At 33.5% G+C, this 72,089-nt stretch overlaps 3 protein-coding genes across 4 annotated transcripts; 2 read left to right on the top strand and 1 right to left on the bottom strand.

The window, feature by feature from the left end:
- Positions 1 to 22,679: 22,679 nt before the first annotated feature.
- LOC139891138 (ubiquitin carboxyl-terminal hydrolase 14-like) lies at positions 22,680 to 31,038 on the top strand. 2 transcript variants are annotated; one of them, XM_071874076.1, is made up of 21 exons: positions 22,680 to 22,917; positions 23,639 to 23,810; positions 23,894 to 24,006; positions 24,081 to 24,417; positions 24,512 to 24,606; positions 27,545 to 27,601; positions 27,653 to 27,678; positions 27,766 to 27,822; positions 27,907 to 27,984; positions 28,150 to 28,204; positions 28,288 to 28,323; positions 28,451 to 28,531; positions 28,617 to 28,815; positions 28,915 to 28,972; positions 29,067 to 29,189; positions 29,426 to 29,514; positions 29,592 to 29,681; positions 29,799 to 29,969; positions 30,065 to 30,183; positions 30,259 to 30,385; positions 30,534 to 31,038. In XM_071874076.1, the coding sequence occupies exons 1-21, from the start codon at positions 22,816 to 22,818 to the stop codon at positions 30,710 to 30,712; spliced, it is 2,364 nt and encodes a 787-aa protein (XP_071730177.1). In that variant the 5' UTR covers positions 22,680 to 22,815; the 3' UTR covers positions 30,713 to 31,038. The 2 variants fall into 2 exon arrangements, with proteins under 2 accessions (XP_071730177.1, XP_071730176.1); XM_071874075.1 differs by having other exon boundaries at positions 27,545 to 27,678.
- Positions 31,039 to 32,085: 1,047 nt separating this feature from the next.
- LOC139891137 (cytochrome b6-f complex iron-sulfur subunit, chloroplastic-like) lies at positions 32,086 to 49,620 on the top strand. The gene is made up of 5 exons (XM_071874074.1): positions 32,086 to 32,242; positions 32,364 to 32,617; positions 48,306 to 48,423; positions 49,064 to 49,246; positions 49,372 to 49,620. The coding sequence occupies exons 1-5, from the start codon at positions 32,204 to 32,206 to the stop codon at positions 49,471 to 49,473; spliced, it is 696 nt and encodes a 231-aa protein (XP_071730175.1). The 5' UTR covers positions 32,086 to 32,203; the 3' UTR covers positions 49,474 to 49,620.
- A 1,140-nt stretch (positions 49,621 to 50,760) lies between these two features.
- Positions 50,761 to 55,480, bottom strand: LOC139891136 (uncharacterized). The gene is made up of 5 exons (XM_071874073.1): positions 55,250 to 55,480; positions 53,069 to 54,398; positions 52,070 to 52,339; positions 51,243 to 51,398; positions 50,761 to 51,094 (listed from the first exon to the last, which is right to left on the bottom strand). The coding sequence occupies exons 1-5, from the start codon at positions 55,261 to 55,263 to the stop codon at positions 50,975 to 50,977; spliced, it is 1,890 nt and encodes a 629-aa protein (XP_071730174.1). The 5' UTR covers positions 55,264 to 55,480; the 3' UTR covers positions 50,761 to 50,974.
- Positions 55,481 to 72,089: the final 16,609 nt, after the last annotated feature.

The following is a 72,089-nucleotide window of genomic DNA, read 5'->3' as shown; positions in this document are numbered from 1 at the left end:
CTATTTACAAGTGATATTCGTTTAAATAATAAAAGGTGAAGACAAAAGACAAGTTCGACGAATTGAAGACGCAAACGACCAAAAAGCTCAAAAGTACAAAGTACAATCAAAGAGGTTCCAATTATTGATAAGAAACGTCTCAAAATTACAAGAGTACAAGACACGAAACGCAAAGTACAAGATATTAAATTGTACGCAAGGACGTTCGAAAATCCGGAACCGGGACCAGAGTCAACTCTCAACGCTCGACGCAACGGACTAAAAATTACAAGTCAACTATGCACATGAATATAATATAATATATAATTAATTCTTAAAATTAATATATATATTATATTATATTATAAAACCGTCGGTAGAAGAAAACAACCACATGTGAGCCTCCCCAGCTGGCCATGCGATCGCATGGCCTTGAAGGGCAAAGCTCATGCGATCGCATGAGCCCCTTTTTCTGGCCACAGCCCTATAAATTCACGTGTTTGGTTCAGTGTAAAATATATATCAATCCATCTCTCTATCTCACATACGATATATATATTTATATTATAATTTTAATTTTAATTTTAATTTCTAATAATAAGGGTATGTTAGCGAATGTTGTAAGGGTGTAAGTCAAAATTCTGTCCGTGTAACGCTACGCTATTTTTAATCATTGTAAGTTATGTTCAACCTTTTTACATTAATGTCTCGTAGCTAAGTTATTATTATGCTTATTTAAAACAAAGTAATCATGATGTTGGGCTAGATACAAAAATTGGGTAATTGGGCTTTGTACCATAATTGGGGTTTGGACAAAAGAACGACACTTGTGGAAATTAGACAATGGGCTATTAATGGGCTTTATATTTGTTTAACTAAATGATAGTTTGTTAATTTTAATATAAAGATTTACAATTGGACGTACCTATAAATAACCATATACACTCGATCGGACACGATGGGCGGGATATTTATATGTACGAATAATCGTTCATTTAACCAGACACGGGAATGGATTAATAGTTAATAGATTTATTAAAACAAGGGTGAAATTATGTACAAGGACACTTGGCGTAATTGTTAACAAAGTATTAAAACCTTGGGTTACACGCAGTCGATATCCTGGTGTAATTATTAAACAAAGTATTAAAACCTTGTTACAGTTTAAGTCCCCAATTAGTTGGAATATTTGACTTCGGGTATAAGGATAATTTGACGAGGACACTCGCACTTTATATTTATGACTGATGAACTGTTATGGACAAAAACCAGACGGACATATTAAATAATCCAGGACAAAGAACAATTAACCCATGGGAATAAACTAAAATCAACACGTCAAACATCATGATTACGGAAGTTTAAATAAGCATAATTTCTTTATTTTCATATTTAATTGCACTTCTAATTATTGCACTTTTATTTATTGTTATTGTATTTAATTGCACTTTTATTTATTGTCATTGTATTTAATTGCACTTTTAATTATCGTACTTTTTAATTATCATAATTTTATTTTATCGCACTTTTATTTATTGCAATTTCATTATCGTTATTTACTTTACGCTTTAAATTAAGTCTTTTATTTATTTAATATTTTACATTAGGTTTTAACTGCGACTAAAGTTTTAAAAATTGACAAACCGGTCATTAAACGGTAAAAACCCCCTTTTTATAATAATAATATTACTTATATATATTTGTATTTTTATAAATTAAAACTAATATAGCGTTAAGCTTTGTTTAAAAGATTTCCCTGTGGAACGAACCGGACTTACTAAAAACTACACTACTGTACGATTAGGTACACTGCCTATAAGTGTTGTAGCAAGGTTTAGGTATATCCATTCTATAAATAAATAAATATCTTGTGTAAAATTGTATCATATTTAATAGTATTTCCTAGTAAAATATAAGCTATTTCATATACACCTCGCATAACATCAAATATCCCCATATATAATCATCGAAGTACTAAAGCAGTTCAAATTCTCTGAATGGGGCGTGTCACAGCCCATAGATCTATCTTTAGGATTCGCGTCAATTGGTGGCAATTATAATAAACACCAATTCTTAGGTTACCAAGTTCAACAAGGGCGATATCCGGTATAATAATTCAAATATAGAATGTAGTTTCGATTACTTGTGTCTATTTCGTCAATCAATTATAAAAGCTCATGTATTCTCAGTCCCAAAAATATATATTGCAAAAGCATTTAAAAGGGGAGCAAATGAAACTCACAATACTGTATTTCGTAGTGATAATACATATGACGTCATTGAACAAGTGCATAGTTGGCCTCGGATTCACGAACCTATATTAATTATATATATTTATATGTTGGTCAATATCTGTCTAACAATTTAGGTCAAGTCGTAGTGTATCATAATCCTAATGCTCGAGACTGATATGCAAAAGTCAACAAAAGTCAACTTGACCCAAAATGACTTCCAAAATCTATACATGATTATTATATAACTTAAATACAATCGTTTTAAATATATTTAACAGATTTTATTAGAGTACATAATATAAATCGTTTATTAATAAATAAAAATTTATATTAGAATTTATATATAAAAACATACTTTTATATATCTTAAATAATAAAATTTATAAAGTTCACTTAATATCATAAAAATATAGTGGTATGTATTATTAATGTAATTATATTACATGTGCTAAAATACCTTTCTATCACACATTCATTTGATGAAATGATATTGATAATAATAATAATAAGTAAAAGTTGTATTATTTTGTAATAATAATAATAATAATAATAATTATTATTATTATTATACTAATAATAATAACAATATTTATATTTATTAATGATGATATTATTTATGATAAAATGATAATTCTAATCATGATAATTTTAACAATAACGATACTTTTAATATTAACAGTAATAATAATAATATTTTATAAAAATAATAGTTCTATTCAAAATGATAATTTTTAATATTAATAATACTAAAATGATAATAATAATGATATTTTATAATAACATTGATATTTCTATTAAAATGATAATTTTAGTAAAAATGATAGTTTTAATATTAATAATACTTTTAATAATAATAATGATAAAAATAATGAAAATGACATTTTTTATTTAATCAGTATCTTACAATATTTTAATTTCTTCATTTATTATAATGTATTAATGATAAAAATTTATGTTAATATATAGTAAAAATATATTTTTATATAGTAAGTATTATAATTTGTATAATGTTCACATAATATCTTTTTAATGATAAAAATGTAGTGATATGTATCATATATATATATATATATATATATATATATATATATATATATATATTTGTATCAAGTATTTATTTGATTAAATAATATAATATTGATAATAATAATAATGAACCAAAAGTTGTATTATTTTATAATAATAATAATAATAATATTAATAATAATAATAACAATATTGATATTTACTAATGATAATAATAATTTTGATAACAAGTAATAATCTTTTGTAGTAATACTAATGTCATAATAATATTACTAATAATGATAAAAATAATGAAAACAATATTTTTATCTAAATCATAATCTTAACAATAATTTAACTGAATCATGATACTTATACTCATTATTTCCTAATCGAATTGTTTAATAGCTTTTAGTCCTCTTTTATATCGTATTCATAATAATGATAATAATAGTAATCATAATAATTAGATGATACTAATATTAGTTTTAATGATAATGATACTAATAAGTATTATAATAATATCAAAGATAATACTAATAATTATAATAATAATAATAATGATAATATTAATAATAACCTTAATGGTAATAACGAGAGTAATAACAATAACAATCATAATACTTATATTAATAACGATAATGATATTAATAATAATAATTAAATAATAATAATAACGACGATAATAACGACGATAGTAATAATAATAATAATCATTTTAACAATAAATATTCTAATATTAATAATAATTCAGTTGACTATATCTTTTAATCCGTTCATCGAAATCACACGAGTTCTAAAGGAAAAGTTCTTAATTTGTCGCTAGCTTTTCAACGACATGCATATCCTATACCTTATCTCAGTAGCATATGTATCTAATTCAGGATTCAACATAACCTAACTAATAACAATATCAAACGTACAAGCATGTATAATCCTATATACTCGAACACTAGTCAGGGATACACTAATAATATATAAAAGTTAAGTTATGAGTACTCACGTATCAATATTGAGATTCAATATTGTAGGAAAGTACGTAGACACAACGAAGATGATAAACACTAGTTTGACCTCACGAGCATACCCCCCGAACAATACCCATAACCTCCATAGCTATAACCCATGTTTTCCTTAGCTCTATCCCGCTCGAAAAATCCATTTTGAAATAATACGCTCATGACCTCGTCGTAGTATTTTATGTATACTAATAATATCTTGAATTAATACTGAGTAAATATATATATGTAAGTCGATTGAGAGAGTTTAGAGAAATATATTTCAAGTTTTTATGAAATAATAAAACCTATTAAATTCTATTTATAATAGATTTTTGAATTATTAAAATGAATTATTAAAGTACGAATTATTAAATGAATTATTAAAGTATGAATTATTAAAGTGAATTATTAAAGTATGAATTATTAAAGTGAATTATTAAAGTATGAATTATTAAAGTGAATTATTAAAGTAAAAGTAAAATAAAGGTAAAGTTAAAGTATAAAACTATGTACGTATAATACGCGTATAAATATATATAATATTAATTTAAATCGTTATTTATATTTAATAAAATAAAATATAAATATCTTTATCTTTATCATACTGGTTAAGTAATGAGTTGTCAAAAGTGGTTCTAGATATTTATAAAAGTTATATACGTTTTAATAATAAAGTTCATTTTAAACTGAAAACGTTTTTGTACGTTTAAAACTAAATCAAATAAATATGATAATTTTGTTTTCCAAAACTAAATATATTTAAGAATCATTTTGTTAAAAGGTTAAAATTATGGAAATCGTTATATCATATAACGTTTTAGAAAAGTAGAATCATATATCTTCATAATAGGTTTCAAGTTTTTAAATTACAGTCTGTTGGTGAAGCATGGGATAAAGTCCAAAGGTTAAATAAACCTATGAAATCATCTTAATGAAAAATGTCGAGTTACTTAACTTATCGATATCTAACATCTAAGTTATTTACACTCCACGTTCTTACTTATAAATCACTTTACCATTTTTTGAATGTTGTCAAAAAGAATATATTTCTTAAATCACAGTGGACCTCATAACATAGACCCGTAATCATATCACAATGTATCTGATAAATCAATCATTTGATATTATCTTCTAATTCCATCGATAAACATATTGAAACAAATACGTTCGTGTAAAGTATTATACGTTTAATACTACTTTATTAATATTCTCAAGTTATAATATATATATACATATATATACATATCTATTTATATATAACGGTTCGTGAATCGTCGGAATTTGGTCGAGGTTATAATGAATGTATGAACACAGTTTAAAATTCTTGAGATTTAACTTAACAAACTTTGCTTATCGTGTCGGAATAATATAAAGATAAAGTTTAAATTTGATTGGAAATTTTCGGGTCGTCACACGATCTTGATTGGTTAAATTACCAGAATTTAAGAGATATGATAGAACTACCAAGAAAATATGTTCTTGATATGTTTGGAGATTAGATAGAATGTAAGAGTCGTGTAAAATAGTACCTAATGATTTATTATTCTGTGAATCATCACGTTCCATTAGAAACTCAGCATGACTTACTATAATATAATCACGTTGATCAAGTGTCATTATATTATACTAACTCATGCATCAGTTCCCAACACTACTTCAAAAACATTCATAATTTAAACTCGAAGGTTTCAGAATTTAGAAACTAAAATAGTTTCTTTTATGATGTAACACAGATAACGCGAAGAGATAAATAATATCGGACAAAAATATTTATAAAGATATCTTCAGAAATATCGAAGATATTTATGATGATATTTTGGAATTTCTAAGATCGAAGGTTGATGAAGAAAGATTTTTCCACAAGATTTAACATGACTTCGGAGCAAGATATTTGCTGAAGATTTCATTGGATCCAGAATTACTTGGATTCTTTGAATATAGAGTTTGGTCCTTGTATTTGTCCTCGGTCTCCTTCAGGGTTAGCTCAATCCGTTTTTCAATACTAAATTTTCTATTGAGCATTCCCAACATTCCATTCTTTATCATCAACTTTCGACTGTTAAAGTCGTTTACAGTTTTTGTTACTTCATTCAACTGTTACAAAATTCAAAGTATTGATTCGTAGACTGGGAGCTTTTCAGAAGTTGAAGATCATAATTCTAGAAGATAAATGTTATATACATATAACTGTTGATGTAGACATGCTGCGAGATTCGAAATACTGATTTGCTGATTCTCGGTAATTGGTATGGCAATTCTCGTTACAAGATGCGGATAAGTATATGATAGGGTTTTAATGAACAAATATAATGGTTCTTCGGAGAGGCGTAAGTCAACGAGTAATGAAGTTGCTGGTAAGTTTACTGCTAATGTGGTGGAATATAAACGATTCCCCGGTAACGATGACGAAAGGCAACTTATATATCAAGGTTATAATAGAGTTTATTTGAATGAAAAGTCGAAATTGATTTGCTGAAGCTGTGACAAATTTGGCTACTTTGGAAAGGGATTGCAAAGTTATTTTTGGTGATAACAACGCCAAAGGAGCTAGCACATATACGTGTTAAACGTTTACTCAGGTTCCGAGTGTTTTCAGGTGCATAACCATATGCCTAAATCTTTTCTCCCGTAGTTGAAGTGCGGTTAGTTCATCCTCTCGATTGAGGTGTTTTCCAGAATCATGAAAGGTTTGAACGCAGATTATAATTGTCAAGATACAAATGAGGTTTAAGATGAAATCAAGTGGCAACTTGAAGAATTGTTTAGTTTCATATGTTATAATCAATATTTTAATTTATTTTAATTGTCCAATATTATTAGTCCACAGTCGATAGTCCACAGTTAACAGTCCAATAATTCATATATAGTTTAATTTATAGTATTCGAATTAATTAATACGTATCGTGACTCGTGTACATGTCTCAGACTCGATCACAACTCAAAGTATATATATTATTGTAGAATCAACCTCAACCCTGTATAGCTAATGTAGCGACCCCGACAAATCGTCAAGTGACGGCGTCGGCTACGTGGGTCCCATTACCTGATTATAAGTCTTAAGATAACGTTTGACCAAAATATGTCGCCTTCATTTCAAAATAAAGATTGTTTCAAAGTTTACAAGAATTGTTCAACCAAAAGTTAAGTTACAACGTTATAGATACGATTGAAATCTAGGCGACACGGTTTAAAGTAAAGTCAAAAGACGCTCCATGAAATGCATGTATACTCGACATCGGATGCAAGTATCAAATAGTAAGCGGAAGCATGTTTCACATATCGTGCAAGACCTGAGAAAAACATAGAAATCTGTCAACGAAAACGTTGGTGAAATCATAGGTTTAAGTAAGTAAGTACAAGTGAACCACAAGATTTGCATCAATGAAATAATAGTAATACATTCCAAAAGTTTGTTTCACGAGCACCCAATTATCAAAGCTTAACATTCCTTCCATTGTATACCCCATCACTTAGTTCTAGAACAAACACTGATTCTCGAAATTATATTTCATCCGTAGACGGTAGCGAACCGTCAAGAATGAGGGTTGTCAACCCATATGGCCATATAACATAAGTTCTCGCTTACACCCGGCAAGTGTAATTAATGATAATCGAATTGAGGATTTTGTTCTAAACTCGTATGTAGAATGTTTGTTTTCCCGTTCTTGTGTTCACTTAGTTCAAAAGAATCGTTTATGTTTTCTCATCCCAATATAAGTTCAAAAAGAGTAAAAGTGGGACTATGATCTCACCTTGAGTGCACGAGTAGTAAAGTACTTCAACAAGTAAACGTGTGCAAAGAACAATGCTAGTCTTGACCTAAACAATAGGTTGTATCAATAACGGTAAACACGATAGGTCAAAGATGTTCAATTAGTCCTATGGCTCGTTAAGACTCGATCATAATAGCATGTGAATCAAATTGTCATGTTTCATGCAAGGTACAAGTATAAAAACATGTTAGAACGATTGCACAAATATTTGGTTAAGTTTGATTAAAAGTCAAACTTTGGTCGGTCAAAGTCAACGAAAGTCAACACGTTCGGGTCGGGTTCCGAACTATTTTTCTGAGGTTTTTAATCATATATAAGCATGTTAGAACAAGTTACATGTGAATCGGAGGTCCATAGCATAGCAAACATTTTTCATAAAATGGAAAAGTTGGACAGAAGCTGGACGCGGCTTATGTCGCGCCGCGACCAGGGTTGCCGCGCCGCGGCCTTGGTCGTGGTCTGGTGTCTGTCAGTTACAAATGTTCAAGACTTGGTAAAACTTCAAACAAACGCAAAACGCAAACCGCAAACAATTAGAAGACGTATCTTATACCGTTGGAAAGCTCTTTTGACAAGGAATACAACTAAACACAAATCATCACCCAAAAACATCATTTACAACAATCGAATTCTCGTCATGTGATCAATAAACTTTCATAATCAAAGTTTCAAGTTCTAAAAACGCATTTCATGATTCGGGCAACCAATTTACATGTACAATATGCCGTTTCGAAGGTAATCAAACACACATTGCAACCAAACACTTATCAACAACAATTCGTGGCATTTGATGCACCAAAAGTTCATATAAAGCTTGTCAAACCCTAATCCAAGTTCATAAAATCACTAATCATGTTCTTGAAGTTTTCTTAATCAACCTATACATCAAAATGAAGCTAATGATGCTAGTAACACATTTAATACATGAACTATAACAATTAAACAGCTTTTAATCATCCAAAATTAAAGATTAAGCAAACCCACTTCAAAAACTCAAACTAGTTACTCAAAACAACAAATCGAGCAAACAAAACATATATTCATGTTACACACGAGCCATAGACACTAACTAACACAATTTCAAGTCAAAAACACGAATTTAGAGAAAATCTAGAGTTTTAGAAATGTTACCCAAACTTGATGAAATTGGTACCAAAATGTAGAGGATGAAGAGAGGATTAAGAATATGTAGTCGGATTTGTTGTGAGCTTCCTAGATCCAAATTAGATGATGAATTAGTGATTTGGTGTTTTGAGAGTAAAAATGGAAGAAAGGAAGAAATGGTTGGTGAAATGAATGGATAAGTGGTGGTGGTGGTGACTAGTTGCCAAATTTTGGCCAAGTGCCAAAATTAGTCCCTCAAGTTTCAAAGCGGGTGCGGGAATTTACCAAACGAATATTGTTAAAACGCTCGAGTAAACGGGTGACGTCAAAATTAAATAGCGGGAATATAATGAACGTTACTCACGGAAACTATTAATTTAAATACGAAAGATTATGTTAAAAAAAAAAAGACGGTGTTAAAATTAAATTTAACGGAAAAACGCGGGATGTTACATTATCCACGCCTCAAAAGAAATTTCGTCCCGAAATTTAGTTGGAAGTAGTAGTTGTTGAATCTTACTCGAGATCTTGCGTTGTAAATTCTACGAATAAGTGAAGGTACGTCCTTGAGCATTTCAACGAACTTGAAGGTCGGGGTCGTATGTTGTTTTAAGGTTTGGCTTCACGATTCATGGTTTCAACCGGTCCTCCTAGGAAGTGAGGGTTATCGTCGATAGTGAGTTCATCAAAGGAGATAACAAGTTCTCGTTTCGCAAAACACGTCTTTAAGTTGATACATCGAATGTAGGATAAACGGAGACTCGAAATGAGCCGGAAAATCTAAACGGCTAGCAACGGGTCTAAAACGCCCCAAGATTTCAAAAGGATAAAATATCACGGATTTAGCTTCCTACGTTTTCCCGAAACGGATTGCACCTTTCCAAGGTGCGACTCTTAACGTGACGCGGTTTCCCACGTGGAATTTTGAAACGTTTACGTCTAACATCGGCGTAGCTCTTGGTGATTACGAGTCGCGTAGGGTTTTACCTGAATATGAATAAATTTTCTCGGTTGCTCATGAATAAACTCGGCCCCGGTGAATTGATCATCGTTTACTTGGTTCGTCAAAGGAGAATGACGTTTCCGGTCACATGTGGTTTCAAAAGGTGTGACGTTAAAACTCGAATGAAGATCATTGTAGTACGAGGATTAAGCTAAAGGAAAATACTTTCCTCAAGTAAATTTGAAGTTAGTAATACAAATTCGTATTACGGTTTCCAAGGTTTGAATCATATGTTTGCTTGGTCCGTCGGTTTGTGGATGATACGCGGTACCCATGTCTAAACGCGGTCCCGAGGCTTTTTGTAAGGCACTCCGAAGTCTAGAAATGAAACGAGGATCTCGATCCGAAACGAGGTACATTTCCTTAAGATAAATTTGAATAAGTTTGTTAGGACTGTTCACCCTCGTGGTGAATACTAGTATAACGTGAAGAGTCTCTCTCTCCATTGAAAGTTTAGAATAATGATTTCCTTAAACGGAAGTACGAGTGTAATGCGAGAGAAGTTTCCGCCTCGATGTGAGCATACCAAACAGTTTGTAGTTCGTCGATAAAACTATGCGAAAGCGACTGATGTTGAAAGAATTTGCCATTCATTCGGAAGTATAACTATGGTTCGACAATAATCGAAAATGTGTCCCGGGTATGGTTGTTATCAGTATTCTCGGGGTTGAGTAGTAGTTGGCCGTATAACAGAAGCACAAGGACGTTAAGTCAAAGAAGAAAAGGGGTATCCTTGGATTGTGTGTTATCTTTGGTCTCAGTAATATCAGACGGTAATAGTGAAATAGCAGAGCTATGTATCGTGGTACGCGATAACGAGAAGATTGATCGGATCCATAAATAAGTATTCAAATTCTCCGTGTAAAGTAACGAATTTCAGCTTCCTTGATTTCGAGTCGAGAGGGGTTGCCTTTCAGGCGTTCACGTAGAAGTATTTCTATATTTGAGTTCCATTTCGTGCCACACGAATTTATCTAGTAAGGTTGGTGTGAAAAAAAAAATCACGTTCAAAGTCCGGACACGAAAAATGTTTAATTCTTTCCCTTAGTACGTTAACGAGGTTAAAGGACGAGCGATACGGGAAAAATTGGAAATTAATCTTTGGTAATAATCGCGAGATCCAAAATTTTACGAATACAAGTCGGAGTCGTGAGGGTTTCTCCAAAATTAATTAATTAATTAATTAAATTTTTTTTTTTTTTTTTTTTTTTTACCTTGACCACTAACAACATGGTTTAGAATTTGGACTTCGTTTAACCAAAATTCTCACTTGGATAATTCGGCATAGAGTTGCTCTTTTCTGAAGAGTTCGAGCGTAAGACGGAGACGTTGTCCGTTTTTCCTTTCCGCTTGAATAGCTTAAAACATCAATTATAAGTACGGTAACGGATTTGTCTAGATAAGTTTGCATACGCGGTTCCGGAGGTCTATGAATACGGGCGGAGCCTTAGATAAACTGAACGGCACTAAAAGAAATTTATAACTATCGTAGCGAGTTCGGAAAGCGGTTTAGGAGACATCTTCTCCCTTAACCCTCAATTGATGATAACCAGAATGAAGGTCGATTTTAGAATATACGCGAGATCTGTGTAACGGTTCAAGAGGTTGTTGATACGGGGAAGAGGATATCGGTTCTTAAACGGAAATCATTTAGTTCACTAAAATCACATATATGTGGGGAAAACATTCCCTTCCTAACGTATAGGTTTTGGGCTCCCTAGTTCTATAGATGTCAAATCAAAGTTCAAATTACCTACCCAATAAGTTTAACGTACTCCCTCCGATAAAATTTATCGATACGCAATGGTTTTCCGTTGGTCACTTGAATGGCGTAAGTATTATCTAGGGGGAGGGGTGGAGTGCAAAGAGTAGGCTCCAAAGCCTTGGATACAAAACATTTATCGATACCCGAATCGGATAAACATGAAACATAAGAGTCGTTGAGAAGAAACGTACCCGTAACTAATTTTCGTTCCGAGAATCCTATGTGTTAAGGTTGAAAGCTCATTCGCGTACATTAGGGTGGGCGTTCTTCTTGGGACATGCATTCTTAAAATGACCCAGTTGTCCACATTCAAAACAAGCACCCCTTCTGCGTGCACTGGGCACCTTTTTAGCGACGGGGGCGGCACCCTTACAACTATGGGCCACATGGCCACTTCTTTGACACTTGATGCAAAATGGTCCGCCACATTTTCCATAATGATGTTTGTGGCACGTGTTGCAAAAAGGTCGTGTTCCAGCATAATTTTTCCTGCCGCCGGGGGTGAAAGGCTTCTTGGTGGAGTCGTTGTGGTTGCTTGATTGAGAGGCTTCCCATGTTCTTTTGTTGTTACTCGGGTGGTTCTCGACCATTGATGCCGGTGCTTCCATTTCATTCACCGTTTCTAAGGCTTGGCGGGCCATTGTTAAAGCCTCTTGTAGGTTAGTGGGTTGAGATGTCATTACCTTGTGTTGAATGCTCTTAGGGAGGCCATCCATGTAAAGTTCGACTCTTAGGGATTCGGGAGTCATGAGAATTGGACACATCGAGACTAGTTCGGTAAACCGTTGATTATAAGCCTCGAGGTCCTTTCCGGCCGTTTTTAAATTCCTTAGACCCTGTTCGAGCCTTCGAGTCTCGTCGCGCGGGAAGTATTCGGTGATCATTCTTTCTCTTAATTCGGTCCAAGAGAGTGTGTGGGCTTCATCGCTTCCCACTAATTGTACATACGTGTTCCACCATGAGAGAGCAATACCGGTGAAAGTGAGGGTGGAAAACTTGACCTTATCTTGGTCTCGACAACCGCTTGTGTTAAAAACGGTCTCCATTTGTTCAAACCATCGGGTGAGAGTAACCGGTCCCCCGGTTCCATCGAAAGTGGGAGGATTGTACTTCATGAAGTTCTTGTAGGAGCAACCTTCGATTGAATTACCGGCTCCATGATTGTTGTTGTTAGAAAAGTGATCGGCCACGGCCGTACCCACGGCGGTGGTTATCATTCGTTGAAGAGCTTGTTCTAGAGTTTCGAGAGGAGTATTGTGTTGACTTTGGTGAGCCATTGTTCCTTCATGAGACAAGAATATCGTTGGTTAGTATTTTCAACAATACTAACCGTGGCATGGAATAAGGATAGAGAGAAAATTTTCCTTGACTCGCCTTAAATTCTCTATGTCATAATGTCGGAACGTCCATGTGAATCACCGTAATATAATCCCGGAAATTATATTACCCTGATTCTCATGTGCATTTAACATTACTTCATAAAGTCAAGGTGGCGCACCAACAAAATTTATCAACGTAAGATCAAGATCGAATACGAGTTAGATATGATAGAAGAGTTCGAGTATAAATGCACAATTAGTCAAAAAATTCCTACTTCAGTCTATATGCCGGTTGTAGTCTAGATTCACCTATGTACCCTATGACTCGGGGTGAACACAAATGAACTCTAAATCCCTACAACCAAGGCTCTGATACCACCTGTAGCGACCCCGAAAAATCGTCAAGTGACGGCGTCGGCTACGTGGGTCCCATTACCTGATTATAAGTCTTTAAGATAACGTTTGACCAAAATATGTCGCCTTCATTTCAAAATAAAGATTGTTTCAAAGTTTACAAGAATTGTTCAACCAAAAGTTAAGTTACAACGTTATAGATACGATTGAAATCTAGGCGACACGGTTTAAAGTAAAGTCAAAAGACGCTCCATGAAATGCATGTATACTCGACATCGGATGCAAGTATCAAATAGTAAGCGGAAGCATGTTTCACATATCGTGCAAGACCTGAGAAAAACATAGAAATCTGTCAACGAAAACGTTGGTGAAATCATAGGTTTAAGTAAGTAAGTACAAGTGAACCACAAGATTTGCATCAATGAAATAATAGTAATACATTCCAAAAGTTTGTTTCACGAGCACCCAATTATCAAAGCTTAACATTCCTTCCATTGTATACCCCATCACTTAGTGCTAGAACAAACACTGATTCTCGAAATTATATTTCATCCGTAGACGGTAGCGAACCGTCAAGAATGAGGGTTGTCAACCCATATGGCCATATAACATAAGTTCTCGCTTACACCCGGCAAGTGTAATTAATGATAATCGAATTGAGGATTTTGTTCTAAACTCGTATGTAGAATGTTTGTTTTCCCGTTCTTGTGTTCACTTAGTTCAAAAGAATCGTTTATGTTTTCTCATCCCAATATAAGTTCAAAAAGAGTAAAAGTGGGACTATGATCTCACCTTGAGTGCACGAGTAGTAAAGTACTTCAACAAGTAAACGTGTGCAAAGAACAATGCTAGTCTTGACCTAAACAATAGGTTGTATCAATAACGGTAAACACGATAGGTCAAAGATGTTCAATTAGTCCTATGGCTCGTTAAGACTCGATCATAATATCATGTGAATCAAATTGTCATGTTTCATGCAAGGTACAAGTATAAAAACATGTTAGAACGATTGCACAAATATTTGGTTAAGTTTGATTAAAAGTCAAACTTTGGTCGGTCAAAGTCAACGAAAGTCAACACGTTCGGGTCGGGTTCCGAACTATTTTTCTGAGGTTTTTAATCATATATAAGCATGTTAGAACAAGTTACATGTGAATCGGAGGTCCATAGCATAGCAAACATTTTTCATAAAATGGAAAAGTTGGACAGAAGCTGGACGCGGCTTATGTCGCGCCGCGACCAGGGTTGCCGCGCCGCGGCCTTGGTCGTGGTCTGGTGTCTGTCAGTTACAAATGTTCAAGACTTGGTAAAACTTCAAACAAACGCAAAACGCAAACCGCAAACAATTAGAAGACGTATCTTATACCGTTGGAAAGCTCTTTTGACAAGGAATACAACTAAACACAAATCATCACCCAAAAACATCATTTACAACAATCGAATTCTCGTCATGTGATCAATAAACTTTCATAATCAAAGTTTCAAGTTCTAAAAACGCATTTCATGATTCGGGCAACCAATTTACATGTACAATATGCCGTTTCGAAGGTAATCAAACACACATTGCAACCAAACACTTATTAACAACAATTCGTGGCATTTGATGCACCAAAAGTTCATATAAAGCTTGTCAAACCCTAATCCAAGTTCATAAAATCACTAATCATGTTCTTGAAGTTTTCTTAATCAACCTATACATCAAAATGAAGCTAATGATGCTAGTAACACATTTAATACATGAACTATAACAATTAAACAGCTTTTAATCATCCAAAATCAAAGATTAAGCAAACCCACTTCAAAAACTCAAACTAGTTACTCAAAACAACAAATCGAGCAAACAAAACATATATTCATGTTACACACGAGCCATAGACACTAACTAACACAATTTCAAGTCAAAAACACGAATTTAGAGAAAATCTAGAGTTTTAGAAATGTTACCCAAACTTGATGAAATTGGTACCAAAATGTAGAGGATGAAGAGAGGATTAAGAATATGTAGTCGGATTTGTTGTGAGCTTCCTAGATCCAAATTAGATGATGAATTAGTGATTTGGTGTTTTGAGAGTAAAAATGGAAGAAAGGAAGAAATGGTTGGTGAAATGAATGGATAAGTGGTGGTGGTGGTGACTAGTTGCCAAATTTTGGCCAAGTGCCAAAATTAGTCCCTCAAGTTTCAAAGCGGGTGCGGGAATTTACCAAACGAATATTGTTAAAACGCTCGAGTAAACGGGTGACGTCAAAATTAAATAGCGGGAATATAATGAACGTTACTCACGGAAACTATTAATTTAAATACGAAAGATTATGTTAAAAAAAAAAGACGGTGTTAAAATTAAATTTAACGGAAAAACGCGGGATGTTACAGCTAACTCCAGCATTACTGCATATAGAGTGTCTATGGTTATTCCAAATAATATATATAGATGCGTCGATGTGATATGTCAAAACTTTGTATACGTGTCTCGATATTTAAAGTGCGTAAAATAAATAACAGAAATTAAATGACGATAAATAAAATTGCGAGAATATAAATTGCGATAATTAAATTGCGATAAATAAAATGTAATCAGTTAGCTAGGAACAGTTAGCATGGATTCTTAATAAAATTTATCATAGTTAATTTGTTTGTTTCTAATAAATTTTATTTTGTCCAATGTTTTCTTTATTATGCCACTTGTTGAATTCTGGTAAATCAAAATCCAACTATGAAATTGGATGAAAATGGTTATTCTGCGGTGAACGGATACGTATATCGGTGGTTGTAAGTAGGATAGTGAACGACTGTTGAATCAGCTTCGAATATTGTACAGTGTAATTTATTAATGTGAAATCTAAATATTCCTTGGGTATTACCTACCCGTTAAAATATTTTTACCATTAACAGTTTGTACAAAGGAATTTTTAATTACAATCTTTATGAAAACATATACACATATATATTTTTTTCAGATGTAATTATGGATTTAATGAGTTAATATAGTATTAAACTCATTTGGTTACCGTCAAAACTATAATACATAATCTCTATAACATTAGAGATTACATAATCGCCCTGAAGAACGAAGATAATTGATGTAGAACGATACATAGAACGATGATTATACTCGAGGTACAGAATGAGATGTTGAGGCATGGATTGTTGATGGTACTGGTGATGTTACTGATGGTACTGTTGGTGCCAGTAATGTTACTGAAGCTGGTAAGTTTGCACCATATTCTCCAAATTGATTACTCGAGCGCGAAGTTTGTTGACTTCTTCTATTATTTCGGGATGATTGTCGGTCGGAACGTGTGGATGAATAAGGTTTAGAATTTGAGATAGTATGTAATCATGACGAGATATTCGGGAAATGAGGGTGAAAATGGTATTTCGGACTGGTTCACCGGTAAGTGCTTCAGGTTCTTCGCCAAAAGGTGAATTTGGTTGATGGAAAGGATCACCTTCTTTTTGTCTCCAATGATTAAGTAGGCTACGAACCCATCAAATGAATTGGTTGATTCGTTATGGTGACACTGCTTTCGGAGTTTAGATGAAACTCCATATCGGAATAGCTGTCGGAATCCGAGGAATTCGAACTGGTTGAGGGATTCATCTCGTACGATCAGATGAAGAATTTTCGATAAGAAATAGATTATAGGATGTAGATTAGTACCCTGCAATACTTTATTTACATATGCATATATAATACTAAAATCCCATAAGTTGCGGAGGAATCTACGGAAGCTGTCAGGAAAAGTCTATAGTAACAGATACGCTAAGATATGAATTTTGTCTATACACTATCGATGCACTAACTGCAGTAAGATGTGTCTAGACTAAGAATGATAAGCATGTAATTTCCTAAGGATGATAAGTAGGTAATTTTCGACACGAAATGATAAGCAAAACTTTTGACATGCAGACACGGTCGAAGTCCAGACCCACTAATGCATCTAAACAACTATCAGTTAGGCACACTAATGCAAGAGCTTGTTCGCTAAGACCACCGCTCTGATACCACATGTCATACCCCGTCCAAATCCATCTGGACGAAGTCACCAACATCTGGTCCCATTGCGATGATCGACTCCAAATAATGTCTTTAAAATGAGCAAATGCACGAAATAAACATGCTTTCAAGTGTCAAGTGTCAACCAAAAAGTTGTTTATTCTAATGTCTTTAAAAGAAATAAACATGCAGCATGTTTATTCTAATGTCTTTAAAAGAAATCTTTACCTGAGAATAAACATGCTTTCAAGTGTCAACCAAAAAGTTGGTGAGTTCATAGGTTTATCGTAAAACAATAAAATTCATCATTTTGATAGACCACAAGATTTAAATCCTGCATGGTACAAATGGGCCCGAATCCTATACCCACCTGTAATGTACATGCGATATCTTTTAAATACAGTACACATTTCTCGTGTACAAAATCATCTTTCATAAATCTTAATAACCGTACACATATCTCGTGCACAAAAATAACATACACATAACCTGTGTATAAAATCATTCTCTCGATACATAACATTCAATTTTCATTCATTGCTTGGCTTGGTAACCGACCTTAACATATAATGCGCATAATAATATCCCCAAAACAGAACATCTCGTCTGTATAATAATCATATAAACTTCGAAATACTAAACACCACGCCCACTAGCCCTTCCTTCTAGTGAACATTATGGGTGGGGGTGTTAAACCCGGTAGCTACCTTTAGGATTCGGTTCAACTAGGCGTACACTAATTCTCAAAATTAGTGATGTTCCCTAATTCTTAGGTTACCAAATAATAATAATCAGGGGAAAAATATTCATATCAATTGTGGCAATTATTACATCCACATAATTCAATGATGGCAATTATCACGTCCACATAATTCATTCGAGGAATGTTTTGCTTGTGTCTATCTCGTCAAACATTTATAAAAGCATTTCATGTATTCGCAGTTCAAAATGTATTTCAAAAGCATTTAATAAAGCAGTTGTAAAAGTAGCGCATGTATTCTCAGTTCCAAAAATGTAAAGAGTAAAAGGGAATCAAATGAACTCACCTAATGTATTTTGTAGTAAAAATACATATGACTATATTGAACAATGCAGGGTTGGCCTCAGATTCACGAACCTATATCATGTATATATATTAACACATTATAATATAAATCAACTAAATTTATATATATTCTGTTGTGTATTACGATTACTATTCTTATATATAATTTTATTAATACTTATAATACATTATGATACTTATTTGATATTTAATTAATGTTACATCAATAATTAATAATATTAGTTAAAATAAAATTTTATGTAATATTAGTATACTTTATATATTTTCTATATAAATATCTTTCGTTTGCAAAATTAATAATTTGTAGTAATACCAGCTTAAGGATAATACTATAATTTACATTTATGTTAATAATGATAATCATTTACTTAACAATAGCAATAATAATTATAATTATAATAATAATAATAATAATAATAATAATAATAATAATAATAATAATAATAATAATAATAAAAATAATAATAATAATAATAATAATAATAATAATAATAATAATAATAATAATAATAATAATAATAATAATAATAGTTAAAATTTTTAATAAAAATGATAAGTTTATAAAAGTGAAAGTTTTGATAATTTTAATTATAATGATAATAATATTAATAATAATAATATTAGTAATTCTAATAATAATAATAGTAATAATAATAGTACTACCTCAAGGTATTAACAAGCTTCCTTAAAAAGGATAAACAATCACTGCCCGGGCTCGAACCCGTGACCTCTCGCTTAATAGCACACCACCAACCCATTTCTCCACTTGTTACTTTCTTGTAATACTTCGCAGGTTTAATTATTTAACATATAGGAAACTGTTTGCTTTTCATCTTAAACTAAAACCCAAACAATTAACTAGTCTTGGAAACAAAGATATCATATCATCATCATCATCGATAATTCAGTCCACAGCAAAATATAATTCGAATTTCTGGCCCACTAACATAAACGAACAAGACCCAAAGCTAGTAACTCATTAGTCCAATATATTACAATCCATTTTCAACCCCAATTGGCCCATGTAGTATATTAAATAACAAAAGGGTTTGTGGTTTCTTTTGTTGCCTGTCATTGTCTCAACCTAACACCGTAACCATCATTATATCCGATTAAAAAAATATAAGTGGGGTTGTTGGCTTAATATATGTCTGCTAAGAAAAAAAAATGCTAAAGTAGTTATGCATGATAACATCGGAGAGTACAATCCATTATTTAACGACTTGTTTTGTTTTATGATTTAGTGGTGGTGGTTTGGTTGGGGTGGTAACCAGCTGTAAAGACAGCCGCAATGAAGGGTGATCGATGGTGGATATATGGTGGTAGTGGCGATGTAGTGATGGAGGTTTGGAGACGTTTGAAGGGTGGTTATTAGGCCTGAACGTCTGAGTTTATTTTACATCTCAACCGGTTAAAATGACTTAAAACTAAAAGGTCTTAACGAAAAGGAAATCGTTCAAGCAGGTACAGATCATCAGAAGTGTATAAGATTTCATAAATCGCTATGTAATCTTTTTATTTCTTGCAAGTTTAATCATTACTTGTAACATTATACAGTAGTGTTTATGAACACCTTTAGTGATTATGGTGGTGAAAGGGTCTGAGTGGTACGATTTATGGTGGTTGATGGGTGATCTCGTTTGAAAAATGAAGAAGAAATAGAAACCCTAGTGTAGCAATAGCAGCGAAAAACAAAAGGTGCAAATGGTGATCTAGTTAGTGATGATCATGGGTGGTTATCGGTTTGTGGGTTTGGTGATGGTAGGTTTCGAGCGAAGCAAGGAACTAAAACTTTGATCATTGAACCGAAATATAAATGCTCGGTTAGTTTTTATTTTGGGTTGTAGTATTTTAATAGGAAACATATTGGGTTGATGATGGTGATCGATATGAGATTGTTTTGGGTTTTGGTTTCTCATGGTAACGAAAACAGTAACAACGAAAATGGTGGTGATTAGTTGTGAGTGATGGTTTGGATGATCAAACGAAGAAAAGGTGATCGGTGGTTCATGGTATTCTTTGAATGTGTAAAACAGTGGTCAAAGTGAGAAAGGATGATGAGGTGACGAGTTTCTCAAATGGGAGTTGCCATGGGTAACTAAGAGAAGATTGAATTGGTTATGGTTGATATTATAAGCCATATACATACATATATAGAGATATGATATAATAACATAAATTAATTAATAATAGAATAAAATAATGATTCTAATTATGAAGAGAACGTGCACAATTCACTAAACCAATCATCTCTGCCGACACTTATTCTCGGATAATAATTCGTACCCCGTTGCTAATCAGTGACGGATAAAAGTATTCGGAAAAATCCCATATTTTTAAATTAAATAGTTTTATTTATTTTGGTCATTATGGTATAAAATTTGATCATTAATTTATTAAATAAAAATTACATCAACTGTCCCTCTCAATTCTAGGTAAAATGTGAAAAGTGTTCAAATTTAATAATTAGCTCCTAAATACATTTTTAATAAGTCTATAATCTATATAACTCATTTTCAGATCACCGTTTATTTTAAAATAATATAAGTTTGAATTTAACTTGTGTAATACCCATCGAATGGCGATTGAGGGTTACTGTCGTTTACTAAATAGATTCGAAATCACAAAATATATATTCTCATACTTTATTTATATGTATAGATATGTTGTAAATAATAATTATCATAGTATCATATTTTTATTTTATTTTACATAATTAATTTTAATACAACAACATATAATATTAAAAGTAAATTTTCAAATTATTATATTTATATATACATATATATTTAAATACACACAAATCTATTTACAATATTCTGTTCGTGAATCGTCGAGTACAGTCAAAGGGTAATTGATAAAAGAAATTTCTAAAATTTTTGAGACTTAACATTACAGACTTTGCTTATCGTGTCGGAAACATATAAAGATTAAGTTTAAATTTAGTCAGAAATTTTCGGGTCGTCACAGTACCTACCCGTTAAAGAAATTTCGTCCCGAAATTTGATTGGGAAGGTCATGGGTGGCATTAAGTATGTTTTCATAACGCATATGAATTGATAAATAGAATTTATCATCGTTAGTAATATGGAATAAATAAATCGTTTAGGTGAAGAGTACGAGTGAAGCTATCACAAAAGAGTGAAATGAGAGAAATAAAGTTTTGTCATATCTTTTGACGCAAATAGGGTTGATTTCCGGAGTTTAAGGGATTTAGATGAAATCTTCGAAATCTACAAGATTTGGTTCTTCAGCGAATAAGGAAATTAAGATCTCTATAATTAAATACAGTGATCTGCCTCGATTACTCTGTCTGATATTTCCATTATAAATTAACCTTTTTCCATTCCATTATTTTTACCACTCCTATACTCAATTCCCAATTTCAAAAGAATGTGAAAATGCTTAATCCAGTTCTGATCATTGTCCTTATCCTGACTATCGCAACAATCATTCTCCTTTTCCAAAATTTACCGGAGAAATCTGTTTACTTCTACTTCGCCCTTGGGGTTATAGTATTTTTAATTCTCCCGTGTCTTTATGTTGCGATAAACATTGATATACACGGTTTTTAATTCTCCCGTGTCTTTAGTCGGAAATTTTCGGGTCGTCACAAATCAACTCCTTCCTTTTGTTGAAAGTCTTTGACCACCGGCCGATCCTTGTACCTTTTCTTGTCATCAAACTCATTATTGATTCGATACACCCATTTGTTTCGCAATGTCCTTTTATCATGAGGTAATTTTACTAGTGACCAAGTTTCATTCTTCTCAAGTGGCCCCATCTCTTCTTTCATGACGAGTTTCAATTGTATGAATTCTTTCAATTTAGACATGCGTCGTGTCTAAATTCAATTCCAATTCTGTCGGAATCTCATTGAATTCCGTGAGCCAAACGGGCCTTATAGTTTCATATTTGGTGATATAACTAAAATAGCAAGATTACAACAGCTAACACTTCTAAAATAGAGGGACCTTGTGTGAAAATTAGAAAATGTATGGCGTGGTAGAATTTAACAGTAGGATAAAGGACTGCCGTAGTGCTGTATAAGAAATCATAACAAACAAACACGCATAGTAGTTTCATTTCCGGCGCTCAAATCATTTTTAGGGCACCGATTAACACACACAAAAACACGCACTATCCCGTATAAATTTCTAAACTACCAATTGGACAAAACTACAATCAAAACAGTTTATTTTGATACTAAATAATATATGGAGATGGAACTGCTTCGAACGAATTTATCTAGGGTTCGTATTCCGGAACCTACGAATCGAATATACAAGCAAGAATGCTGTATCAGTTTTGATACACCGGTATGTTTCAGTTCGTTTACTATCTCTAGGGTTTATAATGATATATGCATGTTTTTGTTTTCTACTTATTCATTGAATCACCAGGAGAAAGTGTGCAGTGTTTAACTTGTTGATTGTGTTTGATTCGTATTGTTTTGTATGCGTATGTTAAGCTTAATTGTTTTCGAATGCTTGCAAGTGTTATGGATGCTAGAATCTGGATAGATGTTTTGTTTGAATGATGTATATGCATTGATGATGTGTGAAATATGGCTTATGAAAGTAGATGGAATGTCAATTTATATCATTTTACACTGCTAGGGTTTAGTGTGATTGTATCATGGTTTCGAATAAGTGCATAATGATGTCGTATGACATGTCATCATTCGTATAATTGAATTCAAAAGCTGTAGGTTCTCTTTACGATTCAATGTTTGTTATTGGGTTGCAAACTTAATTAGCGAATTTGCTAAATATGACGAAGTTATAAAGTTACTTCTCATTGTTACTAATTGTTCTTGAAAGTTAAATTAGCTTTCTTGACTCTAATCGTCTGAGTAATCTGTATATTTTCTAGAATGAATTTTGTACCTTATTGTTAGTAGTAACAAAGTCACATTTACTGATATGTATTTTTTGAAGTATTTCCTAATTTTTAATCAGTTGTATAACCTTCTGTTGTGTGATGTTCTTTATACCGTTGTTTCCGGTATTCTTATAGCACGTGTTTATTTTGCTTTAGAAATCCGAAGGTGGATTGTTTGTGGATCTGAACACGTTTCTTGCATTTGGGAAGGATTACGTTGGTTGGAATTTTGATAAAACTGGTAATGCAGTTTATTTGCATATCAAACAAACAAAGAAGCCAATTCCTGAAGATAGACCTTTGAAGAAACCTACTCTCTTGGCTATTGGTAATTGAGCTTAAATATAATTTTTAAATGAATTGTTCAATGAACTTCCATTGTTAATATTTGTTTATGGCTTGTATTGTTAGGTATCGATGGAGGATTCGATAACCAAGAACCTGAATATGATGAAACTTACAGCATAGTAATTTTGCCAGACTACACAAGTTTTCCTTTTCCATCAGTGGCCTTGCCTGAGAAGGTTTTAATTTTAACTATTTATATTTGCGAGATCTTTAGATTGTGTATAGTTACTAAATGGCTAGTTGCTTCTAGGTACGACTAGCAGTTGATGCAGTTCTAATTGCAGAGGGTGCTGAACGAAAGGAGCAAGTTGCATCTTGGACAGCTGATAAGAAAATGGTCAGTCAACATGCGTTGACTCTGAAACAGATAAATAATGATGTCATAATTCCTCCTCTTGGATGGAAATGTGCCAAGTGTGAAAAGACTGAAAATTTATGGTTGAACTTAACTGACGGAATGATTTTGTGCGGGCGGAAATTATGGGATGGGAGTGGCGGTAATAATCATGCTATTGAGCATTACAATGAAACTCATTATCCTCTTGCAGTAAAATTGGGGACGATAACTTCTGATCTCGAAGGAGCAGGTAACACCTCTTTGTTTAAGTAATTTCTGATTTGTTTATGAATTTTTTATTTTTATTCAGATATAATTATGAGTTCCATATTTTGGCAGCTCAGACGTGTTTTCTTACCCGGAGGATGATAGTGTGACCGATCCTCTTTTGGCGGATCATCTAGCTTTTTTTGGTATTGATTTTTCCTCCTTGCAAAAGGTATGTATCACACTGTACATGGTAATAAGTGGGATTTTCTATGCTTTTTTACATTTTTTGAATCTTATCATATGAACTAGTTTATTTAGACCGCATGTTTTTATTGGATGAAATCTGATACTCTAGTTTTGGTTTATGATAAATCCTCAAATTTTGAAACTATGGTCAGGCGTTGATTACAACTTATAATCATGGTAAGTGGCGGAGCCATTTGGACCTTTATGGGTGCAAGTGACCGTGACCCCAGTAAAAAGGAAAGTAATGTTACTAACTGATATATATATATATATATATATATATATATATATATATATATATATATATATATATATATATATATATATATATATATATATATATATATATATATATATATATATATATATATATATATAGGGGCAGGATCAATGGGGAAGTAACCAATCGGGGGGAAGCGGAGGGAAGCAATTTTTTTTTTTTTCGTTTTTTTGGAATTTTTTTTTCCGGCATCAAGATCACACGAAATTATGAACATTTAGAAGAGACACTTCGTGATGAATGTCATTATTTAGGCGGGAAAACGATCGAAAAAAATAACATTCAAGATAATATTGTTCGTGAAGAATATGAACGTTTTTTTTCATGTTTTGAGAAGTAAAATTTAGCCGGAATAAACCCAAAACACCAAACCCTAAACCCTAAACCCTAAACTCTAAACCGTTCGTGTTAAAAACTCAATCTAAATCCTAAATCTAAACCCTAAACCCTAAATTTCTAAACCCTAATATCTAAACCCTATAAACCCTAATATCTAAACCCTAATATCTAAACCCCAATAGCTAAAACCTCAACATACGCTCGAAAAACACGATAATTGTTATATATTACTTCTTCGAGCGTTTTCCCTCCAAAATAAAAACATTTATCACAAAGTGTCTCTACTAAATGTTCATATTTTCATCTCATCTATAATGTTCGTGAACAAAGTTTTTTCAAAAAACGAAAAAAAAAAAGAAAAAGTTTTTGCTTCCCCCGCTTCCCCCCGATTGGTTACTTCCCCATTGATCCTGCCCCTATATATATATTATATATATATATATATATATATATATATATATATATATATATATATATATATAGGGGCAGGATCAATGGGGAAGTAACCAATCGGGGGGAAGCAAAAAAATTTTTTTTTTTTTCGTTTTTTTTTGAAATTTTTTTTTCCGGCATCAAGATCACACGAAAATATGAACATTTAGAAGAGACACTTCGTGATGAATGTTATCATTTAGGCGGGAAAACGATCGACAAAAATAACATTCAAGATAATATTGTTCGTGAAGAATATGAACGTTTTTTTTCCATGTTTTGTGAAGTAAAATTTAGCCCGATTTAGAGTTTAGGGTTTAGGGTTTAGGGTTTGGTGTTTTGGGTTTATTCCATAAACCCAAAACACCAAACCCTAAACCCTAAACCCTAAACTCTAAACCGTTCGTGTTAAAAACTCAATCTAAATCCTAAATCTAAACCCTAAACCCTAAATTTCTAAACCCTATAAACCCTAATATCTAAACCCTAATATCTAAACCCCAATAGCTAAAACCTCAAAATACGCTCGAAAAACACGATAATTGTTATATATTACTTCTTCGAGCGTTTTCCCACCAAAATAAAAACATTTATCACAAAGTGTCTCTACTAAATGTTCATATTTTCATCTCATCTATAATGTGTTCGTTAACAAAGTTTTTTCAAAAAACGAAAAAAAAAAAGTTTTTGCTTCCCCCCGCTTCCCCCCGAATGGTTACTTCCCTCTTGATCCTACCACTATATATATATATATATATATATATATATATATATATATATATATATATATATATATATATATATATATATATATATATTGCACCTAAACCATTGAAGTATAGTACATGTGACCCATTTAGTCTTTGTGTTATCAATAAAATAACTTTAAAATTTTATAAAAATCAGTTTTTTATTAAGTCACTTGTAACTTTTTTTGTGTTTTGAGTATTTGTACATATTTATACATTTTGCAAATGCGTTATTATTTATTTTTATAGAAATTAGTGTATTATTATATATATATATATATATATATATATATATATATATATATATATATATATATATATATATATATATATATATATATATTATATTATGTGACACCAATGACTTAAATTATTGCCTTTGCCTCTTTGGGTTATGTAGAAATGGTTGTAGTGAAAATACATATGACATAATGTCATGCGTTTTCCTTGGTGTTTCAGTATCTTCAATACTTACGTCCAAGGTTGTAAAACTCGCGACTCGGGGAGAACTCGGCAGGAGGTTTTTGAGGAGTTCTTGGCCACTCGGGGAGAACTCGGGGGATAATTCGGATGTTGACTGTCGTTGACTTTTTAGGTTTTTAATATATATTATATATATTTAAGTTTATAATAATGATTTATTAACTTATATAGCCCATATATGTTAGTCTCATCCCATTTATTAATATTTTTAACTCTTTCTCCCTCAACTTTTTATTCCTTAACTCGAATTCCGGCCATTAACTTCACTTTCAACATCAAATTTCATTTTCTAGCCCCTAAGAATATGAAAAAGGTGAGAAACAAAAGAAAAATGAAAATTTTGCAGGTTTGACTGGCGTTGACCAAGGTTGACCGAGTTTGTGGCCGATTTCTCGTTTACTCCATTCTGCCGATTTCTCCCCGAGTACTTGGCCGAGTCGGCCGAGTTTTGCAACCATGACGTCAGCTCTTAGTCGATTGTAGCATTTATATATATGTTATCTGATACACTCGTAAGGCATTTTGTCTGCAAAAAAGTTCACATTAAATTGATTGTTCAAGGTTTGATAAGAGTATGCTAATATTAAATGGTTATATGGTTCAAAAATGACACAAATTTCTGAATGTAAACTTTTCAGACCGAAATGACAACAGCCGAAAAGGAACTTGACCAGAACACCAACTTCGACTGGAATCGGATTCAAGAAAGTGGAAAGGAAGTTGAACCAATATTTGGACCTGGGTATACAGGACTTACTAATCTTGGTAACAGGTATTTTGGTTCTTTTCTAAGATTTTTTATTGTAAAAACTTTGGTCATTTGTACTAATGTTTCATTCTTCCCTTTTGTCTCTTGCAGTTGCTATTTGGCTGCAACAATGCAAGTTATCTTTTCAACTCATTCATTTTGTTCACGGTCAGGGTGCCTCTAGCTTTACAACAAGCTTCATAATTTCTATTTTCTACATCATTCATATCATCCTTTACTCACCTTTTCCAGGTACTACGAGAACCAAAGTTTGAAATCAGCTTTTGATATTGCTCCTGCTGATCCGACGGTAGACCTGAATATGCAACTGTAAGTTATTAATGCATAAATAGTGTGCTAACTGCTAACAAATAATCTGTAATACAATTGAACAAGAAAGAACTATCTCAGTTATACACAATGGCCAATAAACTAGATGTATCAAAGTTTGTGAGAGATATAACATCATTTCTGATATACTTTCTTTGTTTGCAGAACAAAGCTTGCTAATGGTCTTCTTTCTGGTAAATATTCTGTTCCGGCCGTGCAGGTATGTTGAGGATTACAACTTAGTTTCTATTTTCTATCTTTACTCTTTTATCATGCTTTAACTATCACTTATATATTTTCCAGAATGATGCTGCTGCAAATGCTGTTGAGTCTTGTATTGTAAGTTTATGTCTAAGTTTCTGCTTGTAGTTTCACGTGTTTTCTTGTGTTTCCTGATGTACTTAACTGCTTTGAATCTTTTGTAAATCTTGTTTCTACTAATACACTTTTTCTGTTCCTATTAAAGAAACAAGAAGGTATTCGTCCCAGAATGTTCAAGTCAGTAATTGCAGCTAGTCATCCTGAATTTTCAACCATGCGTCAGCAGGTAACTTAATATTTCAGCAATTACTGTGTTTTCTGTTGCTTCTTTTTTTGTTGGTGTATGATATTTGAAACTATATCATATGTAGGATGCACTAGAGTTTTTCCTGCATTTGATTGACCAAGTTGAGCGAATCAATACTGGTAACCCTGAATCGGATCCCGCAAGGAGCCTCAAGTTTGGTATAGAAGAGCGCCTTCAGTGTCCTTCTGGGAAGGTTGCTTATAATAAGAGAAACGACTACATTCTTTCTTTGAATATTCCACTTGAGAAGGCTACTAACAAAAGTTAGTTATCACTTCTAGTTTACTTCTTACCTGACTCGACAGATTGTATTTAAGTTTATTATTGTTAACTTGTTATATTATAATTATAATATATTTCAGCGGAGCTAGAAGAGTTTCACAAATTGAAAGAGCAGAAAGAGGCAGAGGGAAATAAAATGTATGCCAGATGTCAGACAAAGTTTGGTTTTTGGTGCCCTTTTGTACAATATTTAATAACACACAATTCATGATAATACTTTTACATGCAATAGGTCTTCAGATGAAATTGTACGCCCGAGGGTGCCATTAAGTGTTTGCCTGGATAGCTTTTATCATGCAGAGGAGGTTCAGGGTTTCTATAGCACTGCTTTAAAAGCTAGGACAACTGCAATCAAGTATTTTTTTCCTTCTATTTTCTACATTTTGTTGCTATCTTATAATTCAAACTAGAGGTGGCTATTTTCACCCATTTACTTACTAATCGTTTGATTCGGGCTGGAAGATGCAATGGGTATTTTTTATGGATAACATCTTATCTGTTTTTTGAAAAAAAGTTAGGTAATAACTGATACATTTCTTCACATATTTGTTACTTATATGTTTTTTTGGTTGTTGTTCTCGCTTGCAAAAGAACTGCTGGTCTGACTTCGTTCCCTGATTATTTGGTGTTGCATATGAGAAAATTTGTTATGGAAGCTGGTTGGGTCCCAAAAAAGCTTGGTATACACTATATCTGTATCTACTTGATTTAAATATTCTGTTTTTATTTTATTAACATGTTTTTGGTTGGATTGTAGATGTCTACATTGATGTTGATGATGTCATCGACATTAGTCACTTGCGCAGCAAAGGTCTCCAGCCTGGTGAAGAATTGTTACCTGAAGATGGTATGTGGTACCCACTAAATATTGTTTCCAATAATCAACCATTTTCAACTCTTCTTTAAACACACTAAATCTAAAATTAATTGCTGATATATTTATTTATTTTATAATATGATGTAGCTTCTGAAAGCGAAGAAGAGTCAACTAAGCTTATGGCTAATGAAGATATCGTATCTCAACTAGCTGTAATGGGATTCTACCATCTTCACTGTCAAAAGGCTGCAATCAATACTTCGAATGCTGGGGTGGAGGAAGCGATGAACTGGATACTTTCGCACATGGATGATCCAGGTTTCACTTTTTATCCTCATCACTTCTCACAGTTACGGTTAAATTATACGACATTTCGATTGGTAATACCCTTTCTCAATCTGTGTACTTGTTAGACATTGATGCTCCTATTCAGGAGGAGTCGAAAAACAATGAGGTGGATCCATCGAAAGTTGCTACACTAGTGTCTTTCGGATTCAATGAAGATGTAGCTCGCAAGGCGTTAAAGGCTTCGGTAATCTATTTTCTTTTGTAATTACATTTTTTTTCTTATCTGTTTGTGTAACGTTCCCTTGTATGTTTACTACAGGGTGGTGAAATTGAGAAAGCCACAGATTGGATTTTTAATTCCACCACTGCATCTGGGCCGTCAGATATGGATGCTACGTCTAGCAGTGCACCTACTCTTGATGCCACATTACCCGATGGGGGTGGAAGTTAGTTCCTTACCCTCTTCATTTTTTTATTTACAGAAAATGCTTAATTGGTTTAGGGCATACATTTTTGTATGAACATGAAATGTGAGGATCAGATAAAAAGAATGTGAATATTTGTGTTATCTTTATTATGATTTTTGTTTTGCAGAATACAGGCTAATTGGGCTGGTGAGTCACATGGGTACGTCGACACTGTGCGGGCATTATGTAGCTCATGTGTACAAAGAAGGAAGGTGGGTGATATTCAACGATGATAAAGTGGGTGTTTCTAAAGACCCTCCAAAAGACATGGCTTACCTCTACTTCTATGAGAGGATTCAAGAATAGAGTTTCTCAATCATATTCTGAAACCATATGACCTGGCTGCCTCTAATGAATATTTTTATATGCTTTTTTCCCGGTTTGCGGGATCATATACTGATGCTTAGCTCATGTCTCTAATTAGAGTAGATATAGATATTGGATTTATATGTTTAACTTTTCGCTCTTTTCCCGGTTTGCGGGATCATATACTGATGCTATAAATGGTTGACAAATCCAAAGGTTGTAAATCGTCATGGACACTCGCACCCTGTGGCTCTTATGTAAAACCCATCAAGCCTACCCTTAAACGTCAGATGTCTGTATAATATCTTTACCGAATATTTCAATATAATGAGAACAAGATTAATCATACTAAGTCAAGAGGTGCAAATTTTTAACACAAAGGGATCTTGAACTTGCACCCATATTTGCAAAAAGGGTTCACATAGCGGATCTTGACTTTTAAGGCATGGGTACTATTCGCCTCAAAGCGCGTTGCTTACAAATCCAATGTCAACACAAAGGGAAATGATTTCCTTCTACCTATCCTCCGAACCACACAAATTTATGGCATGGGTCATGTAATTGCACTAATCCTTGACATGGAATATAATCTCAAATTCTTTTAAAGACTTATCTCTAGTTAATAAAGGTGTTAAGAACCTTGTAAAGTTCCTTGGGAAGCTGGACCCGGTCAAGATCCTAACAAGGAGCACCCAACTACTAAAAGAGTAGTTTTTTTTTTTGTTTTTTTTTTATTAGTTTATTAGTTATGCTATTCAAATAAGCCTTAACTTAATTCGTTATATATTCTCTCATAATTTGTTGGTCAATTATGATGATAATCAAGTTAAATTGTTAGAGATAAATTATTAGTGAAAAAGTCATGTTCTTGCTTTTCTTCTACATGTGTGTTTGAGATTGAATTTAACAGGCCTTTTGCAAAGACCCAAGTATCAATCAGTTGTTGCAGTATACGTAGTAGTTATTAAGCCTTTTCATTGACATCATCATTATCACTGCTTCCATTGCTAATCCTTTCCGTGTATTCGTTTGATGTAGTAAAAATAAAGAAATCTAATGAGTACAGTATCTTTTTTACTAAATACCCTGATAATAGAATTATAAACTTACCGATAGAAATTTTATATATGAGCATATAGAAATATCGTTTACTTATTATAATGATTATTATATTATATACAAAGCTTTGATATATTTATTTTTTTCTAACAATTTAATGTCCACGTATGATGATTGTTGGGCTATTACTATCCATCCATAAAACTCAATAAAATAAATAAAAATGAAAATGAAAATTATAATAAACATCTATCTTATTTTTATTTTTCGTATTTGTATTGAAAAAAAAGGTGATATCTGAAATATGTGGTTGTGCAACAAGGCTGTTCCTCCATCCACCATTTCTTTATCCATCCATATTATCATTTACTTGTTTTACATACTTTTTATCTTCATTTTGGTTTTCAATTCTGTTCTACCACTACCATTTCCATGGCTGCCTTTACTCTCTCCCCTGCTACTTCTTCTCAGGTAATTAACTCTAGTTCTGCACCTAGCTTACAATTAAGTTTATCAATGTAATATTAATGTTAAGTTGCCAATTAATAATGATAATAATAACAATATAGTGTGATTGAATGATGAGGTACAGTTGCGGTCCGGTAACAATGGGTTGTTCTCACCGGCTCCATTACTAATGTCATCATCATCATCATCGTCATCAGCTGTTAGTAACATTAAGAGCCAAAGAGTGATGACAGTGACGTGTCAGGCTGGAAGCATCCCGGCTGATCGAGTTCCAGATATGGAAAAAAGGAAGCTCATGAACTTGTTGCTTTTAGGTGCTATTGGTCTTCCAACCACAGGGATGTTGTATCCTTACACCTATTTCCTCGTCCCACCTGGGTCAGTCTAATTATGCTTTCTTCCCTTAAAGTACTACTTATAATTGTCATAATAATTGTAATAATTATAATTATAATATTAATATAATAATGATATTATACGGGTAAACCGATATGGCCTTTTTAGGTCTGGATACCCGGAGATGGGGAGTATATTTACATAGATCTAAGCGGCCGGGTTATCATTGTTTTCAACCCTTTTTCCATGGCCACCCCAAAATACTCACTGTGATACCATTTGTAAGATCGCTTTACGCTGAACATGTACAACATATAAATCCATGAGTTCCTTAGTACTTTAAAACCAACCGGTGATAGAGGGAGATTCCCCTAAGTTGATATGCATACATTTATTAAGTTGATATGCATACATTTATTTCTTCTTATATCCGATGTGGAACACACACAAACCGATTAGCTCCAGCAATTATGTATGCATCGAATACATACATAGTGATTATAAGTTGCTAAGTTAATACATTATGATTACTTAAAACTAAGATATGTAACATAACTACTAGTTGTTGAAAGTAGAAGATGTTTGTGTGTGTTTATTTAAGTTCTTATATGCTTATTGCTTATTTTCACAGTGGATATAACTATCTTAAACTGTTTAAACTGCTTATTTTAGAAGAAATAATTTATAGAACTAATCAAGTTAAACAAATCAGAACTTTAAAATAAGCAATCCAAAATCTACTTTTTTATGTTTTCTGTTAACTGATTACCATTTGTAGACGCTGAGTGAGAGGATCTTAGAATCAACCTAACACGATCTAGAGGCGGAATAACAATAGAAAGAGCTTAAACGAATATCTATGGGTTTTCGGGTTCGTACAAGTCAAACCAAGACTAGATCTTGATAAACACGAAGCCTAGACTGACATTCTGTGGTATTTGGACATGAAGATTGAGAGAGACTCGACCCAGAAGTGTTTTTCGTGTGTGTGTGATGTGCTGAGTTGTTAACCAAATTAATGAAGATTAATTAGGCTTAAATACCTCAGTTCCTATGTCGGTCGACAGTGAATGACAGTCGGTCGACTGACCATGTCAGTCGGCCGACTGTCGAGTAATATTACGAATTATATTTAAACGTTTACAAATATAAAATAACACATCGACAATCAACGTTTAACAATATTACAGGTTACAACATGATCGAATAAAACGTTAAAGTTCATGGAACTAGGGATTACAAAATATGCACTAACAAACTCCCCCTAAGACCTAGTTCCTCATAAGTCTTCGATCTGCTTCAATCTCTGTACGGATCTGTAACCATATTGTTCAAATAGCAAACCTTTGCAACACGAATGTACTGTTGTGCTTGAACTCTATTTTCTGGCCTGTACAGCATCCGATTGTAGTACAATGTGAAGATGTCAGCTTCACAGCAATTTCTCAACCAAACGGGATCTAAAACCCGTATCGAGTCTGTCTCATCTTCCTTCAATTTGTCCAAAACGATGACTGCCTCCTCTGAGCGTTCATCGTAGTACCACCAGCGAAAACGTGGGCTAAAGTTCTGCGGCATTTTCATCACAGGAACCTTTCTCATATAATTTACTGGCTTGTATTTGACAATCTTTCTTCGTTCGCCCGTTTTCTTGTTTGTTCGATAAGTGATCGTGGGAAATTGAGGGCCGAATCCCTCAAAGTTCTTTGACAAGTACGAGTGTCTTATCTTCTTGCAGACAATATTAGGAATTCCGTCATAATCCCTATATAACATTTTGAGCCTAGCCACCTGCATAAATTCAAAGTACGGTAGAGACGTGAACTCGTATCCATGTTTGATGTAATCAACTCCGTACTCCTTCTTTATTGCGTATATATTCAACTCTTTAATGTAGGCTCACGCAATTATTTTTCCTTTAGCCAAAAGATTCGCCGGTCTATTAATGTAATTCATCCATTCAGGTTCCGGCGCTGGCTTCTCACAATATTTTCTGATCCTCAACAGGATCTTCCACTCAGCTTCTAGAACTTCTATCTTTTCTTTATTTATCTTGACCGGTAAAAACCCTGGAGGCAAATCTTCGGTCTTTTCTTTTTCTTCGCATTTACGGTTTAGAAGCTCTTCATTCATTTTGAAGTAGTCTTGAAATGTAGGTAGATCTTTATCGTTATTACATTCGTACTCTGGAAAATCACCTATTGGTTCATCTTCAATAATTACTTCATCAAAATCTTTGTCGTTTTCATTACTTACGACAATTTCCTCAAAATCATCACTAGAATCGTAACGATTCTCAAAAGATGAGCTAGCAGTTGCGTCAGCTGAAGTACTTGCTTGTTGCTCTTGACGCACTAGCTCGGCCTGCTCCTCAGCGCTTAGATCCGGCGGGATCTCCCCTTCTTCTAAATCATCAAATACAACTGAGTGATTCAGACGATCCTGCTTTGCCAAAAAATCACGTAAAGAATAATCAATATTTAGAGGAATTACTGACAGTGGGTTCTCGCTTGTGCCTTTAGCAATATCCAAACCTAGCTCATCCTCGCCTTGATCGTTAAAATTACCAAAGTCTATATCCTCCTCGAGATCTGTAACATCCCGCATTTTTCCGTTAAATTATTTTAACGCCCGTCTTTTTCTTTTTAAATAATACCCTTCGTATCTAGATTCGTATCCTTTGTTAAGTAACATTTTAAATATTCTCGTTATCGGATTTTAATATCTCCCGTACTCCCGTGAAATTTAAAATAATTCGTTCGGTTAATTCCCGCACCCGATTCATAGTTGAGGGACCAAACTTGCCAAGGGTTCAAACCTTTGACTAGGTCAAAGGGTCAAACCCTTTCCACCCTTTCATTATCACCTCCTCCATTTTATTACTTCCTCCATTTTCTCTCTAACTCCAAACACAAAGATTCATCATCCATTTATGATCTAGCGGGTATTTTGCAAAACAAATTACATATTTGAGCTCCTTGCAACTTCCTCTTCGTTTTGGTACCAACTTCATCTCATTTGGGTAACATTTCTAAAACACTAGATTTCTTTAAATTCGTGTTCTTGACTTATAAAGTTGTTAATTAGCGTCTATGGCTCATTGTGATGTCGTGTATGTAATTTGTATGCTCGATTCGTTGTTTTTGGTGTAACTAGTTCAATATGAAAATTACTTGCTAAATCCTTGATTTTGGATGATCAAATGTTGTTAGATTGTTAAAGTGCATGTTTTAAAAGTGTTACTAGTATCATTAGCTTCGTTTTGATGTATATGTTGATTTAGGAAACTCCAAGAACATGATTAGTGATTTTGTGAACTTGGATTAGGGTTTGATAAGCTTTACATGAACTTTTGATGCGTCAAATGCTATGAGATATTGTTGTTAAGTGTTTTGTTACAATGTGTGTTTGATCACCTTCAAAACGGCATATCACATGTGTGAATTGGATTCCCGAAACTTAAAATGCATTTGATGAACTTGAAACTTTGAAAATGGATTCTTAATGATCACTTGACGGAAAATCGGTTATTGAAATTGATGTTTTTGTTTGATGAAACGTGTTTAGTTGTTTTCCTTGTCAAATTACCTTTCCAACGATATATAGTATGCATTTTGGATGTTTTCGGTTCATAAAATATGTTAATTTGAGTTTTGGTTCGTGACTTGGACCATTTTTCTGCAAACTGCATGTTTCCCAGGTATTGCGCGCCGCGCATATACCCGCGCGCCGCGCAGAATTAGAAATCCCAGATGTTTGCCTTCGTGGTTAAGTTCTGACCAGGATTTACACTTGGGTGCGCGCCGCGCAACCCATAGCGCGCCGCGCATATGCCCAGCTCATTTTTGTTTTTATTTTTCCTTTCACAAAATGTTTCCCGCTTAACCGTAACTCCGATTAACATGAAACTTGGCCATTCTGCTCATAAATGATTTCTCATCATGGGAAAATTGTCGGATACCCGACCCGACCCCGTTGACCTTGACTTTGACCAAGTTTGACTTTTAGTCAAACTTAACCAAACAATTATACGATCGTTCTAACATGCTTAGTTACTTGTATCGTGCATGAAACTTGACTAATTGATTCACATGCTACATAATCGAGTCGTAACGAGCCATAGGACTAATTGAACATCTTTGACCGTTTGTGTTTACCGTTATTGATATAACCTATATGTTTAGGTCAAGACTAGCCTTGTCTTTGCACGCGTTTACTTGTTGAAGTACTTTTATAACTCTCGCACTCAAGGTGAGATCATAGTCCCACTTTTACTCTTTTTGAACTTATATTTGGGATGAGAAAACATAAACGATTCTTTTGAACTAAGTGAACACAAGAACGGGAAAACAAACATTCTACATACGAGTTTAGAACAAAAATCCTCAATTCGATTATCATTAGTTACACTTGACGGGTGTAAGCGAGAACTTATGTTATATGGCCATATGGGTTGACAACCCTCATCTCTGACGGTTCGCTACCGTCTACGGATGAAATATATTTTCGAGAATCAGTGTTTGTTCTAGCACTATGGATGGGGTATACAATGGATGGAATGTTAAGCTTTGATAATTGGGTGCTCGTGAATATTAACTTTTAGAATGTATTACTATTATTTCAACTTTGCAAACCTTTTGGTTCGACTTACTTACTTTTACTCACTTACTTACTTAAACCTATGATTTCACCAACGTTTTCGTTGACAGATTTCTATGTTTTTCTCAGGTCTTGCACGATATGTGATACATGCTTCCGCTCATTATTTGATACTTGCATTGGATGTCGAGTATACATGCATTTCATGGAGCGTCTTATGACTTTACTTTAAACCGTGTCGCCTAGATTTCATTTGTACTTATAACCTTGTAACTTAACTTTTGGTTGAACAATTCTTTTAAACTTTGGAAACAATCTTTATGTTGAAATGAAGGCGACATATTTTGGTCAAACGTTATCTTAAAGACTTATAATCAGGTAATGGGACCCACGTAGCCGACGCCGTCACTTGACGATTTGTCGGGGTCGCTACAAGTGGTATCAGAGCCTTGGTTGTAGGGATTTAGAGTTCATTTGTGTCCACTCCGAGTCATAGGGTACATAGGTGAATCTAGACTACAACCGGCATATAGACTGAAGTAGGAATTACTTGACTATTTGTGCATTTATACTCGAACTCTTCTATCATATTTAACTCGTATTCGATCTTGATCTTACGTTGATAAATTTTGTTGACGCGCCACCTTGACTTTATAAAGTAATGTTAAATGCACATGTAAATCAGGGTAATATAATTTCCGGGATTATATTACGGTGATTCACATGGACGTTCCGACATTATGACATAGAGAATTTAAGGCGAGTCAAGGAAAATTTTCTCTCTATCCTTATTCCATGCCACGGTTAGTATTGTTGAAAATACTAACCAACGATATTCTTGTCTCATGAAGGAACAATGGCTCACCAAGGTCAACACAATACTCCTCTCGAAACTCTAGAACAAGCTCTTCAACGAATGATAACCACCGCCGTGGGTACGGCCGTGGCCGATCACTTTTCTAACAACAACAATCATGGAGCCGGTAATTCAATCGAAGGTTGCTCCTACAAGAACTTCATGAAGTACAATCCTCCCACTTTCGATGGAACCGGAGGACCGGTTACTCTCACCCGATGGTTTGAACAAATGGAGACCGTTTTTAACACAAGCGGTTGTCGAGACCAAGATGAGGTCAAGTTTTCCACCCTCACTTTCACCGGCATTGCTCTCTCATGGTGGAACACGTATGTACAATTAGTGGGAAGCGATGAAGCCCACACACTCTCTTGGACCGAATTAAGAGAAAGAATGATCACCGAATACTTCCCGCGCGACGAGACTCGAAGGCTCGAACAGGGTCTAAGGAATTTAAAAACGGTCGGAAATGACCTCGAAGCTTATAATCAACGGTTTACCGAACTAGTCACAATGTGTCCAAATATCATGACTCCCGAATCCCTAAGAGTCGAACTTTACATGGATGGCCTCCCTAAGAGCATTCAACACAGGGTAATGACACCTCGACCCACTAACCTACAAGAGGCTTTAACAATGGCCCGCCATACTTTAGACACGGCGAATGAAATGGAAACGCCGGCACCAATGGTCGAGAACCAATCGAGCGGCAATAAAAGAACATGGGAAGCCTCTCAATTAAGCAATCCCAACCACAACAACCTCTCCAAGAAGCCTTTCGCCTCCAACGACAAGAAAGGCTATGCCGGAAAACTACCTTTTTGTAACGAATGCCACAAGCATCACTTTGAAGGATGTGGCAGGTTTCGCCACCGGCGCCAAGGAAGTGGTCACGTCGCCAAACGTTGTGGAAGTACCACCCCCGTCGCTCGAATGATGCCCAACGCACACAGGACGGGTGCTTGCTTCGAATGTGGTCAAACGGGTCATTTTAGGAATGAATGCCCAAATAAGAAAATCAACCCCAACGCACGCCGTTGAACTTTCAACATCAACGCCTAGGATGCCCGAGACGACGATGGACTAGTCACGGGTACGTTTCTTCACAACAAACCGTATGTTTCATACTTATTCGATTCAATTACCGCTAGACGTTTTACAACCAAGACTTTGACTTGTACTCATTACATTCCACCTTTTTCCCTTAGATACTACTTAGGCAATTTAAGCGACCAACGGAAAGATATTGTGTGTCTATAAATTCTATCGGAGGATATACGTTAAGAATATTGACTTGACACCTATAGAACTAGGGAGCTCAGAACCTATTCGTTAAGGAGAAATTGTTTCCCTACAACTAGGTATAGATTATTGTGAACTAAATAATTTTCGGTTGAAAACCGATACCCTCTTCCTCGTATCCATGACCACCTGATTACTTGCATGAATCCCGTGTGCATTCCAAAACGACCTCCGTTCCGGTTATCATCAATTGGGGGTTAAGGGAGACGATGTCTCCTAAGCCATTTCCGAACTCGCAACGTTAGTTGTAAATCTCTCTTAGTACCGTTTGATTTATTTAGGACTCCGTCCGTATTCATGAACCTCCTAAACCACGTATGCAACTTATCTAGACAAATCTGTTATCGTATTTATAGATGACATCTTAACTTATTTAAGTAAAGAAGGAAAACGAACAACATCACCATCTTACGCTCGAACTTTTGAGAAAAGAGCAACTTTATACCAAATTCTCCGAGTGAGAATTTCTGTTGAACGAAGTCCAATTTTCTAGACCATGATGTTAATGGTCAAGGCATTACAATCAATCTCGAAATCAAGCCACATGTAATCAGGAAACTCTCCCAACTCGGACTTGTATTCGTAAAAATCTTAGATCTCGTCTGTTATTACCGAAGATTCATTTCTGACTTTTCTCGTGTTACACGACTTTTAAACTCGTTAACTCACTAAGGAAAACTTTAAACCTCTCCGTGTTCGAACCTTGAGCGTGATTCTTCACACCAACAATTCTAGTTAAAATCGTATAGCAACAGATGGAACTCAAACATGGAAATATTTCTACTTGAACGCCGAAAGGCATACTCTCTCGTCTCAAAAATCAACATAACTAAAATTCGTTATTTTGCACGAAGAATTCGAATACTAAATTGTGGATCCGATCAATTTTCTCGTCATCCCGTACCACACTACCTACCTCTGTTATTTCACCGTCACCGTCTAATATTACTGGAATTTAAGATAACACACAATCCAACGATACTTCACTCTTCTTTGACTTAACGCCCTTGTGTTTCTGATAATCGGTCAACTATTATTCAACCCCGAACTATACAACTACGTGTACTACCTCGTTTCTCTTTCAGACTTCAACTTTTGACAACTAGAGGCACGTTATGGCAACCCCGAGATGTAAGCTCATCCTATTCTAAGTCCTCATTTCACTCCTATCTTTATCGCTCGCATTTCCGTTTAAGGAAACTCCTTGTAACATTTCTCCATGGATAGAGAAACTCTTCATATTACAATAGTATTAGCCACGAGGGTGAATAGTTCTAACGAACATTTTCGAACCCTAACTAACTTGTTCAAACGTATATTAAGAGATTCTATTCCAACACGGTGCATCTTTGTCAATTATCACGTATCGAAATACTCGTTTCACTTCTAGTTTTGCAAGAAACCTTGGAGACCCGCTTAGACATGAGTACCGCGTACCACCCACAAACCGACGAACCGAGCAAACGAACGATTTACGTCTTGGAAAGACATGTCACAAACTCGTATTGTCACCTTTAGTAGATCACTCTTACAACAGTAGATACCACTCGTGTGTTCACACGCACTTTCCGAAACCCTATATGACCGCTAATGTCATACCCCTGTTCATTTAACCAAAGCATCAACCACCGAAATCTGAACTCCATCAAGAAACAACAATCGAGATCGTTCAAGTCCGAGAAGGGCTCGAGACAACCCATTGTCGCCAGAAGAGTTATACCAAACTTAGATGAAAACCTCACCAAACCCAGTGTGTAACCGCGTAATATTGAGAAACCGCACCTTGGAAGGGTGTAATCCATTTTGGGAAATCGAGAAAGGCTATATCCGTAATATTGAACCTTTTGAAACCTTGGGGCGTATTGGAACCGCTTCCTACCGTTTAGAACTTCCGACTCAATTAAGTTTCCGTTTACCCTACATTTCGTGTAACAAACTTAGAAACTTGTCCTGCGGAACAGGAACGTGCAATCCTGCTAGATACATCAACTATCGATGACAAACTACTCTTCATAGGAAAACCAGTTGAAACCAGGGATCGTAAAAAAAAAAAAAAAACCAAACCTTAATACAACGTGAAACCCTAACTATCCAAATTCATGAGAACACTCAAGGACGTACCTTCACTTATTCATAGCATTGACATCTCCGGTCTCGAGTGAGAGGCATCGATTATTACTTCAAACTAAATTTCGGGACGAAATTTCTTTTGAGGTGTGGATAATGTAACATCCCGCATTTTTCCGTTAAATTATTTTAACGCCCGTCTTTTTCTTTTTAAATAATACCCTTCGTATCTAGATTCGTATCCTTTGTTAAGTAACATTTTAAATATTCTCGTTATCGGATTTTAATATCTCCCGTACTCCCGTGAAATTTAAAATAATTCGTTCGGTTAATTCCCGCACCCGATTCATAGTTGAGGGACCAAACTTGCCAAGGGTTCAAACCTTTGACTAGGTCAAAGGGTCAAACCCTTTCCACCCTTTCATTATCACCTCCTCCATTTTATTACTTCCTCCATTTTCTCTCTAACTCCAAACACAAAGATTCATCATCCATTTATGATCTAGCGGGTATTTTGCAAAACAAATTACATATTTGAGCTCCTTGCAACTTCCTCTTCGTTTTAGTACCAACTTCATCTCATTTGGGTAACATTTCTAAAACACTAGATTTCTTTAAATTCGTGTTCTTGACTTATAAAGTTGTTAATTAGCGTCTATGGCTCATTGTGATGTCGTGTATGTAATTTGTATGCTCGATTCGTTGTTTTTGGTGTAACTAGTTCAATATGAAAATTACTTGCTAAATCCTTGATTTTGGATGATCAAATGTTGTTAGATTGTTAAAGTGCATGTTTTAAAAGTGTTACTAGTATCATTAGCTTCGTTTTGATGTATATGTTGATTTAGGAAACTCCAAGAACATGATTAGTGATTTTGTGAACTTGGATTAGGGTTTGATAAGCTTTACATGAACTTTTGATGCGTCAAATGCTATGAGATATTGTTGTTAAGTGTTTTGTTACAATGTGTGTTTGATCACCTTCAAAACGGCATATCACATGTGTGAATTGGATTCCCGAAACTTAAAATGCATTTGATGAACTTGAAACTTTGAAAATGGATTCTTAATGATCACTTGACGGAAAATCGGTTATTGAAATTGATGTTTTTGTTTGATGAAACGTGTTTAGTTGTTTTCCTTGTCAAATTACCTTTCCAACGATATATAGTATGCATTTTGGATGTTTTCGGTTCATAAAATATGTTAATTTGAGTTTTGGTTCGTGACTTGGACCATTTTTCTGCAAACTGCATGTTTCCCAGGTATTGCGCGCCGCGCATATACCCGCGCGCCGCGCAGAATTAGAAATCCCAGATGTTTGCCTTCGTGGTTAAGTTCTGACCAGGATTTACACTTGGGTGCGCGCCGCGCAACCCATAGCGCGCCGCGCATATGCCCAGCTCATTTTTGTTTTTATTTTTCCTTTCACAAAATGTTTCCCGCTTAACCGTAACTCCGATTAACATGAAACTTGGCCATTCTGCTCATAAATGATTTCTCATCATGGGAAAATTGTCGGATACCCGACCCGACCCCGTTGACCTTGACTTTGACCAAGTTTGACTTTTAGTCAAACTTAACCAAACAATTATACGATCGTTCTAACATGCTTAGTTACTTGTATCGTGCATGAAACTTGACTAATTGATTCACATGCTACATAATCGAGTCGTAACGAGCCATAGGACTAATTGAACATCTTTGACCGTTTGTGTTTACCGTTATTGATATAACCTATATGTTTAGGTCAAGACTAGCCTTGTCTTTGCACGCGTTTACTTGTTGAAGTACTTTTATAACTCTCGCACTCAAGGTGAGATCATAGTCCCACTTTTACTCTTTTTGAACTTATATTTGGGATGAGAAAACATAAACGATTCTTTTGAACTAAGTGAACACAAGAACGGGAAAACAAACATTCTACATACGAGTTTAGAACAAAAATCCTCAATTCGATTATCATTAGTTACACTTGACGGGTGTAAGCGAGAACTTATGTTATATGGCCATATGGGTTGACAACCCTCATCTCTGACGGTTCGCTACCGTCTACGGATGAAATATATTTTCGAGAATCAGTGTTTGTTCTAGCACTATGGATGGGGTATACAATGGATGGAATGTTAAGCTTTGATAATTGGGTGCTCGTGAATATTAACTTTTAGAATGTATTACTATTATTTCAACTTTGCAAACCTTGTAGTTCGACTTACTTACTTTTACTCACTTACTTACTTAAACCTATGATTTCACCAACGTTTTCGTTGACAGATTTCTATGTTTTTCTCAGGTCTTGCACGATATGTGATACATGCTTCCGCTCATTATTTGATACTTGCATTGGATGTCGAGTATACATGCATTTCATGGAGCGTCTTATGACTTTACTTTAAACCGTGTCGCCTAGATTTCATTTGTACTTATAACCTTGTAACTTAACTTTTGGTTGAACAATTCTTTTAAACTTTGGAAACAATCTTTATGTTGAAATGAAGGCGACATATTTTGGTCAAACGTTATCTTAAAGACTTATAATCAGGTAATGGGACCCACGTAGCCGACGCCGTCACTTGACGATTTGTCGGGGTCGCTACAAGATCAACAGCCTCAATATCGAAATTATTTTCCCACTCAAGCACCTTCGAAAGTGCCTTGTTCGCTGTAGTCTCAGCCTTTACAATCAGCAAATTCTGAGCATCAAACTTAGTTTGTAACTTCTTCAATTCAACCTGTTGATCTTCAACCTGCTTGGTCAGTTTGGCAATCTCAGCATCCTTTCTTCTCTCTCGTTCATCAGCTTTTTCTTTAAACTTTTCAAATTCAGAAGCCATATTGACAACCTTCTCACTTAATATAGAAACCGCAGCATCTTGTGTAATAGCGGTCGTGGATGCAGCAGCATGAACTCCTATATCAGTTTCAGCACGTGTTTCTTGAGTAGCAGCAGCTGAAGGTTGTCGTTGTGGTTGTGATTGCTGTGATTGTCGCTGTTCAGTAGCGGAGGACGACTCAGTCCTTTTTGCCTTCTTAATGAATCTTATGCGCCTCTGCTTCGGCTTTGTTGTAACCGAAGGACCCTCAGATTGTTTTCGCTTTCTCAGCTCGAATTGATCAGGGTCAAGGTCATCTCCTTCATCGTCTTCATCAACCAGTATCTGTTCAATTGGAACAACTGGCGGTGGCTGATTAACCTCTTGATCGTCTTCACCAACTGCGACGATATCATCTTCATTACCAGACGTACTGTTCTCATGACGACAGGCAGCACCTGGTGGACATACATAGTTTTCATTTGCGAGGTGGCCAACCAATCTCTTGAATGGTTCATCCGGACCTCTCTTTTGCTTGACTCGATTGAAAGTCAAATCGTTCAGATGATTCAGCTTAATCTCATCCTCCCAAACCTTATTCAAACCTTGCACTTGCTTTTCAATCATCACCTGCAAGAACCTAGGAAACATTAAGTGGCTCTTCTTTTTCACGTTCACCAACATGCTTCTGAAAATTACTTCGGAGAAGTTGAAGTCCGCATGAAGAACTAGTGCTGCAAACATTGAGCTATAAGTCTCATTCAGCTCATCAAAACCGCCTACCATTGGACTCATGCATCTCAACAACACCAAAGTTAGGTATTTGTATTGATGACAGAATCGAGTTCTCTTAACAGCTCCTTTCATTGGATCACCAGAGTATCCACATCTTACTAGACACCTTCGGACCTTAGTTCTATTCAGTGTGACTGGCATAGAATCATTATCTGGAAAACCTAAGTCTTCACGAACTGTCTGTGCCGAGATCTTTACAATTGTACCACCAACGCTGCTTCGTATCACCTTTCTTCCTTGTTCAGTGACTATAGAAGCATTGTTCCAGAATTCTCGTTGGTGAGAGTAGTATGCCTTGCATTCTAGAGTTATTGCAGTATGAATCCTGGACCTTTTCAAGAATTTGATAATATCAACGAAGCCTTCCTTTGCTTCAGGTCCTTCCTCGTTTAGACATGCCTCTAGATTGGCATTTTCGCTTGCCGTCAGGCCTGGAAGATTCTTGGACAGAATCACCTCTTCCTCATGTACGTCTTCGTTCACTGGACTACCTAGTTGAGCCATTTATTCTGCTATACAAACATATATACAATAATCGAAAAGCGTTAAATCGAAAAATAAAAAAAAATACAGGAAACAACAGTCGGTCGATGAACAATTACAGTCGGTCGATGAACAGCTACAGTCGGTCGACTGTCAATGATTACTTGGTCGAAGTTCTGTTTACATTTAGGCAAATGGTAGTACTTTTTCAATCGGTCGATGTTCCTTCAATCGGTCGGTTTAGTACTTAAGTCGGTCGGTTTACAACTTAAGTCGGTCGGTTTATCATATGTCGGTCGGTTTAAAGACAATCGGTCGAACTAATGACAATCGGTCGAAATACACTAAAATCGGTCGATTGTCTCCTAAGTCGGTCGACTGTACTTTCTTTCAGAGCCAGAATCAAAACCGAAGGTTTAACGTAAAAGTATACAAAATTCAATCCAAAACCAATTTTTGACCCAAAAATAATACCAAGAACTCGTTTAAAACAATTGATTCAGCAAGCCAATGCTTTTGATAAACCGCGTTTTGATTTCTTGTTAACTGAGTTAAGTGTCAAAATATTGTCAGATGCTCTTCCTGACGAAGAGACCAACGAGTAACTTCATTTTATGTGTTCTGCTTGCATAGCTGTATATACTGTGTGGTTATATTTCTTTTCTTTCTGATTGTTTCTGTGTGTTTAAAATCCAAAAACCAAAAAGATTTTAGATTTTTAGTATTTTAGGGGGAGTAATGAATGCAACATCAGATATTCATAGAATGGGATACGGACTTAATCATAGAATGAGATGATCATAATCACAATCATGTAAATATCTTGATAAGGAACTCATGGAAAGGTTTACAGCGGTTGAGGGTAGTCACTTAATTACCACAGGTGCATACTTTAAAGAAAATTGTTGAGGAAATCAACAAAAGGTGAGGGTATCCCCTATCATGACGTATAATCTAGAAACACATGATGTAGAATATCCCCAAGCAAATTCCAAATTGCTGCACCATTGAGTCACACGACTAATTGGGATATTCAAGCGATCAATAAGCGTTGAAAATGTTCTAATTGACTATGCATACCGACTTCTATCAAACTTTAATTCTTGAATCGTACCTAAACTCCAAAATAGTAAGTTTATCTCAATAAGAGTGTCTTTCCTGTGAACGGGTTGAAAAGTGTGGTTCTATATTACAGACAGTCCATGAATGAATGATTTAAGTTAATTGATACACAAATGAAGAAAAGAGATCTTAATCGCAAGGAAGTCAATTCGAGAACTAAATCAAAGTCAAGACTGCAATGTGTTGTTTAAAAAAAAAAAAAAAAAAAAGGCACATTGCATATCAAGTTATTATATCATGAAAACAAAAGTGAAATCATGGAAGACGAAAATATCAAGGTTAAGATAATGATGAAATCAAGAAGAGAAGTCTTTTCAAGAATACAAATGAGTGTGAAGATTACCAAGAAGAACTTAAATCATTCATACTTCAACAAAACCATTCTATTGGACTTATTATCATTGTCTGTGATATGGGACTGTACCCATTAAGGCCTAGACAGCGAAAGATGTTTTCAGAGAGATATTCTGAATACTCACTTATTAAGAAAGCTACGTCTTTCATTCCGTTTCCTCCAATAACTTTAATAATAAAGAAGGAATGAGATTGATAGCAGTTGGTTGATTGCACGATTGATAGAATATTGAATATACTATGAGATCCATCAGAATCATATGAATTGAAAAGTATACGTTACGATAGAAGCTAATGGCTGACAGGGATATTCCAAAATTACTATGAGAATCTTCCTGTTCAATTAGACCTATCGTATGTGCTTGTGGTAACGGAAAGCGTCAATAGACTTGTGCTCAATTGACTACCTAATAAATCGTGCGATCTCAAATGATGTCTAAGTCAATGATTGAATCTAACATAGCAATATGTTAATGTAATTAATTAACTTGATCATCAAAATGTCTAAGAGGAAACTCTGTAAATGTTTAATGAATCTAGAAACCATGTTAAAATCTTTGCTCTGATACCACTTTGTAGACGCTGAGTGAGAGGATCTTAGAATCAACCTAACACGATCTAGAGGCGGAATAACAATAGAAAGAGCTTAAACGAATATCTATGGGTTTTCGGGTTCGTACAAGTCAAACCAAGACTAGATCTTGATAAACACGAAGCCTAGACTGACATTCTGTGGTATTTGGACATGAAGATTGAGAGAGACTCGACCCAGAAGTGTTTTTCGTGTGTGTGTGATGTGCTGAGTTGTTAACCAAATTAATGAAGATTAATTAGGCTTAAATACCTCAGTTCCTATGTCGGTCGACAGTGAATGACAGTCGGTCGACTGACCATGTCAGTCGGCCGACTGTCGAGTAATATTACGAATTATATTTAAACGTTTACAAATATAAAATAACACATCGACAATCAACGTTTAACAATATTACAGGTTACAACATGATCGAATAAAACGTTAAAGTTCATGGAACTAGGGATTACAAAATATGCACTAACACCATTCTTGTTTCGGGTTGACTTTCTAAACAGAAGTAAACTACCTATGAATACCTGTCAGGGTTAAATAAACAGTTTGGTAGTTGCTTATTCAAACTGCTTATTTGGTTATGATGAGTTACACTCTTTACAAATCCTTAAATAAGCAAAATTCCCAAACACTTGCACAACTCTCTATTTGATCATTCTCTATTTGATCATTGTGTGATCGTGTCCCTTTGCAGTTAAATCTAATTCGGTGCTCTTTTTGCTGAATTATTGTTTGTGTGGTTGTGTAAAACAGTTCAGGAGGTGGTGATGGTGGTACCCCTGCTAAAGATGCTCTTGGAAACGATATTATTGCGACAGAATGGCTTAAGACCCACGGGCCTGGTGACCGAACCCTTTCTCAAGGTCTAAAGGTACCTACTTTCACTTTCTTACAATAACCTTTTCTCGAAATATTATAATAAAAACTATTACATAAATGATGGTGTATGAGTATACCTAGCAACTGAGACTCATACTCTCAAGCTTGGATCAATTGGGTCAAGCTTTCGGGTCAATTGGGTCTTGACAAAAATTAGGCCTGACAATGTAAATGACAACAAAGGTCCAATGGCTTTCCTTCTAACCTATTAGGTCATATACAACATATAAAGAAACAGGTCTAATGAGTATTAATTCCCAAAGCTCAATAGGTAGAGATAGGTCTAATGGGTCGAGCATAAAAAGTTTCATCCGTTAAACATTTTATGAAAGCATTCATGGTTATATCATTTAATATGTATATTACTCCGTAATATTTTCTTATATATCCAGTAAATATATATTCAATGTAAAAGTATATGACCCGTTTGGACCCAATTGACCCATTTTATATGTGACCCATTTCAACCCGTTACCTAACTAGAACCAACCTGACCCATTTGGTCCCGTTAAATTTTTTTACCCATTTCAACCCAAAACCGTTTTGACCCGTTACCCAAATGGACCCAACCTGACCTGTTTTCCAATTATATGTATCAGCTATGAAATGATCTTGATCATGGAAACTTGCAGGGAGACCCGACATACCTAGTGGTCGAGAATGACAAAACGCTAGCAACATACGGAATCAATGCGGTGTGCACCCATTTGGGGTGTGTTGTGCCATGGAACAAAGCAGAGAACAAGTTTATGTGCCCATGCCATGGTTCTCAATACAACAACCAAGGCAAAGTTGTTAGGGGTCCTGCTCCTTTGGTAAATTATTCTGCAACCTTTTCTTTTTTCTTTGTTTGTTTTACAGACGCAATTACCAAGTTTTTCTGCGCATTGATCATTGATCCGTCAAATATTAATTTGGTATTTTTTTTTTTTTTTAACAGTCATTGGCATTGGCTCATGCGGATATTGATGATGGGAAAGTTGTGTTTGTTCCATGGACTGAAACAGATTTCAGAACTGGTGAAGCTCCATGGTGGTCTTAGATTCTTGATCATTTTTAAGGGATTCTTGGTTTGTTTATTTGAGAATCAATATATGTACACACAACTTAACGTTTTATTTCTTGTACCCAACAAGTTCATAAGTTTGTCAAATGCCCACCAATAATATCTTTTTATTATCCTCTTAAATTAGTCTATATACCCCAAACTTGTATGATTGATGATTCACAGTTACACACTCCTTGTTTGTGATTTTGAACAAGGAGTACAAATGTTATAAGCATGTTGTAAGTTATTTACGAGTTCTTGATAGTACAAATGTATAAGGAAGGCGTAGAAATGGTATAAGTTACTATTCATAAGTTTAAGAAATTAGATGAAGGGGTAATTACTTGCACAAAATGACTAGTTGAATAATTGCATCATTAAAAGTATAAATATCATAATGAACGTGGAACGAAAGATAAAAAAATATTAAAAAAGGTTGGGACCCAGAGTTAGCATAATAAAGTATCAAATGATGAGATAATCAGAATACCAATTGGTAGTACAACTAAATTAGCAAAGACAGTACATTATGGGAGTACAAATGGGCAAATGGCAACAACCCATGTAAACAATACAGATGGAGGTGGGTAAGAAGTACACAATGCATGATTAGTACTTTATGTATCAAGGACTCCCCAAACTTGTATAAATGCACATTAACTCCTTAAGTTACAAGAACACGATAATTGAACTACAACATTCAGAGAACTTAAAACGTCATTGAGTGCAGCGTTGATGAATCTCATAAGGAGTTTCATCAACACTGCACTCAATCATGTTTTTACTTCTTTTCTGAAATATATTCAATCTACCACTTCAAACATGTAAGTCTCGAAATTTCTACATCTTGCATATCTTAGTCGTCTTATAATATTAGATGCATTTCTTCCTTTTCTATTAGTGAGTGATTGTACACCGCCATTATTTGGCGTTAACCAACCAAACATGTTTAGTGGTACTGGTCTGCCTCTCTTAGCGAGAGGTCCGAAGTTCGACTCCCTTGGGGTGCATCATCATACACAAGGTTGCCCCTTAACCCTTGAATTTCACCCAAGGGTGCCTTCCGCACATCGCGTTGCGGGGGCAGTGGGGGATGGGGGGTTTTACAGCCCATGCCCTGAGATTGGACCGGGTTTCTTCCTGGGCAGCAGTTGACAGCAGGTTATGTAACTGTGAGAAATGAACGTGTGAGTGTTTTAGTCTCTCCTGAGTGATTCCAAAAAAAACAGTAGGGCAGTGTACAAATTGCTTCCCATGTTAAAAAATAGCAAGATCGTATGTTTATGAGATTCAAAAATTAGTAACATTACAAGGTATACAAAAGTGATCAAAATGACAAAATCAGCCCTAACGATCTCGAGGGTGTGTGTATGTTTATTGTTTCCTACAACTCAATAAAATCATATAGTACATTTCTTTTACTTATTATGAAGATTACACTATTGAACTTAATACAAAATACAAAAGACAATGATAAGAATACTTTAATACCATCTCATGGAGCCATGAGTCCTTCAATTGTATAAAAAAGATCCTCCACCAGATCTGTTTTAAATAAAAGATTTTGCAATGTGTGCATCACATCATACTCAGGGTCCAGCTTCCTCTGCCAACTCTGTTAACGAAGAATGCAAATTTCCAAAAATTTCAGGGAACTCAATAACGTAAGTTCCAACGTCAAATTTGGTAAAAAAACATCTATGCCCATAAGGATGGTAACAACCGATAATAAAAGTATAGATAAATAAATTCTAAAACTTTACCTCCAAAACCAAAGTGGTTACTATCACGGTGCACACATTGCCATCAATATTAACTCTATGGCGCCTAACTTGCTCAAGCAACTGCTGCATGCAATCAGTAGGAGTTAAAAAGTCGCCTTTTCCCAATCTCCATGACACAAATGAGTTCTCTACATCCTGTCAAGACCATAGTTCCGTTACATGTCACGAGAGAATAAGAGATCAGCTTAAATATATTTATGCCAGTTCAAATAAACCAATGACAGAAAGTATGAGTTCACAGACTTCAAGAAACATGTAAATAATATTAAAAAATATCAGCTTACTCAATAAACAGACTCAAAGTCCATCAAAATTTATCAAGAATAACTATATATATAGATATAGATATAACTTTCACTCTCGTATCAATTCCAAGTAAAGATAGTAACTTTCACTCAGTAACATAAACAAAGTTTGGAACTTTATCGATCTTTAAGTTAAAGTATTTGTTAAGTTAAACGCAGGTGTAAAAAAATGACCAAATTTAGCAGTACCCACCATGGAAATACTGAAAGTCATATTAACATTAAGAATAAGTCAATGGTGGTTGCCTAAAAAGGGAACATATATTACCTCGCCTTCCATATAAACTTTTTGAAAGTATGGGAAAATATATTACTCGCCTTCCTTATTATTTTTTTTTTTTGAAAGTAAGTCCCTTTATTTGAGTGAGACAATACAAAATAAAACCCAATTACACAACTACCAATCAATATACAATAAACCGTGTTATTGTCCAAGACTCTCTGTTGGAACATACAATGAGTATGAACATGAGTAATGGCACATATACAGAAGAGCCTGACCTTAATAAAGGCAGATGGGTTTGGGCAGTTTTGATGTTTTGAAAATTTAAGAACGTGTTCAGCAGCAGCACGCCCATCTTGAAGAGCAACAGCCTTAAAAAACTCAATCAGATTGACTCTATCTTTCTTGCAAAGTTCAGCAGTCATACCCACATCAAGAAAAACTACATGAGGCTTAGATTTGAACAGGCCTGTATCCGAAGCTGGGCCCTCAGTTATCCTTACAAGAATATTCCCGGGATGCATGTCAGCATGAATAAAATTGTCAACCTGTAATTGAAGATGGAAACATGTTTAGGGGCAGTCTGTTAACCAATAATATTATACCTGGCAATTGAGACCCATTCTCTCAAATTTGGGTCAATTGGGTCTTGGAAAAAATTAGGCCTGACAATGTAAAACAAAACTTAAAAAAATGTCCAATGGCTTTTTCTTCAACATATTAGGTCTTATACAAAATATAAAAGAACGGGTCAAATGGGTATCAGATCCTTCGGTACAATAAATAGACAGCTCTAATGGGACTTGTGAATGGGTCAAATGGGTCGAGCATAACAAGATTCATCCATCAAACATTTACGAAAGCATAAATGGTTATATCAATTATTATGTATATTAATATTTTCTTATATATATATATATATATATATATATATATATATATATATATATATATATATATATATATATATATATATATATATTATAAAAATAAATAATAACTAAAATAATATAATAAAAATCAAATGTAAATGTATATGACCTATTTGGACCTATTTAACCCATTTGACCCATTACCCGTTTCGACCTGTTACCCAAACCGACCCAACCTGACCCATTTGGACCCGTTAATTTTTTTTACCCGTTTGACCCATGACCCATTTCAACCCGAAACCGTTTTGACCCGTTACCCGAACCGACCCAACCTGACCCGTTTGCCAGGTATAGTACTTATTAATATACAGATGAATGATCAAACAAGAATGTATAACTACATACTAGAAGCATCTTTAGTAGTGCGTGAGTTCCAATATGAGCAAGCCCAGATTTAATGCCTACATGTCCTTCTAGATCATCCACATAGTGCATAATACTTTCCCCATGCTCAAAAGTTTCCACTAAAATAGCAGGATGCACTAGTGGATATAAAGGCCTGGGGAATGAAACATCTTTCCAATTTCTAAAATTATAAATAAAACGACTCAAATGAGCTGCCTCCCTAGCAAGATCAACTTGAGACATCATAAAGACAGCAAATTGTTGTATGCTTTCGTCAAGTCTCAACCATTTTAAAGTTGGGATAAATGTTGATACTTTAGCAAATAAATTAAGCAATATAAAATCCCTTCTAATTGCTTCACTAACACCTGGATGTCTAACTTTAACAGCAACAAGAATCGGCTTAATTCGTTGACCACGATGGCGAAACTTTAAAGTGGCTCGATGAACTTGAGCTATGCTTCCAGATGCTACTGGTTCCTCCTCAAAGTTTTCAAATATCTCATGTAATAAACGACCAAATGCCTTTTCAATAGTTTTCTTTGTGTATGAATAACTATGTGCTGGTGCGTTTGCCTGAAGTTCTGTAAGCTCTGTGCAAAGATCATTTGGGAAAAGATCTGGCCTTGAAGCTGCCCACTGACCCCATTTAATAAACGCGGGTCCCGCTTTTTCTAAAGTGTAATGAACACATTGTAACCATGTCTTACGAAACTCAATACCAAAAGAATCCGCAAAAGGGGCCATAGCTATGCATGGTGCAAACAAAATTGCTAAATATACTGCTCTAAGACACAATATTAAAACTTCAATAAGAGATATAACAAATGAGGTCAAGAAAACATGCCCGTCTTGTGCATGTGTGTAAAGATCATTCTTATAGGATAACGCTTCGGCTTCGGCCCATGATCTTTGGTTCCACGCTAGCTCGCCTACTAGAAAAGCTAATATACCAGGAGCAATTAACTGGGACCTACTTAAAGCAAAGCTCACTGCACAAGCGACCCTAGTCAATGGTTGTGTTGACCAATTATAAGTACAGATTTGAGATACCCTTTTCCAAGCAATTTGAGCATGGTGCGAAACTTTATTACTTGCATACATGAAACAATATCTTCGAACATGTTTGTAACTCCACAAGCTTCCTTTTGGTTGATTAAATGTATAAAATGTGAGGCCTCTGTTATGAAACTTATAGTGTGAATGCAGTCTATGGTAGGAACGGTGAAACACGAGTGCCAATTGGGCACCGTGATTACTTGATTCAAAGCTTTTATGCCTTGAAGAAACAGAATGTGCTGCCCTTCTAACATTGGCAACAGCCAACAACCTGCATAAAATTAACATACCACCTTTATCTCGTGCCAACTATGAGGGGTCGTTTACTCACATTGCTGGCCAAGTACAATAAAATAGTCACCACTTTTTAATAAATTATTGTCATGGATGATTTAAAGTATAGACCCAAATTTCAGGAATAGAATAGAGACACGATCTGGAATTAAACACACATAACAGAGCTGTTCTCTAAAGATAGATCATCCACATTGGGACGTGACAAAGTCTACAAGTAGAAAGTATATCCTAAATTTGTAAAATACTAGTCTGATCATTGTTCATAACTACGGTTGCGTTTGATAAAACTGAATGATTTAGCGCTTAATGGTTCTTAATCTGAATGATTCAGAGTCTCTGAATAAACTTGGTTCAAAATGAAAATAAGCTGTTTGATAATCTTTTGAATGAAGGATATGAAATGAGTAAAATTACCTTTCTACCGTGTTAAAAGAATAAAAAATTCAATATACGTTTGTTAAGTGTTCTGGATATGATTTGAGGATGATATTAAGGAGAAATTATGTGCTTACAGGTTAAAAGAGTATTTCAACTCTGAAAAAGCTAAAATGAATGATCTTTTAATTACCATGCTGTTTTACAGATTAACTGAATAGATACAGTAATTAACACAGGCAAAATGCATGATTGAAATCATGTATTAGCACACACATATACCACGTGATGAGATAAATACAGTCAATCAAAACCAAACCCTAACTTCAAACCACAGCCACCATATTCAGCTAATTAAAAAGTATTAATTAATTAACTAATTAATTAAACACAAATAACATCATAGTCTAATAAAAAAACAAATAAAATGTAAATAAAAGGTTCAATTACCTTGCTAACGCCATGTAATTCAGATAACAATGACCGTAGGATACTTGCCAGCATTTTCACCAGCTAAAGCATTGAATCATTTTCGTCGGTATTGTAAACGTGGCTGTCGCCGGCAGTGTAACATGAAGATGTGATGAATTTTACGGTGGCAAAAGAATAAACGGAGGTTGATTACGGTGGCAGGTTCGATCAAATTCGTGTCAAAAATGGTTGCCGCTCAATGAATGCCGCTTGTCCCTTCTATTTGGTTCATTTTCCCTTTTTCCCTTTTCCCTTTCTCTTTTTCGTTTTTTTTTTCCTTTATTAATTTAGTAGTAACTAGTGACGCTGCTTCTAATCAAATGGTTAAATTTAAATATTTGTAGTTTTGTGTGTAGAATGTAGGTTTGCTTTTCAAAAAAATATGAATCTTAACAATTGTGAGAATAAATTATAAATTCAACTAGTTAGGCGATCCGACTTTGAATCCGGTTCTTCACCCTTGATTAACATTAATTACATAGCTAATTATTGAGAAAGTAACAATTTATCATTTTTTTTTGTTTTATTTTTCGTTTTGTCGAGGAAGGACACAAAATAGTTATGTGATTGAGTTGTATCAAGCGTCAAAATAATTATTCACCATGTTTTGTTTTAGTTTTCGTCTTGTCGAGAGAAAAGACCCAAATGCCCAATCAATAAAGTGAGACGTACATCAACGATTGATACAAACTATTTAATAAAATAGGAAAAACTATATATATATATATATATATATATATATATATATATATATATATATATATATATATATATATATATATATATATATATATATAATAACAATAAACGGCTATTTAAAAATGAGTTACGTGGTTAATCTGTAATAACAAAAATAGTTAAACGATAACAAAGTAAAAAATTATGTGATTGATTTAATAATAATAATAATAATAATAATAATAATAATAATAATAATAATAATAATAATAATAGTTATTAGATAGTAAAAGTTACGTGGTCGATTTATAAAGAATGAGAAGTTTTATGGGTAAGTTTTTAAATGTGAAAAGTTTGTGGTAAATTTATAAAAGTTAGTATAAAGTTACATATTATAAAGAGTGGGTTGAATTATAAAAAATTAAAAGTTTTATTGTAAATTTATGAAACTTAAGAAGTTCACTATTCATTTGACATTTCCCTTTTAGATATGTAGATAAACTTAGTAAGTTCACTATTCATTTAACATTTCCTTCTAGATATATAGATAAATTTATTTAATTTCATACGTTGTGAAATTAATAAAGTCTGAATTTCCATAAAAAATTAAAATTAAAGTCTATATCTATCTATACTTCTATACTATATATTAAAACAAATACAAAAATAGGTCATCTAAATCTATAACTTCTAATCCTAGCCATCCATGCATAAGTTATCACTAATCTCAACCATTAAAAACACCATGTATTATGACCTCATAATCTTTAAAGTTAAAAATAATGAGACTAAAATACCCCTTACACTTCTAATAAAAACACGGGATAAAAAATAAAAAATTAGGGTTCTTCACAATTTCATTCATTCACGTTAAGTTAAATTACAGGAAGATATTCTCCCTAAAAACACACGACTCAAATCAAATTCAAGATTAAATATTTCTTCTCCTAAATCGAACATCTAAAACGTGATTGTGTGAAGAATAAATGGTTTTGATTTTAATTCTAACCTGTGTTACGATTTAACATGAAGAATAATTGATTTGTGAGACGATTCAAATATAACATGAAGATTAAGATTTATCGGTGTGAGACAGATTATGGTGTAGATCACAATCATAATTTCAATTTCAATTTCAATTTCTATTTCGTTTTCTGCAGTATATCAAAATTGCAATAGAACAAAGATGATTATGAAGATAAAGTTTTAAAATTAACCTTATAGTCTATGAATTCAGGTAATCAAATCTTATTTCAATTTGCTACTTAATATATAATCGATCATTATGTTATTATCGGTTCATTTAATCAAATAGGTTTAGAGATTGTTCTTTCATACCAGTTTATTTCTATCTATAGAGATTGTTATAATAGAGTTGTTAAAGATTGTTATGTATGCATAGAGTTAATCCGATGCATAGATTGTTAAACATTGGGATAATATAGTTGTAAAGATTGTTATGTATGCATACAGTTGAACTCATGCATAGATTGTTAAAGTTTGTTATAATAGAGATATTCAGTTTAATCGAAATGTCATAAAATCTGTAGAATTGTTAAAGTTTGATATGTTATAATATAATACTGATGTTCAATAGTGACGAGAAACAAACTTATAATGTTATGTTATAAATCTATTGCATTGATCTCATGTCGAGTTTAATTGATATCATGATATGTTATATGGTATGTAATGATCATTATCAGAATTAATTTGAATCAACCTTATTGAAATGTCCCGTTCTTATTGATTAAAAACGTTCCATATTAATTGATTTCGTTGCGAGGTTTTGACCTCTATATGAGACGTTTTTCAAAGACTGCATTCATTTTTAAAACAAACCATAACCTTTATTTCATAAATAAAGGTTTAAAAAGCTTTACGTAGATTATCAAATAATGATAATCTAAAATATCCTATTTACACACGACCATTACATAATGGTTTACCATACAAATACGTTACATCGAAATCAGTTTCTTGAATGCAGTTTTTACACAATATCATACAAACATGGACTCCAAATCTTGTCCTTATTTTAGTATGCAACAGCGGAAACTCTTAGTATTCACCTGAGAATAAACATACTTTAAACGTCAACAAAAATGTTGGTGAGTTATAGGTTTAACCTATATATATCAAATCGTAACAATAGACCACAAGATTTCATATTTCAATACACATCCCATACATAGAGATAAAAATCATTCATATGGTGAACACCTGGTAACCGACATTAACAAGATGCATATATAAGAATATCCCCATCATTCCGGGATACCCTTCGGATATGATATAAATTTCGAAGTACTAAAGCATCCGGTACTTTGGATGGGGTTTGTTAGGCCCAATAGATCTATCTTTAGGACTCGCGTCAATTAGGGTATCTGTTCCCTAATTCTTAGATTACCAGACTTAATAAAAAAGGGCATATTCGATTTCGATAATTCAACCATAGAATGTAGTTTCACGTACTTGTGTCTATTTTGTAAATCATTTATAAAACCTGCATGTATTCTCATCCCAAAAATATTAGATTTTAAAAGTGGGACTATAACTCACTTTCACAGATTTTTACTTCGTCGGGAAGTAAGACTTGGCCACTGGTTGATTCACGAACCTATAACAATATATACATATATATCAAAGTATGTTCAAAATATATTTACAACACTTTTAATATATTTTGATGTTTTAAGTTTATTAAGTCAGCTGTCCTCGTTAGTAACCTACAACTAGTTGTCCACAGTTAGATGTACAGAAATAAATCGATAAATATTATCTTGAATCAATCCACGACCCAGTGTATACGTATCTCAGTATTGATCACAACTCAAACTATATATATTTTGGAATCAACCTCAACCCTGTATAGCTAACTCCAACATTCACATATAGAGTGTCTATGATTGTTCCGAAATATATATAGATGTGTTGACATGATAGGTCGAAACATTGTATACGTGTCTATGGTATCTCAAGATTACATAATATACAATACAAGTTGATTAAGTTATGGTTGGAATAGATTTGTTACCAATTTTCACGTAGCTAAAATGAGAAAAATTATCCAATCTTGTTTTACCCATAACTTCTTCATTTTAAATCCGTTTTGAGTGAATCAAATTGCTATGGTTTCATATTGAACTCTATTTTATGAATCTAAACAGAAAAAGTATAGGTTTATAGTCGGAAAAATAAGTTACAAGTCATTTTTGTAAAGGTAGTCATTTCAGTCGAAAGAACGACGTCTAGATGACCATTTTAGAAAACATACTTCCACTTTGGGTTTAACCATAATTTTTGGATATAGTTTCATGTTCATAATAAAAATTATTTTCTCAGAATAACAACTTTTAAATCAAAGTTTATCATAGTTTTTAATTAACTAACCCAAAACAGCCGCGGTGTTACTACGACGGCGTAAATCCGGTTTTACGGTGTTTTTCGTGTTTCCAGGTTTTAAATCATTAAGTTAGCATATAATATAGATATAGAACATGTGTTTAGTTGATTTTAAAAGTCAAGTTAGAAGGATTAACTTTTATTTGCGAACAAGTTTAGAATTAACTAAACTATGTTCTAGTGATTACAAGTTTAAACCTTCGAATAAGATAGCTTTATATGTATGAATCGAATGATGTTATGAACATCATTACTACCTCAAGTTCCTTGGATAAACCTACTGAAAATGAGAAAAAATGGATCTAGCTTCAAAGGATCCTTGGATGGCTTGAAAGTTCTTGAAGCAGAATCATGACACGAAAACAATTTCAAGTAAGATTTCCACTCGAAATAAGATTGTTATAGTTATAGAAATTGAATTAAAGTTTGAATATGATTATTACCTTGTATTAGAAATATAACCTACTGTAAGTAACAAAGGTTTCTTGATCTTGGATGATTACTTGGAATGGATTTAGAAAACTTAGAAGTAAACTTGCAATCTTGGAAGTATTCTTGATTTTATGAAACTAGAACTTTTGGAATTTATGAAGAACACTTAGAACTTGAAGATAAAACTTGAGAGATATCAATTAGATGAAGAAAATTGAAGAATGAAAGTGTTTGTAGGTGTTTTTGGTCATTGGTGTATGGATTAGATATAAAGGATATGTAATTTTGTTTTGAAACCTTTAGGTTAACGATCTTGTTGAATGTTGTTAACCCATTGTTTATTATAACAAATGAGATGTTAAATTGTTATATTATCATGATATTATGATATATGATATATCTTAGTATGATATATATACAGTTAAATGTGGTTACAATGATAATCGTTACATAAATGTCTCGTTTCGAAATCATTAAGTTAGTAGTCTTATTTTTACATATGTATTTCATTGTTAATACACTTAATAATATATTTACTTATCATTTAACATAATTAACCAAGTGTATCAATATCTTAATATGATTCATATGTACCTGGTAAGACGTTGTTATAACGATAATTGTTATATATATCGTTTTCGAGTTTCTTAAATTAATAGTCTCATTTTTATGTATATAACTCATTGTTAAAATACCTAATGAGATACATACTTATAATAAAATCATGTTAACTATATATATAACCATATATATGTTATCGTATAGTTTTTACAAGTTTTAACGTTCGTGAATCACCGGTCAACTTGGGTGGTCAATTGTCTATATGAAACCTATTTCAATTAATCAAGTCTTAACAAGTTTGATTGCTTAACATGTTGAAAACACTTAATCATGTAAATAACAATTTCATTTAATATATATATATATAAATATATAAATATGGAAAAGTTCGGGTCACTACACTTATAAATCTATATCTATAGAACTATTATGTTATAATATAATTGTTAAAAAGGCATATGTTAAAATAATTTATCCTATAAATCTTTAGATATGTTATTACAGTTTATTTAGGTAACACATCTTTTGATTATGTTTATCTTTTAAAATCAAAATTGCTTGTGCAGGGTAACAAAATTAGGGCTTCTATGGATAAGGAAGTCATAAAGTACTTTGAACCCATGTTTAAGGAAAGTCGTTTCTTTTATGAGTATGTTTAAGGTTGGCGACCCAAATGATAAGGTCAAGTTCATATTTCATGATTTTAATATCATGATTTACAAAACTACTAAGGTACAAAAATGTCTTGATTTCAATTTGGAGAATGACATTTATCGAGTGGTGAACTATAATGAAGTCAATGAAAAATTGTTACTAGGGATGAAATCTTTGGCTCCATTCGATTCCTATAATGAAGTATGCTAGTCAAGATTTTTATACGAGTTCGGTTACTATGATTCGAATTTATTCATAAAAAGTCAGAATTGCTTCATAATTTTTTAAAATTGTATTCGTTTTGGTGTTCAATCACCCCATGATGACAGACTTACAACCCAGTTTGTTTGTTTGTTTTTTTTTTTTTTTTTTTTTTTGGTAATTACATAAAGTCTGAATCTTTGATCTCTTTTTTGAAATATGAAAGATCATGATTACCGAAAAAGATACCAATTTGGCTGAATGGAAAGGAGATATTTTAGCAGTCAGTATTACAAAGAAAGACATGGTATAAGATGAAAATTCCAAATTTTAAAATACTGTCCTGTAGTATAACAACCCTCACTTTTCGACGTATTGAAGGAAGTCAAGCCAGGTGAACGGCGTATTGAAGACGTTCATGTTGTTAAAGACTTTCCTGAAGTTTTTCCTGATGAACTCCCTGGTCTTCCACCACAAAGACAAGTTGAGTTTCAAATCGATTTAATCCCCAGTGCTGCACCTATTGCAAAGGCACCATACCGGCTAGCTCCATCAGAAATGAAAGAGCTATCTATGCAACTACAAGAGCTTCTGGAGAAATGATTCATTCATCCTAGCTCATCATCGTAGGGAGCACCTATATTGTTCGTCAAAAAGAAAGATGGTTCAATGAGGATGTGTATCGACTACCGCGAACTAAACAAGTTGACCGTCAAGAATTGTTATCCTCTTCCTAGAATCGATGACTTGTTTGATCAGTTACAAGGATCAAGCATCTATTCCAAGATCGACCTGAGATCTGGATATCATCAACTTAAAGTTAAGGAATTCGATGTTTCCAAGACTGCCTTCCGGACTCGTTACGGACATTACAAATTTTTGGTAATGCCCTTTGGGTTAACTAACGCTCCTGCTATGTTCATGGATCTCATGAACCGTGTATACAAGCCTTATCTCGATAAGTTTGTGATTATTTTCATCGACGATATTCTCATCTACTCTAAGAGTGAGAAAGAACACGAACAACACCTCCGACAAATTCTGGAGTTATTAAAGAAGGAACAGTTGTATGCTAAGTTCTCCAAGTGTGAGTTTTGGTTGAAGACTGTTTAGTTTTTGGGGCATGTAGTTGACAGTAATGGAATACATGTCGACCCCGCGAAGATCTCGGATATTCAGAACTGGGAAACACCTAAGAACGCGAAACACATTCGTCAGTTCCTAGGACTTGCCGGTTACTATCGGAGATTTATCAAAGATTTCTCCATTCTTGCCAAACCACTCACTAAGTTGACTCATAAGGATAAGAAGTTTGAGTGGTCTATTGAACAGGAATCTTTGTTTTAGACCCTGAAAGAAAAGTTAACTACCGCTCCAATCTTATCACTACCCGACGGAACTGAAGACTTTGTAGTCTATTGTGATGCTTCAAACCAAGGTTTTGGGTGTGTGTTAATGCAACGCCAGAAAGTCATTGCATATGCATCCAGACAATTAAAGAAGCATGAGAAGAACTATACTACCCACGACTTGGAATTAGGAGCTGTAGTATTCGCATTAAAGATATGGCGACACTATCTTTATGGAATAAAATTCACCATATTCACCGATCATAAGAGTCTCCAGCACATCTTTGATCAAAAAGAACTGAACATGAGACAAAGACGTTGGGTCAAATTACTAAATGACTACAACTGTGAACTCAAGTACCATCCTGGTAAGGCAAATGTTGTTGCTGATGCACTCAGTCGAAAGGATCGAGTCAAGCCTATCCGAGTGCGAGCTTTGAATATGATCATTCAAACAAATCTGACAGCTAAAATTCGGGAAGCACAACTAGAAGCTATAAAGCAAGAAAATATCAAACATGAAGGACCTTCAGGTTTTGAAAACCAATTACAAATCAAGGAGAACGGAACACGGTACTACAACAACCGTATCTGGGTTCCTCAAATCGGAAATCTGTGAAAGCTAGTCTTGGATGAAGCACATAAGACTAGATATTCTATTCACCCAGGCTCCAGTAAGATGTATCACGATGTGAAAGAATTTTATTGGTGGCCTAATCTGAAATCTGATATTGCTGAATATGTGAGCAAGTGCCTTACTTGTTTAAAAGTTAAGGCCGAGCATCAAAAGCCGTCTGGTTTACTGCAACAACCGGATATTCCGCAGTGGAAGTGGGAATGTATCGCTATGGACTTTATTACTAAATTGCCCAAGACTTCTAGTGGCAATGATACTATATGGGTCATAGTAGATCGTCTTACTAAATCTGGTCATTTTTTACCCATCAAGGAGACCGACAAGATGGAGAGATTGTCATAACTATATATCAAAGAAATTGTCTCTCGTCATGGTGTTCCTATATCCATCATATCCAATCGCGACAGTAGATTCACTTCCAAATTCTGGAAATCCTTACAAACTGCTCTTGGAACTCAACTTGACATGAGTACTGCTTATCATCCACAAACCGATGGCCAAAGTGAACGAACCATTCAAACGTTGGAAGATATGCTTCGCGCTTGTGTTATCGACTTCGGCAAAGGCTGGGATAGACATTTGCCTTTGGTTGAATTCTCTTACAATAATAGTTACCACTCAAGTATTAAGGTTGCACCTTTTGAGGCCTTCTACGGACGAAAATGTAGATCCCCACTGTGCTGGGATGAATTAGAGGACAGACAGTTAACCGGTCTTGAAATCATACACAAGACAACCGAAAAGATAGTTCAGATTAAGAAACGAATAGAAACTGCCCGCAGCCGACAGAAAAGCTATGCTAATAAAGGTCGGAAAGATTTGGAATTTCAAGTTGGTGACAAAGTCATGTTGAAAGTATCCCCTTGGAAAGGCGTCGTTCGTTTTGGTAAACGAAGCAAACTAAGTCCGCGTTTTGTTGGACCCTTAAAGATTACTGAAAGAATCGGACCCGTTGCTTATCGATTAGAATTACCTGCTGAACTTAGCAGCGTACACGATGTATTTCATGTCTCGAATCTTAAAAAGTGTCTCGCTGATGATACTCTCGTTATTCCTTTGGATGACATTCGCATTGATGATAAAATGCACTTCATAGAGGAACCTGTAGAAGTCATGGACCGATCTGCTAAACGCTTAAAACAAAGCACCATACCTATTGTTAAGATCCGTTGGAATTCACGACGTGGCCCCGAGTATACCTGAGAACGTGAAGACCAAATGAAAAAGAAATATCCCCATCTCTTCTCAACCGCTGATGCATCTGAGAAGTCTACCTAAAACTTCGGGACGAAGTTTTTATTAACGGGGAGGTACTATAACAACCCTCACTTTTCGACTTCTAAATTTACTGAATTAACCCTAGGGTTATCTGCCTGACTATATGTATTAAGGATTGTTATATACAATTAAATATTGACCGAACAGTAATTTTTAGTCAACAACGTACGCTTAAATAAATAATATATTATTAATTTATATAATTTGACATAATTTAACTAAGTATATAAACTTTGTATCACTTTTATTATTTAGTTAATATATTATATATTTAACTATATAATAAATCCAATTATATATAAATGTAATAATATTTACAAACTTACTAAAACTATAGTTTAATAATTAAAATCATAATTATTATTAAAAATACAAAATACCGAATTATTTATTATTTTTATGCAAAATTCGTATTTATTAATTAAATAAAAATAAAAAAAATATTGACAAATATTCTTGGAAAAGTACTAAATCAATTTGTTTATTTAATATATATATATATATATATATATATATATATATATATATATATATATATATATCCTTAAAATAAACGAATTTTAAAAAAATTATTTTTTAATTAAAAATTATAATGGAAAACTAATTTTATTATTTTATTTTGTGCATTATCCCATGACCTAACATTTAATACTTTTGAAATTTAAAATCTCATTAAAAATTAAAATATTTCTTTTTCTTTTAATTATTTTATTCTTTTTACCTAATTTTTTCAAGTATAAATACCCCTCATTTCTCATTCAAACTCACACCAAAATTTCTCTCATTCTCTCTTTGAAGAATTACTACTAGTAAGTATTTTTTTCTTACTTTTTACTTTTTACTTTTACTATTTACTATTTACTTCGGTTTATTTTTTTTACCGAAACATGTAAATAATGTTATTGTAGCGACCCGACAAAATCGTCATTGACGGCGCTGTGACGACCCGGGTATTTCCGACTAAATTTAAACTTAATCTTTATATGATTTCGATACGATAAGCAAAGTATGTAATGTTGAGTCTAGAAAATTTTGAAACAATGTTCATATATTCAATTGACTTTCGACTATTTCCGGTGATTCACGAATCATTGCTTGTAAATATGTGGTTATATATAAATATGTGTATATATAAATATGTGTATAATATATATAATAACATGAACATTAATAAACTATTATATACATTTATTGTTATAAATAAATATGTACAATAAAATACATTGTAATAAAAACTATTATTTTATATATATATTTCTTGTATATATGTATTGTAATATTTAATTTAATCATTTAATATATATTTATGTGAATAGTAAATTTTGTTATTTAAAACTGTTTATATATATATACATAGTGTATATTAAATATAATTAATTTTGAGCTTAAATGGTAAATGTCTGTAACTTTCGGTTGACGTTTAATTATTTTAAAATAGGTCTATTATATATATATAAGAAGTTTTAAAATAAATGTTGTTCCAAAATTTGATTAAAAAGACAATAGTTTTGATAAATATTTTTTTACCATTTCAATCTAAGTTTTTGTACTCCGTACATATAAATTGGAACAGAAAATAAATAATTTTCGAACCTTTTTGATCAGGTTTCAAACAGGTAATGAGTGAAATAATTAAATATATTTAATCTAAAAATTTTGAATTTTTAGGAACACTTTTATACATTAATTGTTTAGCAGTGGACACGATATTATACTGAGTTAAAAGTGTCGGTAGTAAACATCCAAATTAACTCACGGGTTGTTATATGATTCCTTTTACATGTCAAGTAGGATTTTTTATTTTATTTTTTTTTCTTACACTTTTCCTTATATACACGTACAAACATATGCATCATGATCAACCCATCTTTCTTCTTTCTTATTATTTTCTGTCAACCTCACCATACCACAACCACCGTCTCCCTCATACAAACACCACCGATCACCCATGACCACCTACGGCCACCCTCACGACATCCACTCTCTCTCTCATCTCCTCTCTCTCGTTGTCCTTGTTTGTAACCGAGAACGATTAACATCACCACTAATGCTACAGTTCTGGGTTCTCCATTTTGGATGAAGGACCACCTCAAACAACAAACACCACTTTGTTTATCGTTGTGTTCATAACAGTAGCATGGTGCATAACTATGAGCATTATTGACGTCCGTTAATATCCGTTGTTATCAACAAACAAGACCACCAAACCAACATCTTGAACCATTACTATCTGTTTGGTTGTTGCAACTTTTGACAAACGAAAACCACCAGGATCAAATTGCTTCTATCTTCATTTTTCTATTCGAATTCTAATAACATCCAAAAACCATCTTATTATTTTATGAAAACTATTTTGCCAAACACCATCCCATGTTCACCATCTTCAAATCAACCACCACAGACGCCACCATCATAAACCCATTAAAACAATCACCATCCATCGCCTAAAACCGCCACCTGTCACCTTCCAACATCACTGAACCACCCCGTTCTTGTTTTTGTTCCTGATTCAAATGCTACGGTTTAACTACAACTACAGCTGCACTCTCCTGTTTTCGTTTATATGTGTTATCGAAACCCACTTAATTTATACCATCTGATTGCTGCAACCTTCATGATATTCGAACCTCTTTTGGTTTTACTGTAGCAACTGCAGCTATGCTATTTTTTTTCTTTTATTTCCATTCGAGAACCACCCCAATCCCATCACAAATTACTGCTGTAAGTTTCTGTTTATGTTCTTGTTAAATGATGAGGAAGATGATGGATAATAACGGTAACGATGAAGTTGATAAAATGAAATAAACGATGATGATGATTACGATATGAAAGAAGATGATGATAATTGTATAAGGTGGATGATGAGATGATGATGATGTAATTATGATAAGAGCAGACATTTTTTTTATTATTTGTTTTCTGCTGGTTGGATTATATCCTTGCAAATGAGATTGCAGTCCATAAAATTCAGATTTTAAGCGGGCTTAGTATTTAATGTTGGGCTAATGTTGGGCCGAATTGAAACTGGGCTTCATGAACTAACTGATGGATAGGTTAAATAAATTTTAATCCGGGTTATAATAGATAAAACAAAATAGACGAATGGTTAGGGTGTTGTGTTGTTGAACAAGAGGTCGTGGGTTCGAGCCCTGTCAAAGATAGTTATTTTCTTTTTGGAGCTTTTTCATGTGAGGTAGTATTATTATTACTCTTATTATTATTATTATTATTATTATTATTATTATTATTATTATTATTATTATTATCATTATTATTATTATTATTATTATTATTATTATTATTATTATTATTATTATTATTATTATTATGGTTATGACTTATGATTATTATTAACATTACGATTTCATTATTATCATTAATATAAGTATTATGAGTATTATGATTAATATTATCATTATTATTAATAATATGATTATCATTATTAGTATTGTTATTATTAAAATTATTATTATCACAACTATATTATTATTATTATTATTATCACTTTTACTACTAGTAATATTATTATTATTATTATTATTATTATTATTATTATTATTATTATTATTATTATTATTATTATTATTATTATTATTATTATTATTACAACTATATTATTTTTATCAATATCATTATTAGTATTATCATCATTATTTTAGTATTATCATAATTATTATTTTAAATAAAAGATATCAATATAAAAAAATATAATTATTACATATATCATAAAACTATCTAATTTACTATTTTAATATAAAAGTAACATGTAGATATATATAACATTTAAAAATAACAAATATATTATAATAAATAATAAATTATATAATAAATATATATAAACTGGTTTGATTATTATTACATGTTAATTATACGTTTTAATATATATAACTAATATAGGTTCGTGAATTCGAGGCCAACTCTGCATTGTTCAGTACCGTCATATGCATATTTTTACTACAAAATATCGTATTGTGAGTTCATTTGCTCCCTTTTACTCTTTACATTTTTGGGACTGAGAATACATGCGCTGTTTTTACAATTGCTTTATTAAATGCTTTTGAAATATACCTTGGATTGCGAATACATGAAATGCTTTTATAAATGTTTGACGAGATAGACACAATCAAAACATTCCTCGAATGAATTATTATGCAGACAGAAGTTCTGCGGATTATTATTGAATTATGTGGACATGATAATTGCCACCATTGAATTATGTGGACATGATAATTGCCACCATTGAATTATGTGGACATGATAATTGCCACCAATTGATATGAATGTTATGTATCGAGAGAATGATTTTATACACAGGTTATGTGTATGTTATTTTTGTGCACGAGATATGTGTACGGTTACTAAGATTTATGAAAGATGATTTCGTACACGAGAAAGCTGTACTGTATTTAAAAGATATCGCATGTACATTACAGGTGGTATAGGATTCAGGCCCATTTGTACCATGCATGATTTAAATTTTGTGTTCTATCAAAATGATGAATTTTATTGTTTTATGTTAAACTTATGAACTCACCAACCTTTTGGTTGACACTTTAAAGCATGTTTATTCTCAGGTATGAAAGAAATCTTTCGCTGTGCATTTGCTTATATTACATGGAGTCGTTCATGGCATATAGAGGTCCGTTCATCGCAATGGTACCAGATGTTATTGTATTCGTCCAAGAGGATTTGGACGGGGTATGACAGTTGGCATCAGAGCTGGTATAACGCCGTCCATGTGTGGCGGGTTAGTCGTAAAGGAGGTTCTCACAGTGTTACCTGTGACGAAGCATTGGCTCTTACTCCTTGCGATCCCTTACGAGGGTTGGCAGTAGCTGAGAGGCAGGCCCTAAAATCAGTATCTGAGGTACACTCAGTGGTCACCAGGCGGTTAGCTGGGAAGGAACTGGGTGGGACGGTGGTTGTCCCCACTGTATTTTAGTTGGTATCAGAGCGGTGGTCTTAGCGAACCAGGTCTTGCATTAGTGTGTGATGACCCGGGAATTTCCGACCAAATTTAAACTTTAATCTTATTATGTTTTCGACACGATAAGCAAAGTCTGTAATACTGGGTCTCAAATTTTTGAACTATTTATATGAATTCATTTAGCCTTTGACAATTTCGACGATTCACGAACAATTGTGTGTAAACAAATATGTATATATATATATATGTGTATATATGAAAGTATATATTATTTAGAAATATTAAAAGTATAATTAAAACTTTAGAATCAAATATGTAAATAAAATACAAAATAATTATGATGTAATTTAAAATGAATCAATATTTAATTTTTATGTATAAATATTTCAGATGCAAAATATTATAAGATTGGTAAATAGAATATAATTAATAAATTGTAATATATTAAAATATAATTACAAGTTTGAATATAATTGTTATATTAATATTATTGTCATTACTTTCATTATTATTAATAATAATATTTGTAATTATTAATATTTGAATTATTAATATTATTATTTCCAATATGAAATTTGATATGTATAAGATGTTATATTATTATTACTACTAATATTATTATTATCATTAATAACATTAATAATAATATAACTAATATTATCATTTGTATCATTAATATTATTATTATTATTATTATTATTATTATTATTATTATTATTATTATTATTATTATTATTATTATTATTATTATTATTATTATTATTATTATTATAAATTTAACTAAAATTGTTATTTAAGTGACTCATTATTATTACTACTCATATTATTATTAATTATATTATTATTATTAATATAATTATAATTATTAATAAATATAAAATCAAAAGTAGGATTTTTGGAATCCAATTCAGTTTCACATAGCTTTCAAGCTGTAGCAAATTTTGTTTTCAATTTCAAGGATCGTAAAATCAATCTCATAAAGATTAAAATTTGTTAGCAGTCTTGTTCTTCTTTTAATTTTTTTCCTTTTGTATCCTTCTCCTTGGATTAATATTCTGTCGACACCATCACTAAAATCCAAGTTTGTTTAGATATTATTACTGCATAAGATTTGATCAATTACTCGCTATACATCAACTGCACGATCATTAATCCTTGTTGCTACTTCTGTTCTCTTATTCGTGAACATAACAAACAACTCTAAACAATCGTGAACCACCAAGACAATTATAGTACAGCTACTACACTTCCTGTTATGTTTAATCACAACCCAAACCAAGAAACTTTTGTTTCTTCTTGCTCACTGTTACAACCTTTCGGGAACCACCTCATCACAAAACACCATCGGTGATAATGCTAAAAACGAACATATATTTCATAGCATTATTCCTCAAGAAAGACAAGCTTTTAGTTGCAATTGTCCTATTTACAAGTGATATTCGTTTAAATAATAAAAGGTGAAGACAAAAGGCAGATTCGACGAATTGAAGACGCAAACGACCAAAAAGCTCAAAAGTACAAAAGACAATCAAAGAGGTTCCAATTATTGATAAGAAACGTCTCAAAATTACAAGAGTACAAGATTCAAGATGCAAAGTACAAGATATTAAATTGTACGCAAGGACGTTCGAAAATCCGGAATCGGGACCAGAGTCAACTCTCAACGCTTGACGCAATGGACTAAAAATTTCAAGTCAACTATGCACATGAATATAATATAATATATAATTAATTCTTAAAATTAATATATATATTATATTATATTTAAAAACCGTCGGCATAAAAAAACAAACACTTTTGAGTCTCCCCAGCTGGCCATGCGATCGCATGGCCTTGAAGGGTAAAGCTCATGCGATCGCATGAGCATCTTTTCCAGACCACAGGCCTATAAAAATCGAGCTTTGGTGTAACACAAAACACATCTTTTCCTTCTCCTCATTCATACGTAGTATATATTTATATTTATATTTATATTTTAATTTTAATTTTAATTCTAATAATAAGGGTATGTTAGCGAATGTTGTAAGGGCGTAAGTCGAAATTCTGTCCGTGTAACGCTACGCTATTTTTAATCATTGTAAGTTATGTTCAACCTTTTTACATTAATGTCTCGTAGCTAAGTTATTATTATGCTTATTTAATCCGAAGTAATCATGATGTTGGGCTAAAAATATTAAAATTGGGTAATTGAGCTTTGTACCATAATTGGGGTTTGGACAAAAGAACGACACTTGTGGAAATTAGACTATGGGCTATTAATGGGCTTTATATTTGTTTAACTAAATGATAGTTTGTTAATTTTAATATAAATATTTACAATTGAACGTCCCTATAAATAACCATATACACTCGATCGGACACGATGGGCGGGGTATTTATATGTACGAATAATCGTTCATTTAACCGGACACGGGAATGGATTAATAGCCACTAGAATTATTAAAACAGGGGTGAAATTATGTACAAGGACACTTGACATAATTGATAACAAAGTATTAAAACCTTGGGTTACATTCAGTCGACATCCTGGTGTAATTATTAAACAAAGTATTAAAATCTTGTTACAGTTTAAGTCCCCAATTAGTTGGAATATTTAACTTCGGGTATAAGGATAATTTGACGAGGATACTCGCACTTTATATTTATGACTGATGGACTGTTATAGACAAAAACCAGACGGACATATTAAATAATCCA

Source organism: Rutidosis leptorrhynchoides, chromosome 2 (assembly GCF_046630445.1).
Source record: "Rutidosis leptorrhynchoides isolate AG116_Rl617_1_P2 chromosome 2, CSIRO_AGI_Rlap_v1, whole genome shotgun sequence".
In the NCBI taxonomy this organism is placed as follows: domain Eukaryota; kingdom Viridiplantae; phylum Streptophyta; class Magnoliopsida; order Asterales; family Asteraceae; genus Rutidosis; species Rutidosis leptorrhynchoides.
The sequence above is the reverse complement of the archived record's forward strand: the minus strand, read 5'-3'. Positions and strand labels throughout refer to the sequence as shown.

Bases quoted from the DNA above. Each gene is read 5' to 3' on its own strand.
- LOC139891136 (XM_071874073.1), bottom strand. The intron at 52,340-53,068 runs GTATGTAGTTAT...CTTCAATTACAG, and splicing joins CACTACTAAAGATGCTTCTA to GTTGACAATTTTATTCATGC. The intron at 51,399-52,069 runs GTCAGGCTCTTC...TGGTCTTGACAG, and splicing joins ACCCATCTGCCTTTATTAAG to GATGTAGAGAACTCATTTGT.
- LOC139891138 (XM_071874075.1), top strand. From the start codon at position 22,816: ATGGAGATGGAACTGCTTCGAACGAATTTATCTAGGGTTCGTATTCCG. The intron at 28,205-28,287 runs GTATGTTGAGGA...TATATTTTCCAG, and splicing joins ATTCTGTTCCGGCCGTGCAG to AATGATGCTGCTGCAAATGC. The intron at 29,970-30,064 runs GTTTCACTTTTT...TGTACTTGTTAG, and splicing joins TTCGCACATGGATGATCCAG to ACATTGATGCTCCTATTCAG.
- LOC139891137 (XM_071874074.1), top strand. From the start codon at position 32,204: ATGGCTGCCTTTACTCTCTCCCCTGCTACTTCTTCTCAG. The intron at 32,243-32,363 runs GTAATTAACTCT...GATGAGGTACAG, and splicing joins CCCCTGCTACTTCTTCTCAG to TTGCGGTCCGGTAACAATGG. The intron at 49,247-49,371 runs GTAAATTATTCT...TTTTTTTAACAG, and splicing joins TTAGGGGTCCTGCTCCTTTG to TCATTGGCATTGGCTCATGC.